The 72089-nt window shown below is 35.8% G+C and overlaps 2 non-coding genes across 2 annotated transcripts; one reads left to right on the top strand and one right to left on the bottom strand.

Moving 5' to 3' along the window:
- Positions 1-33592: 33592 nt before the first annotated feature.
- LOC121228328 (small nucleolar RNA R71) lies at positions 33593-33700 on the top strand. Its single transcript, XR_005925904.1, has one exon. It is a non-coding gene; the product is annotated as a small nucleolar RNA R71 (small nucleolar RNA).
- Positions 33701-37026: 3326 nt separating this feature from the next.
- LOC121228503 (small nucleolar RNA R71) lies at positions 37027-37133 on the bottom strand. The gene has a single exon (XR_005926079.1). It is a non-coding gene; the product is annotated as a small nucleolar RNA R71 (small nucleolar RNA).
- Positions 37134-72089: the final 34956 nt, after the last annotated feature.

The following is a 72089-nucleotide window of genomic DNA, read 5'->3' as shown; positions in this document are numbered from 1 at the left end:
AAAGGCTTTATGCGAGAATATTATCACTGATTAATGTCCGTAAGCTTCGTGCTCGTACTATATCCGAGCTCTAAAGACCCGATGACTACGTGTGGAGATTATGTCCGGGTAAGACCCGATGACTACGTGTGGAGATTTTGTCCGGGTAAGACCCGATAACTTCGTGTGGAGATTTCGTCTGAGCTAAAGGTCTCACCGATAATCCGAGTAGAGGTTAAAGCTATAAGACTTCGTAATAAGAATTGCTTATAAATATATTCAATGCGAAAGGTTAAACAGGTATGTACTCCAAGTTTATATGTGAGCTTGATTTGAACTAAATCATAAGATAGTTATGTGATGCATACGAAAGCAATCTATGAGACTATTCCTATGATTATGTGACATCGGATCAGTGTGAGAGGTTATGTGAAATCATACAATAGATCTATGTCACATGAGCTCACTTTTATGTGAAGGTTTATCTGCCTATTGTATATGATGAGATGTGCGTATTCGGTAAAGGGATGGTATGCCTGAAGGAAGAGGGAAATAAAAAAATACGAACAACTATGTTATGATTTGATTGTTATCTGTTGACACTGCTTAAAACTTACTAAGCATTATAATGCTTACTCCGTTTATTTTGTTTTCTCTGTTTTATAGATCTCATTGCGAAGCTACAGGCTCGGGGATCGTCAGCAACTAGTCACACTATCACTATCCACTGTTTGGTACTGCTATGTTTTGGATTATCTTATGGCATGTATAAAATAGACTAGTGGCGGAAGAATATTTTGGTTAATGTATATAAGCCATGCGAAAATGGCATCTTTTGAATGTTTACTTAGAGAAGTTTAAATTTTATCCCTGGCTGTGCTTAGTACTTATCTAAATGAATGACCTTTATTTCAAGAAAAAGTTCAAAATTTTACGGTTCTGACATGAGTTACAAGCCCGGTAATGCCCCTTACCTATTCCGGCGACGGTCACGGGATAGGGGTGTTACATGTCATAGCTCTTTAGTCATTTTGTATGATGCCATGGACGGTGGCTAATATTGGTTACCGATAAATGCAAATGATGATGATTTCATAGACGAGTAAATCATAGGACTAATCAAGTTCTTGTTAGATTGTTAAATGTAATATGGTTGTATTAGATATCTTGTTGGGGTTGAATTGGCTTTGTGTTGCCATTTGAATGGATGATATGTATTGTTTTGTAGGTTGGTGTAAGTAAGGGTGGCCAAAAGGCTTGGTAGATAGCCTATTTTTGTCCATACGGCTAGACACACAGGCGTGTGCCTAGGCTGTGTGTGACTCATGGTGAGCCCAATGGGCGTGTTGTTCGGCCGTGTGTCCCTTACACCTCGAATTTGCAAGTCAGTGTGCATGGTAGTAAACACACGGGCAGAGACACGACCGTGTGTCTCAGCTGTGTGGAGAACATGGCCCCTGGCCACGGGCGTGTGCCTTGGCCGTGTGTCCCTAATTGGTTGATAAAGTCAGAAACAAAATGTCAAGGTTTTTACACACGGGCTGCGACACAAGCGTGTCATGGCTGTGTGAGGGACACATGCTATAGACACAGGCGTGTGCTCGGCCGTGTGAAAACCCCTAGAGGTTCAAGTTTGGAATTTAATTCACACGGGTTTGGGGCACGGGCGTGTGCCCCTGTTTCAAGTGATTTTTTTTCAAAGTTTTCAGTGGAGTTCGAATTAACCCTAAATCATTTCCAAAGTGTGTTTTGGGCCTCTTAGGCCCATATTAAGAATTTCTATACTAAGATTGAAAAGTTTTAAATTCGATCGAGTTTGTATGACCCAAAATGATTGTATGCATATGTTTAAGTTAGGCAATGCATCGTGCCCAGTCCCAGCCTCAGACGTAGGTAAGGGGTGTTACAATTAATATGAGTTTTAATTATGTCATAATCTAAACATCATTAATATGGGTCTTTGATTATGTCATAGTTTGAACATCATTAATACTTGTTTTCAAGCATGTCTTAATTCAGACATCATAATTGCATGATTAAGATTCATACAGATTAAAGTGTGTTTAAAACTTGGCTTAATGTGCATTAAACATTGTCTTAATGTTGTCCAGGTTGTTCACATTGGCTGCTTCTAGGAAACTTCTTCTCAAGCTAAATACATGCACTTGGAGTTGTTGAATTTAATGCACCATTTCATGTGCATAGACACTAGGAGCAAAAGGAGGTTAATATGACCATTTGGTTCATGTTCATGTATGAGCTATATGCATGAATGTCCAAGGGGAAAGAATTCAGCAATTAATGCGGCACAATGAATGGTAAGATGCATGCACATCATGGAGGATGAATCTGCAAGATGCATGTAACTAGTTCATGAACCTACATGACATCAAATCACCTATTTATGAGAATGCATGTTCCATGCAAGTGCATGAATGATCTAATGAGATGAATGAGACATTTGGTGATCATACAAGGCACTTGAGGCTTTCTTCTATGCTAAGAATTCATGCATAACAAAGGGAGGAAGAATGTGACTCTTCAAGTTAAAGTTCATGCATGAATATCATTCAATAAGGTGCATAACGTCCAAATACATGCCAATACAAGGGATGAACATCCATGAACCATCAAAGGGGAGAGAACAACCATTTATATGCATTTAAGGGAGTTTATGAATCATTTGGTTCATTGTATGATTTGTGTACATGAACTACATTAATGTACACTAACATTTGAAATATTTTCCTAAAAATAGTTGTTTTGTAAACTTTTGAAAAAGACTTTTTGCACTTTTGATGAATTATAAGATATTTGTGAGTTGTTCATGTAACACCCCTTACCCATGTCCGATGCTGGAACAGGGTACGAGACATTACCGGACTTAAACATACACATTAATGCAAAAACTGGGCCATAAAATCTCTTTTAATTCAAAACTTTTCCAACACATAAGAAGACCAAAACATACATCAAGACTGATTCGGGACTAAACTGAGAACTAGAGAAGTTTCAGAAAAACTTAGAAAATTTTCCCCTGAACTAGGGTCACACGGCCGTGTGGACATAGGGACATGCCCGTGCGCCTTTGGCACCCACTTTCCTCAAGCCGTGTAACTCTCTGTTTATGACATCAGCATGCAAGTTGAACCACACGGTCGTGCAACACGCCCATGTCTCCAGGCCGTGTCTGTAACACCCCAAACCATCCCAGACGTTATGGCTAGATCCGACGTGTCACATTGAAGTTTTTAAGAAAACCCATGCGTCCTTCTTAGTGTTTTAAAAGATAGTCTTTGTTAAGTTAATAAAGTGAATGGAAGCTGTGCACCAGGTAGGTACCCGAAACAGAGGAGGTGAGCCATGAAGGCTGCTTAAGTACCAAGCTCTTGATTGGATCCAATCCTAGACATGCCTACAACCATTGCCACACTTTGGTGCGAGGTTAGGTTTTGGAAAGAAAAAAAATCGAGTTGGAATTCATTTAAGTAGATATTTTTGATAAACCGATTAATTGTATCGTTGCATTATTTTGAAAACAAGTATCATTTTGAAAATGCGCCCTAAGTCTAACCCATTTTGGACTGTTATCAGTAAAATATAGAGTATAAAATAAAATAATCCCAGAAAAATAATTAAAATGGCTTTATTACAACCCAAAACCAAATAATAATAATAATTAAGATAAAACTTATAAAAAAACCGGTTACTTATTGCAAAGTTCGAAAGCGATCACCACGGCCACTCTGAATCCTCTCCGGCTCCAAGTCTCCACATCAAGGCTCACCTACAAGGTTAAGGAAAGGGGTGAGTTTAGAAACTCAGTGTGCAACAAGCCCCTTTCAGAGCCCAAACTAATATCAGCATACTGGGCCTAAGCCCTAATTCAGTCTCGATATATACTGGGCCAAAACCTTTCATTTAACGGTTACTAGGCTGAAGCCTTTTCATAAATCATATGACTAGGCCGAAGCCTTTACTGTAAATGGTATGGCTCATAGGCCCATTTCAATATCACATGAAATACCAATTAATGTATACGAGCCGATTTGGGGAGACTACTCAACCCACCATCCGCTACTCTCCACCCGTACCAACCTAGCTCTCCATGTGGGGAATAACTCAACCCACCCAACCAAACTCTCCACTGGCAGCATAGCTGCTTTATCATATAACTGGAGGCCTAGCCTCTTTTAATACCTGAGGCAAAGCCCTTTTTGGTAAACTGGGGCAAAGCCCTTTTCGCACTTCCTCCATTTATATAAAACCCAACCCATGCATATAATGAGTATATCATAGCATATCATGTGCATCTCATAACATATCATATGCATATTATGTCATATCATGTATAACAATATCTCATGCATCATATTCATAATTAAACCTTAGGGGGTATAATGGTCATTTTTAGCTAGGGGCAAAATAGTCATTTTTCATATTATAAGGGTAATTTCATAATTTTACCAAATATCAGGGTTTTCCATGTTCATTAACAATTACCAATATTTCCGAGTGTTTAAACAATGATCTTTAACCCACTTTATCAACTTTAGGATTTTGGGCCCACACCCCTAATGGGCCCTACGAATGCCGATTTAGCCCACTAAGCCCACTTAACCCAAATTTTACAACAGTACTAACCGTGTTAACATGCAACTTTTCCAAAATCCATTTTCTATCAATTTTACCCAAATGGGCCCAGAAGCCCATTGGGCCCGATTTCAGCCCATTGAGGCCCAACTTACCATCGTGCACAAAATTGCGCTCTTACCTGTTCCCTCGATCCAAACACCGATCTTATCATATTTATTGCATCTTTAACCAAACGCAAAATCACAAGTTCCCGAAATACCGGAATTTTAGCATTTCGGCTTTTCAGCGAATATTAATCTAAGCTACTACGAGGGTTATTATACACCTGTTTTGTGACTTTTGCTAACAAAGTCTCCCACGACAACCTATAATTAATCACCTCCATTCTTAGTTTACAATTCATGCTTATCAAACCCAAAATCAACCTTACCATAGTCGGCCAAAGAACCCCTAATAGCCATAGATCACTTACCTTCACAGGGTCCGATGATTCGATCCAAGTTTATCCAAACCGATACTCCAAGCCTTGCTGCTCCTCCAAAGTTGTCTATTTCTCAACACAAACCATAAAAGTTGAATGAAAAGGCCCAATGAGGCCTATACCTCAAATCGATAACCTCCCTAAACTATAGGGGGTTTTGACTTTTCTTAACATTTACACTACTGAATCGATTTGAAAAACGAGTACTTACCACAGTCTTCCCTTCTGCACTGTTTAGACCCAAAGTAGACTTAGCCCTCAACCATCTAGCAGCCTTCGAATCCTAGAGGTCTACAGGTTCGGCTATGCCCCTAGAACTAACGTATTTCGGCTTTTAGGACCAAGAAAAAGAAATGGTGTGGTGGCTTTGTATTGTTGTTGCCGTCGGGGACTTTTAGAGTTTAGCGGATGAAGGGATTGATCACAACAAATGAAGAGAAAAGAAGGATGCTGGTCTAAATGAAATTGGCACAACCAACTTCAAAAGTTTTTGCTCTTGGGGCTATTCGGCGAGGGTGACGAAATGAAAGGGAGTAGTAATTTGGTTTTGGCAAAAGAAGAGAAAGAAAGAAAAAAAATGGATGAAAGGAGTGGTGATTTCGGCTAGAGAGGAAAAGAAAGAAAAGAAATAACCCTATGATGTTTAAACAAAAGAAAACGACACAACTAAAGCCCCTAATGCCGAAATACTAACCTAAAACCCCTAAGCTGATTTCTCCTCCCTAAATTCCCACTATTCAGCCAACACTAAGCCTCTATTAAAATCCCAAAAATCTCTCCCCTTATCACTCTTAAATTCATGCATTTGACTGATTCAAACTCTCTCCAACAGAGTTCCATTCGACTTCAAACTTCTGCATGCTCAAGACATAAAAATAACAACACAATTTCCAGCTTAGTGAATCGAACCTTAGCCTTCCCCCAACCACTTACACGTCACTTTTTTTTTAGCTCCTTAGTGGCGTCACTTAACCACTTTGCCAGGGGCTCTCTTGTGTTACATTTTACCCACATCTTTTAATAAGGCCACCCATCCAATGCCCCTAACTCCTTAAGTCCAAAATTCAAAAATTCTACCGAGTTTTGGCCAACACATGGGCCTTCTATAGGCCCATTTACACACTCCAATTATGAATTACACAACCAAATACCAAATTTTAAAAAAAGTTTACCAAAGTCTCTAAAATTACAAAAATCTCGAAAATCAGGGTGTTACAACTCTACCCTCCTTAAAGAAATTTCAGCCTCAAAATTTTACCTGATCCAAACAGTTGAGGGTATTGTTGACGCATCGCCTCCTCTGACTCCCAAGTAGCTTCTTTTCCATGGTTTCACCAAAGTACCTTCACCAATGGGACTGGCTCATCCACTATTTTCAACATATGCAGATTAGTGATGTTTGGTGTGGGCGGTTGATTGGCTGTTAACATTACAGCAATAATGTGCAAGCTTACACTATCGATGTAAGTATAGTAGACAAATATGAGTCTATCGGATATTGATCCCATAAGGATGGTTGTCTTTTGTTTATAAATGTTAGTACAGTAATTAGATAGGAATGAGCTAAATTGTGAATGTACTTTTCGAAGCAATAACTTGAAAATAATAAGATAAAATATGATACTGATAAACTGGGATCCCCAACGTGAATATTCAACATAATGTTAAGTGCTCACAAGGTATAAAAGGATAGGTGATCGTCGATGCATTAAATTGCAATGAATATCTTACCAAGCTTAACTTCTATATTTAATGAAAGGCTTAAACATGCATATTAGCCACACCTTCCGATGATGGCAATGGAACACTATTAAGAACAAGTGGATTAAATTCCTCTAATCCTCAAGCAACTTCCGTTGTCATGCTTGTTAGCTTGAACTGTCACTGTACCTTCCAGTGTCCGCAATAACACTTCCATGCTAAAAACATTCAAACCCAAGGATTAAACCGTAGAAGAAGATTGAATAAAATAATAATTAACCCAGAAATCATGTGTACTTCCATACTAACATGAGATAGAACGTAATCACCAGCGTTTAGAAAAGAAAAATAAAAGAAACAAGTAGAGAATACTATTCCTAGACAACTCGAATTGAATCTATCTATTCCTTCTTATGTCGTACTCAGGGCTCCTCATCAAAAGCTAAGTTGCATCCTTTTCTTGTTGGTTCACCCGTCAGAGCTTAAGCCGCCATAGCTAAAAGCTTCAAGGGGTAAGTTGAAGAAGATGATCCAAAAAGCTCTCTCCCCTCTTTTTTTCTTTTTATATGAATATTTATTTATTTCTCCCCAAATAGCCCAGGTTTCCTTTCATCAGAATCATGCTGTCTCTGTATGTACTAGTTAGTTGTACCAGACTGGACAGCTCACACATTTCTGTTCCTATCCAGATAGCTGTCAGGTGCAGCGACAATTCTGGGCTCATTCTAAAATTACTCATGCAGTGACATTAGTACCAAAATATGAAAAAATTAAGGGTAAATAAGCTAAGATCCATTAAGTTATAAAATGTAAATTACTGAACTAAAAATACTAAAATATGTGCTAAATATAACTAAAAGGGAACAAATTAACCAATAAGTAAGGAGAGAACATATATTCTTTCTAGTACTATCACACCCCCAAACTTGAGTTTTTACTTGTCCTCAAGTAAAATAGAAACTGGCAAGGCTACACAAGAATTCACTAAGGTAAATAATCATTCTAGCAAATTGAATCACCTAAAATTCTAATGAATGATTCACATTCAGATGATAGAATATTGTATCGATAATACATAAGTACGAATGAATAAGATTGCATCTTCATCAATGCCAGCATCATGCTTCAAACCTAAATTTTATCTCCCAATACAATATTTATTGTCCAATATATGCTTTTTTTTGTGAATAAGGGATATCGTTGAATTACTGTACCCTTGTTCCTAAGAAGTAATGATGGAGTGCAACAAACCCCCAGGGAGTACGTAATTGTGCCGACACACACTCATGCAACAACAGCCTTTAGCCAGATTCATTTTCTAACGCTTGCATTGGAGTGTTCCCTTTTTAACATTTCACAATACACCCACTTTGGAGTGTCTCTTATTCATAACTATGTATACATATGAGTAGTTATAAAGGATAGATTCATTCAAGATTAAAGTAATGGTACTAGTCATCCATTACTAATGCAGCCTAAATCATTCATCAAAGAATTGAAGATACAATATTTAGTCAAATTTATCCAACTCATTCATTGATAGTTCACATGATTCAAGGATTAAGCATCGAATGTAACAAAAATTTTCTACACATTTACATTAACCACAAATAAACCTTGCATGTTTCATTAATATTAATTCTTTTTTTGAAATGTGGGTGTATTTTCAATCCCCAAATGTATTCTCCCAAACTTAAAGTTTGTTAAAATAAACTAACTTAGTTTTCCTCGGCCATCAATGTGGTTGCACGATGTTTCTTCTTCCTCCTCTTTTTATCCTTCTTGTTGTGCTTTTTATCTTTGGAGAGCTTTCTCTTCTTTTTTTTAGGCTTCGCATGGTCCTCGGATCACTCTTCAGTTTCTGGCGCGCCCCAACATCAACAGCTACTTCTTGTGTAGGAGGGGTCACCTTGAGTGGTCTGGTATAGACCATTATAGCCAACGAATTTTGGTGCTCCTCACTTGTTACCTTTGCAGCTTCTGCCAATCTAACTCCATCTTGCTTTAGATTATCATTAGTTGCATCCACAAACCTAGATGCATTGACAATGTCCTCGACAGATTTTTTCTCAACAGCTTCTATCTCAGTATTTTCTTCCTCGGCCTTCTCGTTCACAACTTTAACACGAATGTCCTCCTCTTCCACAGTAACTTCCTCCTCAATAATAGGTGCCTCTTGACCAACAATGACGTCACCCTTGACCAGGCTATCAATCATTCGCATGCACTCTTCAACATCCCTTGAGTCCTCTTCTTTCTCAACATTAGAGATGTGCACAATGAAAGGGGATTCCATCGATCTGTCTCGGTTCTCTAGGTCATTTTCCTCGGAGGAGGGTTCATACTCTCAGATAATCGGTGGGAACACTGGAAATTTGGGAGTGGGGTTGGGCTTAACTAACGTAATGTGGTTATAATAGAGTTGTTATATGCTCTGGTATAAGCGTAGTACAAATTTTATGATTTGTCCATGTCTTCTATTGTAGTAACAAGCCTGATCTACTTATTGCTGATGGAATTGGCCAACATCTCAATATCCTTCATTTTGCGCAGCAATGATGTCTCTGCAGTCAAGTTTGTTCCCTTACTTTCTGCTTTTGTTTTGCCCTTCCTTGTCTTGCTAGTCTCTACCTCCTTCATTGTCAATGTATCTTTGCCACGAGTCATTCTTTCAATAGACGCTTTATTGATCGAGCCCTTTATTTTCGATGACCTATTCATCATCATGGGGCACGATCCCTTTCTGCTAGCATAGTAGCATCACCAATGATGGGAAAACCAAAATTCCAATTTACCTTACGGTACTGTCAGTAATTTCCTAATGGAGTATTACACCGACATCAATCTTTCTGCCCTTAACAATTGAATGTATCAGGCACATTCTATCAAGGTTGACTGTAGTACTGTGAGTAGAGGGCAATAACCTACAGTTGACAAAATGAAACCAAAATTTACTTTTTAGTGTCATGAAGCGACGGTGCATCGTATAATTCTTTTGATGTGAACATGTCCACAATGCTCCTTTGACACATAAATCTTTCACCAGAGTTGGAGATCGTCGGAGGCAGCATCACACTATCAAGTCACTACCATTGGAATAATAAAGCATATATTAGAAATTTCAAAAGTGAGTGGCATGTATAGGGATCTAGTTTATTGACATGTATTATTATGCTTTGGCCAAATGTATTGGCTTATATTGAGTTATATGTATATGGCCATGAAATGTGGCTCATATTGATTATGGCTTGTAAACCTAGCTATTTGTGTCATGTCTAATGTTTATGATATGATTATGTTTGTTTGTCATGCATGGTTGGTAATCATATATAATGGTAGAAGTGATCATCAAAATGGGCATATGGAAGGCCCATGTGTTGGCCAAAACCCGGTGGAATTTTTGACTTTTGGACTTAAGGAGTTAAGGGCATTGGATGGGTGGCCTTATTAAAAGATGCGGGTAAATTGTAACACAAGGGAGCCCCTGGAAAAGTGGTTAAGGGACGCCATTAAGGAGGGAAAAAAAAGTGGCGTGTAAGTGGTTGGGGGAAGGCCAAGGTTCGATTCACTAAGCTGGCAATTGTGTTGTTATTTTTATGTCTTGAGCATGCAGGAGTTTGAAGTCGAATGGAACTCTGTTGGAGAGAGTTTGAATCAGTCAAATGCATGAATTTAGGAGTGATAAGGGAGAGATTTTTGGGATTTTAATGGAGGCTTAGTGTTGGCCGAATAGTGGGAATTTAGGGAGGAGAAATCGGCTTAGGGGTTTTAGGTTAGTATTTCGGCATTAGGGCCTTTAGTTGTGCCGTTTTCTTTTGTTTAAACATCATAGGGTTATTTCTTTTCTTCCTTTTCTTCTCTAGCTGAAATCACCACTCTTTTCATCCATTTTTTTTCTTTCTTTCTCTTCTTTTGCCAAAACCAAACTACTACTCCCTTTCGTTTCATCACCCTTGCCGAATAGCCACAAGAGCCAAAACTTTTGAAGTTGGTTGTGCTGATTTCATTTAGACCAGCATCCTTCTTTTCTCTTCATTTGTTGTGACCGATCCCTTCATCTACTAAACTCTAAAAGTCCCCGACGGCAACACCAATACAAAGCCACCACACCATTTCTTTTTCTTGGTCCTAAAGCCAAAATACCTTAGTTCTAGGGGCATAGCCGAACCTGTAGACCTCTAGGATTCGAAGGCTGCTAGGTGGTTGAGGGCTAAGTCTACTTTGGGTCTAAACAGTGCATAAGGGAAAACTGTGGTAAGTACTCATTTTCCAAATCGATTCAGTAGTGTAAATGTTAAGAAAAGCCGAAACCCCCTATAGTTTAGGGTGGTTATCGATTTGAGGTATAGGCCTCACTGGGCCTTTTCATTCAACTTTTATGGTTTGTATAGAGAAATAGACAACTTTGGAGGAGCAGCAAGGCTTGGAGTATCGGTTTGGATAAACATAGATCGAATCATCGACCCTGTGAAGGTAAGTGATCTATGGCTATTAGGGGTTCTTTGGCCGACTATGGTAAGGTGGATTTTAGGTTTGATAAGCATGAATTGTAAACTAAAAATTGTGGTGATTAATTGTAGGTTGTCGTGGGAGACTTTGCTAGCAAACATCACAAAAAAGGTGTGTAATAACCCTCGTAGTAGCTTAGATTAATATTCGCTGAAAAGCCGAAATGCTAAAATTTTGGCATGTTAGGAACTTGTGATTTTGGGTTTGGTTATAGATGTGATAAATACGATAAGATCGGTGTTTGGATAGAGGGAACAGGTAAGAGCGCAATTTTTTGCACGATGGTAAGTTGGGCCTCAATAGGCTAGAATCGAGCCCAATGGGCTTTCGGGCCCATTGGGTAAAATTGATAAAAAATGGAATTTGGAAAAGTTGCATGTTAACACGGTTAGTACTGTTGTAAAATTTGGGTTAAGTGGGCTTAGTGGGCTAAAGATATGTAACACCCCGAACCCGAGACCGTCGCCGGAGTCGAACACGAGGTGTTAACAGACTTCAAACCACTTATTAAAAATTTCCCAGACAAGCTGCCAATCTGCGTACTAGTCACTTTAAAAATCATATCTTGAGTTATGAAACTCAAAATCCAGTTCCGTAAATTTTCCCTGGAACTAGACTCATATATCTATATGGTAGAATTTTTGTAGAATTTTTGGTTGGGTCAATTTGTACAGTTTATTAGTTAAAGTCATCCCTGTTACTGGGTTTGACTACTCTGACCTTTGTGCATTACAACTTAGATATCTCCCTTTACAGAGCTTCAATACTTATGTCGTTTGTTTCTAATGAGACTAGACTCAAAAGGGAATCTATACATATAAGTCATGACTTCTAATTGTCTCTGATTAATTTATGGTGAATTTCTAAAGTCGGAACAGGGGATCCAGAAATTGCTCCGGCCCTGTTTCACAAGAGTTTAATTATCTCCTAACATACAGCTCATATGGTCGTTTCGTTTCTTCCATATGAAAATAGACTCATCGAGCTTCGATTACATAATTTATTCATTATTTAATTCCATTCCAACTATTTTTAGTGATTTTTCAATCTCACATCACTGCTGCTGCCAGCATCTGTTACTAAAGCAACTATGCCTATTTCGTGATTTCTCCTTGATCTAACTAATAATTCATCATACATATCACAAATTATGATCATGACTAGCCATGCCAAAGGCTAATCATTGTCAAACATCTCCCTACTACACTATTGCCATATCATGAATTTTAACACCAAAAATAATGAACCATGACATATGGCTTAAAAATCGAATAGGCCTCAACTATTATTCAACCAAAACCGAATTGGCCCAATATCAGTCATAACCACATTATAAAACCCATTTACTAAGATTTATAACTAAATATCATAGGACCCAAAGTCCAAATTAACATTTATGCCATTTTCGCATGGTTGAAAGTTTACATACCAAAGTTCAAACACAACATAATAGCCTATACATGACGAAATGTTCTCCTAGACCGACTAAGAAGAAAGTACCAAAACTTGCTAGCTGGTGTGATGACTTCGATGACGGTCCCAAGCACGCAAAAAGACGAGTCCAAGAAACCTAAAGTAGGTGACAAGCAAACACCGAGTGAGTATATAACTCAGTAAGTCATAAGCATTACATAATCATCCATTAATAAATTATCACATGAGAAAACAAGTGAAAAGGGGTTAATTCTCTCCACCCATACCAACTATGCCATGGTTCCTTAGACCTTTCGGCTCAATATCATACAAAGTACTACATCAATTTTTCATATGCTACTCAACATGGTATTTGAGGCATTTCCATGGATGCTTTCGTTCTCGTTACATTCATGCAACTAAATAACATTCCCTCTATTCCACGATGAATCTCATGTACGCCACTTCAAGTATAATTATCACATAGGTTCAAAACTTATCAAGCAAGAATTCCAAATATAAACATAACGTCTATTAGCCATGAACTCAAGACACTTACTCGTCCGCTGTCCGTGACCAACTCAATAAGGTCGCACACTTAGTGTCAATAGTGCGTCAAAAACATATAGTAAGTCCGCACACTTAGTGTTATATAATCAAACTCGCACACTTAGTGCTTACATAATCAAACCCGCACACTTAGTGCTATATAATCAAACTTGCACACTCAGTGCTATGCAATTTAAACCCGCACACTTAGTGCCAATCTCATGATCATAATTGTTTATACCCGCACACTTAGTGCCGAAATCAACATCTCAATACACCTCACCTCTTTTCTTTTTCATTCAATACTTTCATCACCCCATGCATACGTGTATATATATATTTATCATTTCATTCGACATAATTACATAGACATTATGACTATTTAAATCAATACCAAATATATGCTTAATGACTTACCTTGTGTTGGGTAAAATAACTCCAAGTCGACTACTCGATGATCTTCGATTTCCCCTTGTTGGACGCCTCTCCTTTAGGATCTTGAGCTTAAACAAATAAATTAACTCATTCAACCGCTTTGCTACATATATTGGTATTCACATTTTAATGATTTTATGACATACGGAATGACATGGTAAAATTTTTATCTTGCTACCTTGTGTTCTTAGCTATTCGGCTAATAACCTTATGCAATTACCATACTTTCAATAATCTAATCACACTTGCATATGCATACTTGGACATTCGGCAATCACCTTGCTAATTTTATACTCAACATCACATAAGCTCCCAAGTGATGGCCGAATATGTATATCTATACTATCACCTATAATTCCTCAATCACAACATTTCATCTCATGAACACTTGACCCATTTCTCACAAAAAATGAAACAACAACTAAAATGAACATCCCATTTTTATCCCATATAGCCGATTGCTTCATTTGTTACCCAACTAACAATTCAACAATTTCAACCTCATTACAACCTCTACCTATTCAATATAACATGAACACAATCCTCCACCCCTAAAGTAGATTCGGCAATCACTTAACCCATTTTAACCTCAACTTTCAAGTTAAAAGAAATTAACCACTCACCATCTCCTACATTACTATCCATTTTAATGACATTAACACATATACTAAGAGTTTCAAACTTCTTGGCCGAATTTCAACCCCAAAATCCTAAGTCTAATCTATAGGATGAGTAGAATTGGAACTAACCATCTCAAACATGCATAGATTTTCAAGAATCATTCAATACATACCTCATTCTAGCCATCTTCCAAGCCAAAATCAAATAACCAAGTCTCCCTTCCTTCTCCTCACTCACGGCAATTGCCAAGAAAAAAAAAGATGAACACTCCCTCTTCCCTCCTTATTTTATTCACCTTTTTCCTTTTTTAATTCCTTTTTATTTTAATTGTTAACTAAACAAAACATATTAAATCAGAATAAGTGGAGCTCTATCACCCCTTGGCCGGCCACTCTACTTTTTTTGGGTAAATTGACATGCAAAACCACCCTTTTTGGTACATGCACTAATAGACCATTTTAAATTAGCCTATCATATTTCACCATGTCTCATATTGATCCCTATTCAATAATTTCTCATGCAATTGGAAAAATTAGGGAATGAAACCTCCACATATGCATGTACACATATAATAAGCATAGAATATAGCAATTAATTATTTTTTTTATGACTCGGTTTTGTGGTCCCGAAACCACTTTCTGACTGGGGTCACACTAGGGCTGTCACAAGATCATTGTTTAAACACTCGAAAATATTGATAATTGTTAATGAACATGGAAAACCCTGATATTTGGTAAAATTACAAAATTACCCTTATAATATGAAAAATGACTATTTTGCCCTAGGTAAAAATAACCATTATACCCCCTAGGGTTTAATTATGAATATGATGCATGAGATATTGTTATACATGATATGACATAATATGCACATGATATGCTATGAGATACACATGATATGCTAAGATATACTTATTATATGCATAGGTTGGGTTTTATATAAATGGAAGAAGTGCGAAAAGGGCTTTGCCCCAGTTTACCAAAAAGGGCTTTGCCCCAGTTATTAAAAGAGGCTAGTCCTCCAGTTATATGATAAAGCAGCTATGCTGCCAGTGGAGAGTTTGGTTGGGTGGGTTGAGTTATTCCCCACATGGAGAGCTTGGTTGGTACGGGTGAAGAGTAGCGGATGGTGGGTTGAGTAGTCTCCCCAAATGGGCTTGCATACGTTCATTGGTATTTCATGTGATATTGAAATGGGCCTATGGGCTATACCGTTTACAGTAAAGGCTTCGGCCCAGTGATATGATTTATGAAAAGGCTTCGGCCGAGTAACCGTTAAATGAAAGGCTTCAGCCCAGTATATGTCGAGACTGAGTTAGGGCTTAGGCCCAGTATGCTGATATTAGTATGGGCTCTGAAAGGGGCTTGTTGCACACTGAGTTTCCAAACTCACCCCTTTCCTTAACCTTGCAGGTGAGCCTTGATGTAGAGACTTGGAGCAGGAGGGGATTCAGAGTTGCCGTGATGATTGCTTTCGAACTTTGCAATAAGTAACTGGTTTTTTTTATAAGTTTTATCTTAATTATTATTATTTGGTTTTGGGTTATAATAAGGCCATTTTAATTATTTTTCTAGGATTATTTTATTTTATACTCTATATTTTACTGATAACAATCCAAAATGGGTTAGACTTAGGGCGCGTTTTCAAAATGATACTTGTTTTCAAAATAACGCAACGATACAATTAATCAGTTTATCAAAAATATCTACTTAAATGAATTCCAGCTCGATTTTTTTTCTTTCCAAAACCTAACCTCGCACCAAAGTGTGGCAATAGTTATGGGCATGTCTAGGATTGGATCCAATCAAGAGCTTGGTACTTAAGCAGCCTTCATGGCTCACCTCCTCTATTCTGGATACCTACCTGGTGCACAGCTTCCATTCACTTTATTAACTTAACAAAGACTATCTTTTAAAATACTAAGAAGGACACATGGGTTTTCTTAAAAACTTCAATGTGACATGTTGGATCCGACCATAACGTTTGGGTCGGGTTTGGGGTGTTACATTTAGTGGTATCAGAGCCAGGTTGCAACAACTCGGCTGTGGGTTTTAAACGGGTTTAAAATAAAGAATTTCAAAACAAAGGTATTTTAAATCAATTTTTAAGAATTTCTAAAAAGAAATCCTTTTTTTTACTTATTTTCTGTGACCAAATACATGTTTTTAAGTTTTAATTGGTTTAAGAAGTGGCACACTAAATCCCGGTCACCAAGCCTGTAAGTGTACTTTCTTTTACGCCGTGTAATATTGATATGATGCTATAGATAGAACTGAGACCGTACTATGATACTTTAGATAGGGTAGAGCTGTAAAACAGTAGGATTGAGACTGTAGCTAGGCTACGACGTTAAGAAAACAATCCTTGAACTACCATATTTCCATAAGACATCTCGTAATAAACAACTGAAATATTAAACTAATGCCATAAAATTTGTAATTAGATAATTCAATATGAGTACAAGAGGAACTCGTGGACGAGGCCGCAGACATGGTCGCAGAAGGGTGCAAGCTAAATCTTCATCCTCAGGGCATAGGCCAGCTAAGGAGGCATCTATGCCACAGGCAACTAAGACTGGGTCACATGATCGGGCTGCGGGGGACGATGCTTTGTCCCAAGCGATGTTAAGGGTTTTGGAAAGGGTTGCTGGAGCTAGCACTGGGACAGTGAATAGGGGATCCATCTCTGAGCGACTCTGGGCTAACGGAGTAGAGGTTTTTAGGGGCGTATCTGGAGTAGCCCTGGCCATGGGCTAATAAAGCCCCAACTTCTTGTTGGACAGCTTTGACGTGGTTGATTATTGGCTAGAGGTAATAGAGCGGATTATGGACAACCTAGATTGCTCTGTGGAGCAAAAGCTGAAGGGGGCCGTGTCGTTGCTACGAGATGAGGCATACCAGTGGTGGATCACTGTAAGGGAGAGTACCCCGATCAAGCGAGTAACCTGGGAACTGTTCAAGACTGCTTTTAAGGGGAGGTATGTTGGAGCTAGTTATGTGGATGCCCGTCGAAAGGAATTTTTGAATCTGGCTCAGGGTAATAAGACTATTGTAGAGTATGAGATGGAATTCTTGAGGCTGAGTTGATATGCTAGCGAGATAGTTGCGACCGAATATGAGCGCAGTGTTCGATTCAAGGATGGCCTCCACGATGAGCTTAGGGTGCTGATAGCTCCACAGAGGGAGCGTGATTTCACTGCGTTGGTAGAGAAGGTTAAGATAGCCGAGGAAGTAAAACGAACTGAACGGCAGAATCGTGAGAGAGATCGACCCAGATTCAGGAGGGATTCTGGACCCTCATGTGCTGCATATAGAAATGTTAAAATAGCTAGAATGGAAGAACCGGTTCAAGCAGTTCCAGTGAATATCTTTAGACCGCAGGCTTGTAGGGACTGTGGCAGAGTGCATATAGGGGAATGCTGGAAACGAACTGGAGCATGTTTTCGATGTGGGTCAAAGGAACATAAGTTCAAAGAGTGTCCTCGGAGAGTAGCTCAGGATCAAGTTGCAGAGCAAAGAGGTGTCCAACCGCTGTGAGGAGGACCACCACCACAGAGAGGCCGTGGGCAAGGTAGAGGTGGTAATGGTAATGGACGAGGACGTGGGGCACTTGGTAGGGGTGCTGGACATGCTGAAGCTCGACAGCCGGCATCGGTTTATGCTACACGACGTCGTAGGGAGGGTGATGCTCCTGATGTTATAACCGGTATGTTCTTCATTCATAGCACGCCTTACACTACTTTGATTGATGTTGGTTCTACTCATTCATATGTTGCCTGTAATGTATCTGGGGCATTGGTTGTGCTTCCTGAGGAGACTGTGAGTAGGGTATCAGTGATAAGTCCTTTGGGACACTCGGTTAAGGTAGATAAACTCTTTAGGGAGGTGCCTTTAGAGACACAAGATAGGATATTTTTAGGAGATTTGATGGAGCTGCCATTTGGGGAATTTGATCTTATTTTGGGAATGGACTGGATGGCTAAGCATAGGGCGATGTTGGATTGTGCTGTTAAGAGAATGGTGCTAAAAACTGCTGAGGATGAGGAGATAATGGTCATAGGGGAGCGAAGGAACTATTTGTCCAATGTTGTCTCGGCTTTAAGGGTTGAAAAGTTGATTCGGAAAGGTTGTGAGGCGTTTTTAGCATTTGTGAGTCAAGCTGAACCTGAGGGGATGACTGTGGAGTCAGTCAAGACCATCAAAGAATTTCAAGATATTTTTCCTGAGGAGCTTCCTGGACTACCTCCGAATAGAGAAGTCGAGTTCGGAAACGTCTTGTTACCTAGAACAGCTCTAGTGTCCATTGCACCTTACCGGATGGCACCAAAGGAGTTGGTGGAATTGAAAGCTCAGATTCAAGAACTATTGGATAGAGGGTTTATAAGACCAAGTGTTTCTCCGTGGGGCGCACCAGTGTTGTTCGTAAAGAAGAAAGATGGGACCATGCGGATGTGTATTGATTATCGGCAGTTGAACAAACTGACGATCAAGAACAAGTATCCTTTGCCAAGAATCGACAATTTATTTGACCAACTGAGAGGAGCTTCAGTATTTTCTAAGATCGACCTTCGGTCAGGATATCATCAATTGAGAGTCAAAGAAGAGGATATTCATAAGACGGCATTCAGAACTCGATATGGTTATTACGAGTTTCTGGTTATGCCCTTTGGTTTGACTAATGCACCGACAACATTCATGGATTTGATGAATCAGGTATTTCAGCCGTACTTGGATCAGTTCGTAGTTGTTTTTATCGATGATATCTTGGTGTACTCAGAAACGGAAGAGACGCATGATGAGCATCTTCGTATTGCGCTGCAAGTGCTAAGGGAAAAGCAACTCTATGCAAAGTTCAGTAAGTGCGAGTTTTGGTTGAGTGAAATAACTTTCTTGGGCCATGTTGTGTCTGCTAAGGGGATTAAGGTAGACCCTCGGAAGATTGAGGCGATTCTGGAGTGGAAGCCATCGAGGTCAGTAACAGAAATCTGAAGTTTTCTGGGGTTGGCAGGTTATTATCGAAGATTTGTGGAAGGATTTTCTATGTTGGCAGCTCCATTAAAGAAACTTATAAGGAAGGGAGCACCATTTGTTTGGACAAATAAGCAGCAAGAGGCTTTTGAGAAATTAAAAAAGGTTCTGACTGAGGCACCAGTGTTGATTCAGCCAGAGTCTGGTAAGGATTTCACTGTGTTCAGTGACGCGTCACATGTAGGTTTGGGCTGTGTGTTGATGAAAGAGGGTAAAGTGGTCGCTTATGCTTCACGATAGCTTAAGCCTCATGAGGTAAACTATCCTACTCATGACTTGGAGTTGGCAGCGGTGATCTTTGCACTTAAGTTATGGAGGCACTACTTGTACGGGGAGAGATGCATTATCTATACGGATCATAAGAGTCTTAAGTACTTGCTGAATCAAAAGGAGCTGAATCTTAGATAGCGAAGGTGGATAGAGTTGTTAAATGACTATGACTATTCGATTGAGTACCATCCAGGTAAGGCAAATGTCGTCGTTGATGCGTTGAGTCGAAGGACTGTGGTAGAATTGAAGGCAATGTTTGCTCGTTTAAGCTTGTATGACAATGGAAGCTTATTGGCAAAGTTACAAGTGAGACCGACTTGGGTGGAGCACATTAAGAAGCAGCAATTGGTGGATGAGTCGTTGGTTTCTCGGTTTCAGCAAGCTGAGAAGGGGGAGAATTTAGACTTTGGATTAAATGGTAATGGGGTTCTTTATTTTCGAGGAAGAATTTGTATGCCGAAGGACTCTGATTTGAGATTGATGATTTTGAGATAGGCTCATGGTGGACCTTGTGCTATGCATCCAGGAGGGAGTAAGTTGTATCGAGACTTGCGAGAGCTATATTGGTGGCCTGGGCTTAAGCAAGAAGTGACCGAATTTGTGGGAAAGTGTTTGACATGTCAACAAGTAAAGGCCGAGCATCAACTGCCTTTAGGATTGTTACAGCCAGTGAAGATACCACTTTGGAAATGGGAAAGGGTAACCATGGATTTTGTGAGTGGTCTGCTATTGACACCTTCCAAGAAGGACTCAGTTTGGGTGATTGTGGATAGGCTGACGAAATCTGCCCATTTCATACCTGTCCGAACCAATTACTCACTTCAGAGGTTGGCGACGTTGTATGTGGCAGAGATAGTGCGGTTGCATGGGGTGCCAGTATCGATAATTTCTAACCGAGACCCAAGGTTTACATCTTGGTTTTGGCAGAAGTTGCATGAGGCGCTGGGAACGCGATTGGATTTTAGTACAGCTTTTCACCCTCAGTCGGATGAGCAGTCAGAGAAGGTCATTCATATTCTATAAGATATGTTGAGGGGTTGTGTTATCGACTTTAGGGGCAGTTGGGAGGATTACTTTCCGTTGGCAGAGTTCGCGTATAACAATAGTTACCAAGCAAGTATTCTGATGGCTCATTACGAGGCACTGTATGGGCTAACATGTCGTTCACCTACTTGTTGGGCAGAGTTGGGGGAAAGGCAAGTACTTGGACCAGAGTTAGTAGCGGATATTGAAGACAAAGTTAAGGTGATCAGGAGTTGGTTAAAGGAGGCAGCAGATCGACAAAAGTCTTATGCTGATCTAAAGCGTAAGGATATTGAGTATGCTGTAGGGGACATGGTCTTTTTGAAGGTTTTGCCTTGGAAGAAGATATTGAGGTTTCGTAAGAAGGGCAAGTTGAGTCCACGGTTCATTGGGCCTTATTGGATCCTTAAGCGAATAGGGCCGGTGGCTTATCAGCTAAAGTTACCTCTAGAGCTATATCGTAATCACGAAGTCTTTCAGGTGTCCATGCTAAGGCGATATCATTCTGACCCTACTCATATCGTTGTTTATTCATGATAAATTATTGTTAAATGAATTATATATAAGCTAGTTGAGGGTAATTGCATGTAAGAGTATATGCTAGTTTTATGATTTAATGAAACGTGAATATGTTATTTTGACTTTGTTAGAATATGGTTATGAATGTGTTATAGTATGCTCTTGATTAACCTTTGATATTGTGTATACTTTGTTGTTCCTCTGACATTCACTAAGCTTGTTTAAGCCTACCCACTCTTTCTAACCATTACAGATATTTAGCGTTTATAGTGTGAGCGGAGCGGGGATACCAAGGAAGTGATCCAAGTTAGGCTTTAGTTTTTATGTAGGTGATAATATTATTATTCATTGAACTATAGGAATAAAGCAATGTGATAGAAATGTTGCACAAATATTGTTGTGATGTTTTGGGTGTTTACATGTCTTCATTGCTCTTAGGATTTATGGATTTTGAATTTAATTTGTTGTTTGTCTGCTTAGACATATTTATGATGTTTTGAACTGTTGTTATAATTGTTTTGATGATGGATTGATAAGGTAATAGATGCATGTTGGATAATTATTTGTTAGAATGGATTAAATGCCTTATAATGTTGTATTTTTGCTGTCTGGAGCAGAGGTACCGATATTCGGGTTTTAAAGTCGATACCACCATGATTTTTTGAATGTGCAGGAAGTTAGTAATAAAATTTGGTATCAATATTCAAGTTAATAAAATTGATACTTTTTTGAAATATACCAATTTTTCTGGGCTTCTAATTTTAAGCGAGAAACAAAATGTTGTTTTGGTATTGATTTTCATAGCGTTATTGATACCATCGAATGAGTATCAATACTTACGTGATTTATTCTAAATTTCTTCTTAGTGGTTTAAAAGCATGTTTAATTTTTCTTATAAGTTCGTTGCATATATTTTTAGTATGCTTATATGATGATTAGGATATATTTGACTTAAAATTTTAATAAATGCTTGAATAAATGTTGTTCGCTTGCTAATGGAACGATTTATAATGTGTATGATATGTTACGGTGGTGTAGTGTCCTGTTACTCGGGCTCAGCAACTGGGCCGGGTATAGGGTGTTACACATAACAATCCACATATTCCTTTATTACGCCAATTCCCTATCTTTATCTACCTCGTCAAAGTACCTCTCTCCGAACATCGCATTTTATAAACACACATTTCATGCAAGGTATTGTACTTATTACTTTACCATACAATATGCCATTTTTCATTACGTCAATATACAACCACAATTAGCATCTAGAAAATATGATTGCAAATATACAGATAATTTCACAACTTTATGAATTCATGGCATACTTTTTCACCCTATTCATACAAAATCCATGGATTAAAACAAACTTAGAGCAAACAAAGACGTAGATCATATAAGTATCACAACATCATCCATCACCTAAAAGTAGAGTACAAAAACTCACCTTACATCATTCATCCTTGTCAACTTAGCTTCTCCAAACCCTAGAGCCTCCTTTGTCCTGGAAGCTAAGCATAACAACCATATATATATTGGTTAAACCAAAAGTGTTCAAACAAAAAAAGCATGAATACATTATTATACAAAACCTTTTCAAGTATCCTTACTTCTCTTTTCCTCTAATTCACAAGTACAGAGAGACTTAGGAGCTTACTAGCTTATCGAATTCTTTACTTTCAAGATGCAAGTCTCACAATTACCACCCCATGCAAAGCTTTCTTTCACTTTCTGTTTTTCAAAGCAATCGAAGAAGATGATGCAGTTGAGAAAATATATAAACAAAACTGGGAAGAATTCTCCTATGCTAAATAAGGGAAATATATAAACAGAACTGGGAAAAATTTTCCTATACTAAATAAGGCTTCTTACCCATATATATAACTCTTCTTGCACGGCCACCAAGCCTCAATTAAGCCATCCATCGACAATCATTTTGTCTCCCACTATGGAACTAGTTGATTCCAACTTAACCGAAGTAGAATTGGATCTCAACTAATTACCAACAGGCCACAAAATTTTCTAAGTTTTCCAATAGAGCCCGCTAGCTTATTATTTTTTTCAATTATCTCCCAACATTTCCTAAAGTTTGGGACTTAAACAAAAACCATGTGTGACAACTCCCCCACCCTTAAAGAAAATTTTGTCTTCGAAATTTCCTCTCGTGACTAATCCTATAAGTGGACTCTGGGTAATTACTCTTTCCTTTGATGACTCCCTTCTTAACTTAGAGGTAGACACTTTTACTTTTCCTTAATGCTTTAACATTGATCACTTATATATAGATTCACTTTAAACCCATCCTTCTTGACTGGAAGACCCTCTATACACCATATGTAACAGATAGTTGTATAAGGATAACCTTACTATTATCCTGGCGGAGTCTCTGGCTTACACCTTGTGCCAGATCGTTGCCCAATATAATGCTACATGGCGGATTCTTATTGCCAAATATAGATTGGTAGGAACTCGCTGGACATCTGGCTTTGGTGAATACTCCCACTTCAACATACCAAGGGGTTAATGAAAAACCCTTCCTACAATAGAAAGGTGTTAGTTTTGGGTTTAAGGACTCAAATAGTCTGTTTCAATTTTGAACTCAAGCTTCTCTTGGACGGTTGGCTATTTAAATCGAGGTGCAGAGAAATGAAACCTTTTTATCTAAAATCATCTTCCAAAATTTCTTACTGATTAAGTTTCCTTTTGAATCCTTAAATTTATTTTTTTACCTTTTTCAATTTTGTTGCCTAAGCTTGTTTCCATTCCTTTCTCGGATAACTTCTTAATTTTTACTTTCCAAGTAATCTTTTAATCTTCTCTCTTTCTTTCATCTCACCATAATGGTTAGAATTAAAAATAGTCACCATAAGGATAGAAGTAATTGCAATATTCAAAATTAAAAGGGTCGTGGAGGTGGTGCTATAGAGGTGATGAGGCTAGACCCAGTAATTGGAAACATGAAAATATACACACTTTTTCATGCCCTTTTAACTCAAATTCATGTAGTTTTGGTAAAATTCTTGTCAAAAAATATTTAACTATTATGAAATAATTAAATTGTACTTAAATTATTAACATGTTGAATTTTACTTAATTTTATAATAAATTTTGATTAATTTTGATCATTTTCGACAGATTCGCATAAAGGGCAAAAAAAGGCTCGGTAGACACTGCTAGAAGCACAAAACCGAAAAGCAATTTTGAAGCATCAAGGCAAATTAATTTTTCAGCCTAAGACGGTCCAAATTATGTGTATTAATTAATAATATAATTATTTCTAATTTCAATCCAATTTAATTTTTGTTAAATAAATTATTATTAATTAATTATGAAAAGTGGCCCAGTTGAGCTAAACCGAGAAAACTGATCCAACTGAGCATTGGGCAGCTCAAAACCCTCCCACATGTTGACCCAATAAGCTTGCTTGGCTTATTATTTAACTTTGAAAATGGCCCTTGAAGAATCCTTCAAATTGCATTCAAAACCCTCCACTATTTGTGCCATTCTAGATTTGCCCCTACCTTAAAATAGCAAGTTTGAATTCTTCAAACTTGCCACATGTGTGGCTGGCCATGGGGGGAATCTATGAGTGCTTATTTTTGATAATTTAGCATCCATATCAACCTATAAATACCCCCATTTGCTGCTCACTTCAAACACATCTCAAACCCATTCATTTCTTCAATTCTCTCTCACTTTTATCTCTTCATTCCCTTCCATTGTTCTTCATTTTCTTCCCCTAATCATTTGCTAATTTCACCTCTTGAAAAAGAGTCCTTCAACCACCATTTTTAGTAGAATTTAAGTGTTCGTAGAAGCCTCGGTTCAACAAGAACAAGCAGAGAATGAGGAGCGGACCATACTAGTCAAGCCTCGGAGAAACACCAAATTTGATTCTTGTTCCTTATCCTTTTAATTTTATTGTTCTTGTTATGAACATGTTTACGAATATTTGTGATGTTGATTTGTTTAATTTAATTAATATGGCTTAAATTTAATTCGTGTTAGGTTGATTGCATTTCGTCTACTTAATTTATTAAAATTGTGTTTGTGTTGTTATAGGCCTTAGTAAGATGTTTGATTAAGTAAAACCATGAATAAGTTATTCTTGTATTACAATTGTAAGGTAACTAATGAATTAATTATTTAAACGAATTGAAATTTTAACTAATTAACACAATACTTAATTAGTGCATGTTTGATCTTCTAAGGCAGCTGAGGGTTAAATTAGCAACGGTATCTAACAATACATTAGCCTTGCATAACTTGCAAGATTGATGTGATGTGAATCATGATAAGTTTTATAATTTAAGAATGTTCGTTCTTGAAAACTAACTATTATCACAACAAAGGCAAGCGCATCTTATCGAAAAGTAGTATAGCTTATGGCAAGGCCAGGATGTCGAACCCAAAGGAACTAAAAGTACTAGTATTAACTTTCTTTTTATTATCTAGCCTAAAAATAAAGGGGTTTGTTTTATCTAAACTATTACTAAACTAAGAATGCATAAAAAGTAAATTGGGGAAATAAATTTTGGGAAAACTGGATGATTTGGACAATACCTAAGGGAAAAATCCACCTAGACTTCACTTGTTATTGACTCTGAATCAGACGATTTATTCACTTGACTTGATCCATATAAATCCCTAAGTTATATTATTATCTCTCTCGAGACTAACAACATTTAACCCTAGATTGATTAATTGAAATCTCTTTCTAATTAAAACCCCTAGAGTTGCATTAACTCGATCTATGGATTCCCTTATTAGGTTTCACCCTAATCCGGCAAAATTATGTCACCCTATCTGTCGGCGTGCAATCAACTCTGCTTAATTATGTTAGATCTACTCTTAGATAGGGACTTTTGCTCCTCTAAATGAGGACATCAATACTTGAATCAATATCCTAGAATATTAAAGCAAGAATTAAGAACTCATAATGAAGAACAAGTCAAATATTTACCATATAATTCAGATAATAATAACAAGATCCGTCTTAGGTTTCATTCCCCTTAGGTATTTATGAGGTTTAGTTCATATTTTTGAAAGAAAACATCTCAAAAGAATAATGATAACAAAACATAAAGAAAACCCAAGAACTCTTGAAGGGAATTGAAGGGAGATCTTCAGTCTTAAAGGTGAATCCGACTTCTAAGATGGATCAATCGAATTTCTTCGAGTAATTTCTTGCCTCCTACTCTGTGTGTCTTTTAGGTACCTCCTAGGGTGTTTATATAGGCTCTAGAATGCTTCAAAACCCTCAAGAGTGGCCTTTTCTATATAGGACTAGATTTGGGCTCGACAGGGACATACCCGTGTGACATGCCCGTGTACGATTGCTTCAAACCATGTTCGAGTCTGTTGGATGGACACGGGCATGTGAACTACCCATGTGAGGAAGCCCAGGCCGTGTTGATTTCCCATGTTGACACATTTTCTCCGTTTTTGGCTCGTTTCTCGCTCTTTTTACTCTCTTATGCTCTCCTAAGTATAAAAAATGAAATTAAAGGATTAAGAGCATCAAATTCACCAATTCTAAGGATAATTCATCCAAACTTATGCTAAGCATGGGATAAATATATGTATAAATTATGGTTTATCAAATACCCCCACACTTAAGCATTTGCTTGTCCTCAAGCAAAATCCTCAACTCACAATTAAGAATTCATTTTTCTCAACTTACAATTCCTGTTAATAATATCTCAGAATAAACCATAAGTAATCATACATTAAGAATTCGACTAAAAGAACATCAAAGTTTCAAACATTCCAAGTTGAGCATTTTATCACGAAAACATTAGGTGTCTCCCCTCATCAAAGTAATCACCTTTGATTCAAAATATCACATAATTCAACATCCTCACTAACAATTCACTCAAATCACTCGAAGTGTTTAAGGACAACAAATGATACACTCATTAGTCAATATGAAAAGTTATTACCATAGGCTTGCGTGAAAATCAACTCTCCACCATTATATATTGAGATGATTCATCAATCAAAAGGTCTTTAGAGGGTTGTAACGCGGCTTTGGTTAGGGGGTGTGGTCACAAGCTTGAAAGAAAAGGTTAGAATCGTGATTGAATTGAAAAATTAACTAATTAGAAAAATACTAAAATTTGATAAATTACATTCCTAATTAGACGATCCTAGAATTGAGCTTTTCTTCATGGGGTATGGAATTAAATACTTAAGCTCAAAAACAAAAAGTTACTACTAATATGTATGTATGTTTTTTTTATTTAGAACAAGTCAAATATTATCGAACTTTGCTAAAAATAAAACATAGCTAAGAAATTTATTCAAATTAAATCTCGACAAAAAATAGGGATCAAATTAATTGAGGGGATTTCAACAATAATGGGTTATGGGTTAATATTGAGGGTAAATTAATGAATGGCTTGTTAGGCTCAAGGGGGTTCACTAAGGGTTAATTATGGATGTAGGCTTTTATGGAGTGAGTGGGTTAAACCTAGGTGCCGCTATCATCTCAACATATCAAATCAATGGTGTGGTCTTGACATGCATAATCAAGCAAGTTCTAGAATAACAAATCAATATTGACGCACTCATAGCAATAATAAAAGTGAACATGAAAGAAATAATAGATGCTCTAAAGGCTCAAGATCTCACAAAAATTATGGCTTTTTGATGTTAAACCTATGAATTTCAACTCAAGATAATACCTAAACTTGGGGAAACCACCTAAAAAAATTTTAATTCTCAAAAAAGAAAAATCAACTTATCATGCTTGATTCTCTAATTTCTTAAAGTTTAAACAATCGATGCATGAATGGCTATGTTTTAATCCAAGACATATCAATAAAAATCATAAGTTAATCAAAATTCATTCTAATAGTGATATGACTGAGTTACGTGAGAATAAGACAAAATTTAGGGATTTTTTCTGATAAAGATATACGTAACCCCCCACACTTATGATGTACACTGTCCTCACTGTACAAAGATATATAATAGCGACATAAATATGATATCGAAAGAGAGGAAGAGAAGTGAAACTGCCCCGAGAGTGGATGAAATCCTTGGATTTGCTAGAGCGGGAATTGAAGATAAAGCTGAAGGAAAGGCATGGTTCTTAGGGATAAATGAGAAGACACTATTGTGGAGGAGAGTTAAGGGAATAATTCGATGATTACCATAAAGATAGGTAGAGTTTAAAAATATAAAATATGAGTCTTCAAAAATAAATAGAAATAAAAGTAAAAAAATAAAAATAAAACAAGTTTGAAAAGAGGCACGGCCGTGTCGCCCAACACTGGTCTCACACTACCGTGTCACACGCCCGTGTGGCTGGTGTCCAGCACGTGTTTATCGCGAAATGAGAAATTGCCACACAGCCTGAGGACACGCCCGTGTGTTTAGGCCGTGTGGTCACATGGTCATATCGTACAACCGTGCGCAATGTGGCTCGCTTCTCTAATGCCCGTGTATATATGCGCACGGCCGTGTTAATTTCTTAGTTTCTTCCATGGGTGTGGCACATGCCCGTGTTATTTTGACAGAACTGCCCACGGCCATGTCACACGGTCGTGGCAATGTATCGAATCCTGTGTTTTGGGAAAATTTTTGCTCTGGTTTCACAGAGTCGTGTCTCCGCCCGTGGTATGAGCATGGCCTAAAGCACGCCCACGGACTAGGCTGTGTTTGTTCCTATCAAATGTCAAAATTTCCTACAGTTGAACTAAGAACAGTTAAAGAAAAATTAAACCCTATTTAGTGAGGTTAGTGCTTGGGTTGCCTCCCAAGAAGTGCTTATTTAGAGTCTAAGCTCGACTCTACCTTGTAAGTATACTTAGGGAAGTTCGTGGAGTCGTAGCTCCTCTCTATCGTCTTTGAAATTCTTACCATTGTAGAGTTTGAGGCGATGTCCATTTATCTTGAAAGTGTCTTGTGATGGGTGACTTACCTCTACTGTGCCATATGGAAAGATAGTTTGAACTACGAAAGGACTTGACCATCGTGATTTAAGCTTCCTAGGGAACAATTTGAGCCATGAGTTATACAACAAGACAAGATCTCCAACTTTAAATTGATTGCGTTGTCTTAAACAAGCGTCGTGGCAGTGCTTCGTTGCTTCCTTGTATAGGCGTGAATTTTCATATGCATTGGTTCGCCACTCATCTAACTCGTTCAACTACATCAACCTATTTTCACCTATAAGTTTGGGGTCAAGGTTTAGAAATTTTATAACCCAGAATGCCTTGTGTTCTAACTAAAATGGTAGATGACAACTTTTTCCATAAACAAGTCTCTAAGGTGATGTTCCTACGGGGTCTTAAAAGTAGTTCTATAAGCCTATAAAGCATCATCTACTTTCATCGCCTAATCCTTCCTATTTGATTCTACTGTCTTTTCTAGGATACGTTTAAGCTCTCCGTTTTCCACTTCGACTTGGCCACTAGTTTGAGGGTGGTAAGGGGTAGCTGTTTTGTGGTGAATTCTGTATTTCTTAAGGATCTTGTCAAATTGGGCATTACAAAAATGAGTACCCCTATCACTGATGATTGCTCTAGGTGTTCCAAATTGAGAGAAAAGTTTCTTAAGGAAACGTACTACTTCTCTAGCATCATTAGTAGGTAAATCTTGGGCTTTAACCTATTTGGACATATAATCGACAGCTACTAAGATGTATTTAATCTCAAATGAACTAGGGAATGGTCCCATGAAGTCGATACCCCAAATGTCAGATATTTCACATGAAAGCATATATGTCTGAGGCATTTCATCATGTTTGGAGATATTACCTGTCCTTTGGCATTTGTCACAAGAAGTAACATACCTATTGGCATCTTTGAATAGAGTGGGCCAATAAAAACCTGATTCAAGTATTTTATGTGCGGTCTTATTCCCACTGTAATGTCCTCCAGTCAGTCCTGAGTGGCAATGTTCCAAGATTTTCAATGCTTCTATCCTTGTAATGCAACTTCTAATGACTTGGTCTACAAATATACGGAAAAGGAAAGGGTATTCTCAATAGTAGTTTTTCACATCAAAAAAGAATCGCTTCTTTTGCTGGTGTGTTAACCATTTTGGAATAATGTTAGGGGCTAAAAAATTTGCAATGTTTGCAAACCAAGGTACCTCAGAGTCAGATATAGCAAAAAATTGTTCTTCAGGGAATGAATCATTTATTTCAACTTCATTTAGCTCTTTGGTACTTGAATTTTCATGCCTGGAAAGATGATCAGCTGCGAGATTTTCAGTTCTTTTCTTATCCTTAATCTGCAAGTCAAATTCCTGCAATAACAAAATCCATCAAATAAGTCGAGGTTTTGCATCAGTCTTAGTTAAAAGATAGCGAAGAGCAGAATGGTCAGTATAAACGACAAATCTAGACAATATTAGATATGACCTAAATTTATCGAATTCAAAAACCACAACCAGCAGCTTTTTCTCCGTGGTGGTGTAGTTTTCTTGTGCGGCTGTCGACGTTTTACTAGCATAATAGATTGGTTGAGAATGCTTATCTCTTTGCTGTCCCAAAACTGCACCTACTGCAAAATCACTCGCATCGCACATTAGTTCGAAAAGTGAATTCCAATAAGGTGCAATTATAATTGGAGCTTTAGTCAATTTATCCTTTAAAGTATTAAATGCTTCTAAACATTCCTGATCGAAATTAAAAGGGACATCTTTTTCTAGTAATTTAGTCAAAGGCTTAGCTATTTTAAAAATATCTTTAATAAATCTTCTACAAAACCCAGCATGTCCTAAAAAGCTTCTAATAGCCTTAACCAATTTAGCTGGAGGTAGTTTCTCAATGGCTTCAATTTTAGATTTATCAACCTCAATCCCTTTACTAGAAATTTTATGTCCTAACACAGTACCTTCTTGAACCATAAAGTGGCATTTTTCCCAGTTGAGCACAAGATTTGTTTCCTCGCATCTTATTAAGACTCGTTTTAATTTTTTAAGGCAAAGATGGAAAGAGTTACCCAAAATCGAGAAATCATCCATAAAGACCTCCATGATGTCTTCTACGAGTTCGTCAAAAATGGCCATCATGTAATGCTGAAATGTAGCAGGAGCATTACATAATCCAAAAGGCATTCTACGATAATCAAACGTAGCATATGGACATGTAAATGTCATCTTTTCTTGATCTTCAAGAGCTATTGGGATTTGAAAATAGCCAGAGAGTCCGTCTAGGAAGCAGTAGTACATGTGCCCTGATAATCTTTCCAACATTTGGTCAATGAATAGAAGGGGGAAGTGATCTTTTCTCGTGGCATCATTCAGCTTCCTATAGTCAATGCAAACTCTCCAACCTGTGGCTGTCCTTGTTGGGATTAATTCATTCTTCTGATTGGCTACAACAATCATGCCTTCTTTCTTAGGAACAACCTGCATTGGACTTACCCAAGAACTGTCAGAAATAGGATAAATAATTCCAGCATCTAGGAGTTTAATTACCTTAGCTTTAAAAACTTCCTTCATGTTGGGGTTCAGTCATCTTTGGGTTTTCACACATGGCTTATATTCATCTTTCATTAAAATTTTGTGGGTGCAAAAAGAAGGGTTGATCCCTTTAATGTCAAAAATTTTCCAAGCTATGTCCCTTTTATGCTCTCTTAATACTTGGAGTAATTCCTCTTTCTCCTTGGGTTGCAAGTTAGATGCAATAATTACCAGAAATGTAGAATTATTTCTAAGGAATGCATATTCCAAGTGATTCGGCAATTGTTTAAGTTCTAGTTTGGGAGGTTCTTCAATAGAGGGTTTTTGCTTAAGTTCACCGTTTACCTTAATACCTTCATATTCTGCTGGTCTTGGGGAGGGTTGATTAGAATTTAGTTCAGTTCCTATCTCAGAATCATCATCCACCCCCTCTCCTTGGGCAAGACACAGTTCCATCATGTCCTTATGCACGATTTCTTGAAAAGAATCTTAAGTAGCATGATCAATAGAGTCAATAAAATAACATGAGTCATCCTGTTCCCTAGAAAATCTCATAGCATCATAAATTTTAAAAATAATCTCTTCGTCACCTAATCTAAGTACCAATTCACCATCTCCCACATCAATAACAACCCTAGCAGTGGCTAAAAATGGACGACCTAAGATTAAAGACACTTCAACATTCTCATCCATGTCAAGCACGACGAAATCAATAGGAAATATAAATTTATCTACTTTTACAAGTACGTCCTCTATAATTCCCCTAGGATATTTAACAGATCTATCAGCTAATTGAATACTCATCCTAGTGGGTTTAGGTTCCCCAAGACCAAGTTGTTTAAACATTTTATATGGCATCAAATTAATGCTAGCGCCTAAATCAGCTAGTGCTTTATCAACATTCAAACTACCAATTAAGCAGGGAATAGTAAAACTTCCTGGATCTTTCAGTTTGGTTGACAATTTATTTTCGAGTATGGTTGAGCACTCCTTATTAAGTTCCACAGTAGATAAGTCTTTAAACTTCCTTTTGTTTGTTAGAAGCTCCTTTAAAAATTTTGCATATGTAGGCATTTGTGATATAGCTTCAACAAAAGGTAAGTTAATATACAGTTGTTTAAAAAGTTCAAGAAATTTACCGAATTGTGCATCCATGCAGCCTTTTTTCAACTTTGCTAGATATGGAATTGGTGGTTTATTCCTTTAGTATTGGATTGTCATTATTTTTGAATTTTACCTCCTCTCCTTTGTTTCTGTCAACTTCTTGTGGTGGCTCCTTTTCGGATTTAGCTAACACTTTCCCACTCCTTAGTGTAACTGCTTTTACATGCTCTTTTGGATTGGTTTCGGTGTTACTAGGTAGATTTCCTGGTGGTCTTTCTGAAATCATCTTAGCTAGCTGCCCAATTTGATTCTGGAGTTATTGGATCGATGCTTGCTTATTTTTAAGTGCAGTTTCAGTGTTCTGAAAATGGGTTTCCACTACTGAAATAAATTTTGACATCATTTCCTCAAGGTTCAGCTTTTTCTCTTACTGGTAAGGTTGTTGTTGGAAGCCTGGAGGTGGTTGTGGTCTCTGATTCCCTTGGCCTCCCCATGAGAAATTTGGGTGGCTCCTCCATCCTGCATTGTAAGTGTTACTATAAGAATTATTTTGAGGTCAAGGATTATTACCCATATAATTTAATTGCTCGTTTTCCATGTTGTGGCCATAAGGTGGGTATTCTGAATTGCTCGTCCTCCTCCACTTGCATTGCATTGCATTACTGGGTGAACCTGTGAAGAACCAAGTAAACCATCAATTTTTCTACTCAAAATTTCTACCTGATTAGAGAGCGTGGTGACCGAATCGATGTTAAAAATGCTGGCTACTTTTTTTGGCTTTGTCCTCATGACTTGCCACTGATAATTATTTATTGACATCTCTTTTATAAATTCATAAGCTTCCTCAGGGGTCTTATTATTGATAGTTCCACCAGCAGCTGCATCAATCATCTGTCTAGTCGAAGGATTCAGGCCATTGTAAAAAGTTTAAACCTGTAGCCAGACTGGTAACCTATGCTGAGGGCACCTTCTCAAAAGATCCTTGTATCTCTCCCATGCATCATAGAGTGTTTCTAAATTCATCTGTAAAAAAAGAAGAGATATCATTCCTCAACTTAGCAGTTTTAGCCGGTGGAAAATATTTAAGTAAGAATTTTTCGGTCATTTGTTCCCAAGTAGTGATTGACCCTCGTGGTAACGAGTTCAACCACTGTTTAGCTTTGTTCCTCAACAAAAAGGGAAATAACCGAAGGTGAATGGCATCATCAGAAATGCCATTGATTTTAAAAGTGTCGCAGAATTCCAAAAAATTTGCCAAATGAGTGTTTGGGTCCTCGTCCTACAAACCATCAAACTGAACAAACTGTTGTATCATTTGAATTATGTTAGGTTTCAGTTCAAAATTATTTGCAGCAACAACCGGCCTAACTATACTTGACTCAGTTCCTATTAAAGTAAGTTTAGCATAATCATACATAGTGTGTGGAGCAGGATTCTGATTTACTAGATCAAGAACAATCGCAGGAGGTAACAAATTTTCTTGATTTTCAGCCATCTCCTCGGTTCTGGTGGAAATATCGTCCTCTTGCTCTTTCTCTGTGTACCTTAGGCTTCGCCTTATTTCTCTTCAGCTTTTGCGAGCTGTGCGATCAATCTCACTGTCAAAAAGTAATGGTCCTGACAGGTTTCTTCTAGTCATAAACAATAAAAACTTGCCAGAAGGAAAAAGAAAATTTAGTAAAAAAAATCAAAATCAAATTTAAATTTAAATTCCAATAAAATAAATGGGTAAAGTAATAAAAATTAAGTGTTCCTAATATCTTAGTTCCCTGCCAACAGCGCCAAAAATCTTGATGTGATGTGAATTGTGATAGGTTTTATAATTTATGAATGTCTGTTCTGAAAACTAACTATTATCATGACAAAGGCAAGCACACTTTATCGAATAGTAGTATAGCTTATGGCAAGACCGAGATGTCAAACCCAAAGGAACTAAAACTACTAGTATTAACTTTCTTTTTATTATCTAGCCTAAAAATAAAAGGGGTTTGTTTTATCTAAACTAATTACTAAACTAAGAATGCACAGAAAGTAAATTGGGGAAATAACTTTTGGGAAAACTGAATGATTTGGACAATACCTAAGGGAAAAATCCACCTAGACTTCACTTGTTATTGACTTTGAATCAGACGATTTATTCACTTAACTTGATCCGTAAAAATCCCTAAGTTATATTATTATCTCTCTCGAGACTAACAACATCTAACCCTAGGTTGATTAATTGAAATATCTTTCTAATTAAAACCCCTAGTGTTCCATTAACTCGATCTATGGATTCCCTTATTAGGTTTCACCTTAATCCGGCAAAATTAAGTCACCCTATCTCTAGACGTGCAACCAACTCCGCTTAATTATGTTAGATATACTCTTAGATAGGGACTTTTTCTCCTCTGAATAAGCACATCAATAATTGAATCAATATCCTGAAATATTAAAGCAAGAATTAAGAACTCATAATTAAGAACAAGTCATATAATTTAGATAATAATAACAAGATCCGTCTTAGGTTTCATTCCCCTTAGGTATTTAGGGGGTTTAATTCATATTTATGAAAGAAAACATATCAAAAGAATAATGATAACAAAACATAAAGAAAACCCAAGAACTCTTAAAGGGAATTGAAGGGAGATCTTCAGTCTTGAAGGTGAATCTAGCTTCTGAGATGAATCAATCGGCTTTCTTCGAGTAATTCCTTGCCTCCTACTCCGTGTGTCTTTTAGGTACCTCTTGGGGTCTTTATATAGGCTTTAGAATGCTTCAAAACCCTCAAGAATGGCCTTTTCTGAATAGGACTAGATTTGGGCTCGACAAGGACACGCCAGTGTGACACGCCCATGTGCGATTGCTTCAAATTGTGTTCGAGTCTGTTGAAGGGTCATGGGCATGTGAACTACCAATGTGAGGAAGTCCAGGCCGTGTTGATTTCCCATGTTGACTCATTTTCTCCATTTTTGGCCTGTTTCCCACTCTTTTTACTCTCCTATGCTCTCCTAAGTATAAAACATGAAATTAAAGGATTAGGAGCATCGAATTCACCAATTCTAAGGATAATTCATCAAAAATTATGCTAAGCATGGGATAAAAATATGTATAAATTATGGTTTATCAAAGATTATTGTGATTAAATTTTTTTAAGGTAGAAATACATTGTTACCTCACGTAATCTTTTATGTGCTTATGAGATTGAACTAATTGTTTAAATTGGCAAAGAGATATGTACGAGAGATTATTTTAATTTCATAAGTATGTATGTGCATTAACACAATTTCTTATTAAATTTTTTTTAATTGGTTGAATTGACATAGAGATATAGTTAAGAGATAAATGAATTTTTGGTAAGTAAGTATGTTCATAAGTTAGCAAATTATCGAGTTGCCGTGAATTTATTCGTAACAACTTAAACATGATTTTAATAATTCTAAGTTAAGAAATGTAATTAATCTAACACAATTATGTCATCATAATTAAAATCATCTTTTGAAATCATGCATTGGAACTTTTGTTTTATTTTTATTTATTGTACTTAGTTAAAATACTAGTTTTTAGTCACCTCCTCAAATCAAAATATTTTTCTTCACCAAAGTGTTTTTAAAATTGCATTCATAAATAATTCTTTTCACAGTCCTTGTGGGTACGATAACTTGACATTTACTTGTCACTTTATACCTTGTTGCGATTGTGTACACTTGTACATTTCCGTCATTCCAAGTTTTTGGCGCCGTTGTCGGGGACTGTTTTAAAAAGTCATTATTTTTGTATTTGTTAGTTTTGCATTTTGGTTTATTTTTCTGTTCAATTTTAACTTAATGAATTTTTCTGTGATTGTTTCAGGTGTTTATGAGCATTGACCGAATTATCGATTTACTCCCTATAAGCCCTAAAATTGAACGAATTTTTTGACAGTGAAGAAGATAAGCAACCCAGAGAAGGACCAAAGAGATGAACCTTGAAAATTTGAATCAAGGAAACAGAGCAAACCTTGCTCAAAATCCTATCCTTGTTGCTGATGATAGGGATATAGCTCTAAGATAGTATGTCATGCCAGTGTTTCATGATCTTAATGCGGGTATTAGGAGACCCTAAATCGAGGCACAACAATTTGAGCTAAAGCCATTCATGTTCTAGATGCTTCAGACGGTGGGCCAATTCAGTGGAATGCCTACTGAAGATCCTTATCTTCACTTAAGACTGTTTATGGAGGTGAGCAATTCTTTCAAGTTAGTCGAAGCACCCGAATATGCATTACGATTGAAGCTATTCCCATATTTCCTAAGGGACAGAGCTCAAGCTTGGTTGAACTCATTGCCACCAAATTCAATTTCCACATGGCAAGAGTTAGCAGAAAGATTCCTCATGAAGTATTTCCCGCCTAGCAAGAATGCTAAGTTGAGGAACGAGATCACTGCTTTCCAACAAATGGATGATGAGTCCTTATATGAGGCATGGGAAAGGTACAAGGAATTATTACGGAAGTACCCTCATCACGAAATCCCACATTGCATCCAACTTGAGCCATTTTATAATGGTCTCAATGCCCACACAAGGATGGTAGTGGACGGTTCTACTAGTGGTGCTCTCCTTTCGAAGTCTTATAATGAGTCCTATGAAATCATTAAGAGGATTGCCAGCAATAATTATCAATGGCCAACCAATCAAGCAGTGTTAGGAAGATGAGTCACTAGAATATATGAAGTACGCTTTTACTTCACTCGCATCTCAGGTATCCTCAATATCCTCAATGCTTAAAAATTTTACCACTAATGGGTTCAATAGTTTTGCAGCACAGCCACCGAATCAATTTGAAAATGCAGCCTGTATCTATTGTGGGGAAGGACATTTGTTTGAAGAATGTCCATCGAACCCAGAATCTATGTATTACATTGGTAACTAGAACCAAAATCGAGGAAGGCAAGGACTGCAATCCAATTCTATAGCCCATCATGGCGAAACCACCCGAATTTTTCCTAGAGTAACCAAGGGGCTGGAACTAGTAACACTTACGCCCAACCTAAACTGACCCAGCCACCTGGTTTGCTTTAACAAGTTTAGAAACCAACCCAAGCTAAACTGTCCAATAGCTTAGAGAACCTATTGAAGGCATACATGGAAAAAAATGAGCCATTCTAAGGAATTTGGAGAATTAAATTGGCCAGCTTGCAACTAAACTCAGAAACTGACCACAATATGGTTTACCTAGTGATATGGAAAATTCGAGAAATCCAAGGAATGATCATTGTAAAGCGTTGACATTAAGGAGCAAAAAGATATTAGAGCCCAACATCGTCGAAGTTGAAAAGGAGCTAGCTAATGCTTAAGGCTCAGAGGAAGTTCAACCGAGTGTTGAAATTCCAGAGTCACCATAACCTCAATTTGCAAAATCTGATAAGGTAACTTCTAAACTAGCTAATTCTAATAAACTAACAACTTCGTTAGATGTAAAATTGCCACAGAAGACGAATCAACAAGTTCTAGTAAAGAAGCCTCCACCATCCTACCCTCAAAGACTTTAGAAGCAGAAGCAAGAAATTCAATTCAAGAAGTTCCTAGACGTACTCAAGCAACTTCATATCAACATCTCATTAGTTGAAGCACTTGAACAAATGGCCAACTACATCAAATTCATGAAGGATATACTGTCTAAAAAATGAAGACTTGGAGAATTTGAGACGTTGGCCCTGACAAAGGTGTAACAGCCCATTTTTTTTAGTTAACCAAAATAGTGGTTTCAAGACCAAAAATTTGAGGTCAAAATAATTATTTTATTATTATTTAAATGTCTACAAAATGATAATATGTTTGAGCAAAAATTTCGTCAAGGAATTTTATCGTTTGATTGGTCGATTTAATAAAAAGAACTAAATCGCATAAAGCGTAAAACTTGAGTTCTATTAGCTAAAAGTATCTAATAGCTATATGACCTTAAAGTTAAGGTCCTTATGTTGTAATTACACCATTATTAGTAAGTGGAAAATTATGGACTAGTAATAAGTGATATTCGTGAACATTAATAAAGGTTAATTTAGTAGTTAAACAGTTTAAATGATAATTCATAAAACAAAAAGGCCATTTAATTTATTACTCATCTTCTTAACCGAATATTAAAGAGGAAAATCCAAGAAATTAGCTTCAAATTTTGGCTAGATATCATCCATTCTTGTAAGTGATTTTGATCCTGGTTTTTAATGACTTCTATGTTTTTGTGATCGTTGCATCTAGTACTAGTTAGCCCAGGGACTATTTTGCAAAACTGTTAAAGATTTTGAATGATGCCATTGATGAATACATGTGTATTTTGAAGTTTCTTGATAGATTATGAATGCTTGTTGATAGATATACAAGTTTTGTCAAGTGATTTTTAGTGAAAATGCAAAATAGGGATTAAATTGAGAAATGTTGAAACTTTGTGGTTAAAATGTGAAATAAATGGAAAATATGGGTTGATAGGGATATAATGGTAATTCAGCTAGCATGGGTTAGTCTTGAATTTCATGGATTTGTGATTTTGTGTAATAAGGACTAAATTGTAAAAATATGAAAGTTTAGGGGCTAATGGTAAAATAGCTCAAATGCATATTTTGGATTGAATTAAATAATTAGAAGAATAAATAAGTTGATTTTGGTTACTTATAGATCAAGAAAAGAGGAATTCGGACTTGGATTGGGGAAAAAAACAAAGTAATTGAATAGTCAGTCAAATTTTGTCATTTTCGTACATGAGGTAAGTTCGTATAATTTAGCTTAACTGTGTATTTATTTAATTGATGGATGGTATTTTGATTGTATTTATCTTATTGGTTAAATTTGGAAGATTTTAATTAAATGTACAATTTAAGTAAGAAGAATTACTAAATAAGACCATAGCTGGGCTATGGCAAATTGGATAATAAAACCATAACCTGGTTATGGCATGTGAATGTAAGACCACGGCAGGGCCATGGCAATGTATGTGTAAGATCATAGTTGGACTATGGCATCGAAAAATCGATGTACTCGTACCGTAAGTATTTATAAACTTGGAGTGATTTGATAAGTGAATTGGTGAGAAATAGATAAGTATTGGTATAGGTATGTACGAAAAACTATTCGTATAATGAACTAATGGAAGTTGAGAAATTTATGTTATCTATTTAGAAATTTTAATGAATGATGAGATTATTTCATATTTACAGATGAATTTACTAAGCTTTATAGCTTACTTTGTTTATCTTTCTATGTTTTATAGGATTTTGAAGCTAGCTCAAATTAGGGGATCGTCAGGAACTTCATTGCACTATCAGACATTTATTTTGGTATTTTTAAAGTTGTGTAAATATGGTATATGGCATGTATAGGCTTGATTCATTTTGGTATGTTTGATGAACATGTATTTTGGCCATTTGAGTTGGCTTACGATGATGAATTTGATGACGTTTATAAATGTGTAAATGGTTCTGTTTTGAGTTTGGTAATTGACCTATATCATGTGACTGAGGTTGAATTTATAATGCTTAATGATATTATGTAATTTGATTGCTAAAAAAGCTGATAATTTTGGAAGTTATGTGCTTGTGAATTGGTGAATGATAATACATGTTTGGAATGATTTAGTAAATTGAATTGTATATATGAATTCGGCATGTAAATAGATGGAAAATGGTGGCTTATTTGTGATTTGTATCGATGATAATGAAATGGTATGAATTGAATATTGGTTGATTATATTTGGTTGCTATTTGTGTCTTGAAATGGAACTATTTAAGCTTGTATAGGTATGTGCAAAATGGGTGGCAAAATGGCTTGGTAAATAGCCTATTTTTGTCCATACGGGCGTGTGTCTCAACTGTGTGTGTCACACAGTCATGTTACACGGCTGTGTGTCCCTTGGTGTTGAATTTGAAACCAAGTCAGTATGCTCCACACGGCCTTACACACGGGCGTGTGACTTGGCCATGTGACATAAGTCAGTATACCCTAAAGGATTGGCATAGCCTAGCACATAGCCTGGTACACGGGCATGTATGGCCATTTTTAGGTCACACGGGCTAGCCACATGGGCGTGTGTGTTGGTCGTGTGACCCAAGTCAGCGAGTTACACAGGGTAGGGCACATGCTGGGACACTGTCATGTGCTCTCATTTCGAATGTCCACACGGCCTGTGACACGGGCATGTCTATTGGCCATGTGAGACACACGGCTTAGTCATACGAGCGTATGTCCCCTGTTTTGGAGAAAAATTTTCAAAGTTTCATGAAAGTTTCTTGAGTTTTTGGTTTAGTTGTGAACCACTCCCAAAGCATGTTTAGGGCTTCATAGGCTCGTATAAGAGACAAATTGATTGAGATTGAATGATGAATGCTTGAATTGAGAAAATGTATGCTAAATGGATGTTTAATTGTTTTGTAAGTCCGGTAATGCTTGTAACCCTATTCTGACGTTGAATACGAGTGAGGGTGTTACATTTATTGGTATCAGGGCTATATTTAGTCGATTCTATGACTAATGTAGCCTGTGTGAGAGTCTAGCTATACATGCCATATATAACCTGTGATAGTGTGATGATTACTGACGTTATAATCTATGTTTTCATATAGTAATGGATCCCGAATGAGCTGCAGTAGATGATGTTGAGAGTAATACGCCAGCGTCCCCCAAGAGACAACGCCTTTTGAATCTAGACCCGTGTCGAGTAGTCACGGAGGTGAGCTAAAGAAGCCTTTTTCAAAATGATGAACGAGTGGTTCACTCAATATGTCCAGACAAATCTGGCTACTCAACAACCTCCACCACTGCCAATTCCTCAACCAATCCCCGTAGTTCCTCAAGTTATTGATTTTACACGATTGAACAAGTAGCCAGTTAATAAAATTCGTAAGCATGGGGCTAAAGAGTTTAAAGCTACCGTTAACGATGATCTTGAGAGAGCTGAATTCTGGCTTGAAAATAAAATCAGAGTATTTAATGAGTTGTCGTGTACACCCAAAGAGTGCATTAAATTTCTCTATCTTTGTTGAGAGACACTACGTATCAATGGTGGAATACTTTGACATCAGTGGTACTAAAAGAATGTGTTACATGGTATTTCTTTCAATCTGAGTTCAGAAAGAAATATATCAGCCAGAGGTTCATTGATCAGAAGTGCAAAGAGTTCCTAGAATTAAAACAAGGCCGTTGGTCTATGACAAATATGAACAAGAATTCATGAGGCTCAGTAAATATGCCCGAGAATGTGTTTCAACGAAAGTTAAGTGCAAAAGATTTGAAGATGGATTCAAAAAAGATATCAGATTGCTAGTGTAACACCCCAAACCCGGCCTGGAAGTTTGGCTCGAATCTGGCGTGTCACATTGAAGTGTTTTTCAAAAACCATGGTTCCATTAAAAACCCTTCTTAATAATTAAAAACTTATACCCTTTTTAAACCTTGTTAGAAAACCTCAGCTGAATAACATTCTTAACAATTTTCTAAAAACCTTGGCAATTGCGGAAGCTTAATTTAAAAATGATTGCGGATACGTGATGTTTTGAACAATAGTAGTTGCTTTGGAAAATCGTGTTCTAATACAATCAATTATAACAATAATAAATAAAATTCCAAATTTGAAATCCAGAAAATTCCAACGGATTTACTACAGCCCACATAAAAACATTTAAAAGTAATAATCAAAACTGTAGCATAAACAGTGTGTGTGGCTTCCTCCGAGCCCCTCGTAGCTCCGATCGGTCTAAGGCTGGAAATTACCTAAAAGGTTAATAAACGGGGTGAGTTTACGAAAACTCAGTGTGAGATCCCCTACTGTATAAAAGGAACAGTCAGTCATATAAAAGAATTAAAAGTCTGGCCTCAGCCCTACTTATAGTTTCAGTATCAATTGGGCCTTGCCCATTTTAACAGACAGTACCAGATGGGTTTTAGCCCATTACAAAATAAGAAACATTATCAGAACTAGAATCAAAATGAGAATCAGAATCAGAATCAGAATCAGGTGACAGAATCATAATCAGAATCAGAATTATGTGACAGAATCAGAATCAGTATCAAGTAACAGAATCAGAATTAGAATGTGAATGCAATCCCAATCCAATCCAGCCGTATACACCCCCGTACCAACCTTACACCATGTAGGGAAACAACTCGACCAACCCATCCGCTACACACCATAGAATTTGCAGCATGGCTGCCAGAACAGATATTGTGACAGAGTCACCAGATACAGATATTGTGGTAGAGCCACCAGAATAGATATTTGTGGCATAGCCACCAGAAATAGAATATTGTGACAGAGCCATCAGAATCAGATAATGTGGCAAAGCCACTTAACAGAATACGTGGCACAAAGCCATCTATAACTGTATTAACTTCGGCACATAGCCATCAGTGAGGTAATATAACTGACACACAGCCTTCAGTAAATATGATCGATACAGAGTCGTCAACAAATATGTTAGGCACATAGCCACAGGTAAATACGCTTGGCACGAAGCCGTAGTCATGATGGCACAAAGCCATATTTAGGATGGCACAGAGCAATCGATAACGGGTCTATAATCGGCACGAAGCCCACAATAACGGCACACAGCCTTCGGTAACATGATCGACACACAGCCATCGATCAGTCCACAGTCGTCTCGGGCGACCCGTGCGACCTTAACAGATCAAATCTTCCTCCGTACAAAATCCCAACCCATGCAACATGTCATGTATGCAGAATGTCATGCCCATATTTGAATCAAACAATCACAGTCAAGTTATTCATGTCACCAACATATATTCACAATCAAATCCGTCAACCACACAATCCAAGTCAGTCACTTGCCCACAAGGGCAAAACAGTCATTTAACACCCTAGGGGCAAAATGGTAATTTTACCCCACGAGGGTATCTCGGTAATTCTACCCTACAGGGGTATTTCAGTATTTCTACCATATAAGGGTATTTCGGTAATTCTATCCAACAGGGTTATTTCAATAATTCTACCCTACAGGTTCTCATATTTTCCATCCGACCACCTTGAAAACTTATAAACATTTGGGTCAATATTTTCTAATATTGGTTCGTGTTTGTTTTTGAGATCATTTTCATTCCATTCCGTTCCATCGTTTCGTTTCATCATAATCGAATCATCAATTCACTTCACATTCATTTTTTACTATATTTATCTCCATCTTTTATTTTTTTTTCTATAACCGAACCTACAAAAACTTCATATCCATAAACCCATCTTTGAACCTTTTTTTTACATAACTTTCGCAATTATTTAATTAAAACATCCTTTGAACAAACCGAACGATACTTCTTCGTAGACAATCGGGCAAACTTACATACGACTCGACTCACCCCGAGGCGGATCGTATCATAAAACCTCTTTGTGATCTTAACAAAAATTTAGGACATCTTGTTCATTGTTAAGACTCAAGTCGTTTTAGCAAAATGTCAATCATATTAGATTGTTATTACACTTTAAAACAATGTTTGTTGTAGAAGCTCTCAAAAATATGTTGTGTAAACGTGGTGTTTTGGAAAAACGTTTATTTTCTTGAAAACCAGCGACCTACTACTAACAGATATAAATCAAAGTAATAGATCCCAAATTAAAATAAAAACTTAAAAAGGCATTATTACAAACAAATATTGAAATGAAATTACTTAAAAAAGAAAAGTTAAAAATGGAAGCTAATGCGGTTGTGTGGCCACCTTTGAGTCCCTTGCAACATCGATCCGCCTAAGGATTACCTACACAGAAAACAAAAGGGTGAGTTTACGAAAACTTAGTGTGTAATCCCTTAACAACAGTCAGTCATACTGTAGCCATTTACAATCTGGGCCTAAGCCCACTTCCGTAACAGATTAATTTCAGTTAGGGCCTTAGCCTATTACAGTATCAGAATCAGTGTGGCCTTAGCCCAATTCAGTAGCAGTCATAGTACAGATATGCAATCAGAAATCCTACCCAACCGGCCTCTACACACCACTCCGTCCAACCCTACACACCATGTGGGGATAAAATTAACCCACCCATTCTTATACACCAAAAAAAGCACCGGTTGCGGCACTAAACAGAAATTGCAGCAGAGCTGCCAGTACAATACACTTCTTCCAATCATAATAACCCATTCCCATGCAACATATCATAATATCATGCATGTATGCAGCATAAATAAAATGGCATGCTCAATACAGTCATACATCCCATAAGAGCATACTAGTCTTTTTACCTCATAGGGGCATATCAGTCATTTATCAATTTTGGGGTCTAAGTATGCTTACTGACCCAAAAGTAGGTCTACAGTCGTCTCGGGCGACCCATGCAACCTTAACAGTCAAACAGTGAAAATGGGCCCAAGGCTCATAATGTAGGACCGTGTGGCCCACAAAGCCCAAAAATGGCCTAGGTAGTGTGAACTACACAGCCTGGCCCATTAACCTCCACACGTCCGTGTGGTCTACCCGTGTTGGGCCCACGAGCCTGTGGGGCCCACACGATCCATTTCTGCCCAACATGGCCCAAAACGGCCTAAGCCCATGAAATCGCTCATGGTGGCCTCTATGATCAAACGCCCACGTTTATGCGTTCGATTTACCACACAAGCGAGCGTACACCCGTGTAGCGATAATAGTCACATTTGCTAGCTTTTTCCGACTTGCAATTAGGCTGTGTTTACACACCTGATTACGAATGTAACACCCCGTACCCGAGACCGTTGCCAGAGTCGAACACGAGGTGCAAACAGACTTAATACATTTATTTGCACAGTCCATTTTAAAATTTCCAGGCAAGCTGGCTAACTGCATCACTGTCACCTTAAAAATCATATCTCGAGTTCCAAAACTCGAAAACCAGTTCCGTAAACTTTTCCTGAAACTAGACTCATATGTTCATCTAAAAATTTTTTTCTAGAATTTTTGGTCAAGCAAATTAGTACAGTTTATTAGTTAAAGTCTCCCCTGTTTCAGGGTTCGACTACTCTGACCTTCATGCATTACGACTTAGATATCTCCCTGTACAGGGTTCAATACTTATGCCGTTTGTTTCTAAAGAAACTAGACTCGAAAAGGAATCTATAAATATATGGTATGACTTCTAATTATCTCTGGTTAATTTATAATGAATTTCCAAATTCAGAATAGGGGATCCAGAAATCGCTCTGGCCCTGTTTCACAAAAACTTAAACATCTCATAAAATACTGATCATATGATCGTTTCATTACTTTCATATGAAAATAGATTCATCAAGGTTTGATTACATAATTTATTCACTATTTAATTATATTCCTACTATTTTTAGTGATTTTTCAAATCAACATCACTGCGGCTGTTAGCATCATTTTTTAAGGTAAACTTTACCTATTTCATGGTTTTCCATGAATCCACTAGAATTTGTCATACATAGCACCAAAATGATCATGATTAACCATTCCAATGGCTAATCGTTACCAAACATTTCCATACCTCTCAATGAACAACATACAAAACGATTATAATGCTATGCTCAAAGTATATATAAGCCATTTTCGCATGGCTATCCAAATTTATACAATACCAAAAGGTACATGACCAACAACAAAAGGGCAGTCCTATACATGCCATTTTCAGTGTTCAACTAAAAGAGTACCAAAAGGGCTTTGATAGTGTGGATGACTTCGACTTTGACACTCCGAGTCCGATAGCTGACGAACCAAAATCTATAAAACAGAGAATCAAAGAAACGGAATAAGCATTTAATGCTTAGTAAGTTTTGAGTAATGAAATCATGCACATTTGAAGTACAACATTTATATGACTAAACGAATAATTTCATATACACATATTCTCACAACCATACCTACTTCACATTTCCAACCCTTATATTCATACATAAGAAATCAACTTGACTAAAGGCCGGAAGCTTGTTAATCGATTGAGCGAATACTATTTAAAAGGAATCAATTATTCCAATGCATATACAAAACATACCTCATCGTTGGGGTTTTACGAGCGTATTAATTGAAATTATTACAGCAAGATCGCTCATCCCCAAACCAAGTACCTTCGGGATTTAGCCGGATATAGCTACTCGCTCAAATGCCTTCGGGACTTAGCCCGATTATAGTAACTCGCACAAATGCCTTCGGGACTTAGCCCGGATATAGTAACTCGCACAAATGCCTTCGGGACTTAGCCCGGATATAATCGCTAGCATAAATGCCTTCGGGACATAGCCCGGATATAGCAACTCGCACAAATGCCTTCGGATCTTAGTCCGGTTATAATCCGACTAATCATGCACATATGTCCACAAATCATAACACATTTTTATTTCGTTTTCATTACTAGAACTCAGACACAAGGCACTTATCTACCATTTACCATTTTCGGCTCAATAGCCACATACAAAGAGCATGGTTTTGATTCACTATATAACACGATCTACTCGAATCATAATCTAAGTTCCATTACTCAAAAACTTACCTCGGATGTTGTCGAACGATTTCAACGGCTATTCGATCACCTTTTCCTTTCCTTTATCGGATTTAGTTCCCCTTTGTTCTTGAGCTTAATTTAACAAATAAATTGATTTAATCATTTTGAACATCAAAGAGAAACTCAAGGTACTTAGCCCATGTATATTAGGCATTAGAGTCATATATGTATGAAATCATGAATCAAATTCAACATATTAGCCAATATTCCCCTTTAGCCGATTTTCTAAGTCAAGATAAAGCCATCAATATGCTTACCTATAGCCGAACGCACACATCAACCTATGTATTCATTCATGTGGCCGAATATGCATGTCTATGTTGAGGCCGATTGTATACTTAATACATTCTACAAATATGGTCACTTGTATTGACTAAATACCATTTTGTTTCAAGTTCAAAACTCGGCTAATACACATATATACACTAGTAATCAAATACTAACATTTGCACTTCACCTTAATAGCTAGCTTAGCAAACCTTAATTTAACATATAATTGTTCATAACACAATTAAAGCATCCTCTCCATTCCATCAATTGAAAACACATACATTACTCAATAATGTTCAAAATCATATTCGGCCTTAGTACATAACTTGCTAGCCGATTTTTCTCCATCTAGCAACTAATGCACATATGTGCTCATTTGTTAGACTCTACTTCATCTAACTACTAACCCCTTTTTTTTCATCCAAATAACATGAACAACAACCATATTTCTCTTTTACTTCCTACCATGGTCGAATGCTCAAGACACCATACCATGATTTTCATAATTTGGACATGGGTTACTAAAATAACTTGATACCTCATCAACACAACATTAACACCAGGCAAGAATGACAACATCCATGGCCGAGTATCATCTCCATCAAATAGCAAAAAGAATTTAAACCATGGGCTAGGTAGAATTCAAACTAACATCTAAAAATATGCATGAATTTCATGGAATAACATCAAACATACCTTAACCTAGTTACAAGCATGGCCGAACCTCTTCAACCTTTCTTCCTTTCTTTTCTTAGATTTTTCGTCAAGAAGAACAAAATGAGAACCTTTTCTCTTTTTTTTTTTCTTCACCCCCACCCAATTTCCATTATTTTATTACTAACCCTTTTTATTTTATTACCCATGCTCCTTATTTTATTATTCCTAACATAAAACACTAACATAAAATGTTTATAATACCTTTTAACCCATAGCATGGTCGGCCACCATCCTAAGTTTTGGGTAATTTGACATGCAAGGACAAGCATTTTCTAGCATGCATCAATAGGCCACTTTAACATTTGCCTAGCACATTTCTAAAATTTCTCACACAAGTCCTATTTAGCAAAAATTCACTTACAATTAACAAAATTCAAACATGAAATTTTTACACATGCCTATCTACTTATAATAAGCATCAAATATAACGGTTAATTATTTTTATGACTCGGTTTTGTGGTCCCGAAACCACTTTCCGACTAGGGTCAATTTAGGGCTGTCACAGCGAAGATACGCTACTGGCCCACGGGAATTCCAAACCTATCACAATCAAAACTTCGGTTAAACACTAATTAAACGAATTGAAAAGAACCTTAGCCAACACTTGCTCAAGAAATTACCTATCACTTGCTTTGATCGATCACCCTAGAACCGTTACAAGAGATCTAATAACAAGGCCTTAGAGATTTCCTGCACTCTAATAAACCTTATCAACCATCAAACAATAGAAAAGTTTGAACTAGTTGAACCATCACTTACCGAAAATGTATTGTCTAGACTAGAAGGGAAGAATATTCGGCCTACACCCACAAGAGCCGGAAGTACACAAATGTTAGAGGCAAAATGGAACCCTTGTACCTTTCAAACAACAGCAGCATAGATAGGTGTTAGATGAAACTATTAGCGCGATAGAAGAGAGAAGGAGAGAGATAAGGAATAACAACATACCCTCACACCTGATTGGTGGAATACCAATAGTCCAGAACCAGAAGTACAGAAGGAGAGAATAGGGTATTCGACTTAAGTTGAGAAAGAGAAGCCTGCCAAAAATTGACAAAATAATGAGGGAGAAGGAGAGAGGAACAAATCAGCAATAGTACCAAGGTGCAACCGTTAAAACCCAAAAGAATCGATAAAGCGGAAGGAGAAGGGTATTCGGCCAAAGATAAAAGGAGAAATGTCTATGACCGATAGGGAGAGGGGGAGAAAGAAGGTTGGGTAAGGCAAAGAAAATTAAGAAAAGAAGAGTGATGACGAGAGGAAAGTTGATCAACCCAAAGCACGATATTGGAGAACAAAACCAAAGTAGGCCAACCCCAAAAATACCCAAATGGTCACAAGTAATATTCGGCTACCACACAAACAACACTCAAAAGAATGAAACAGAAACAATGGAAAGTGAAACTAAAACACAATTTTGGCATTAAGGGTAAAAGATCCTATGACCGAATTAATACAATGAAGTTTCCACATTCGGTGCACTACTCACTCACCCCTCAACTTCCCTAAATTCTCTCCAAAAATATCTCCACAATCTCCTCTTATAATTCGACTACACACTCCCTACTCCCTCAAACACTCCAACCGCCCATTAGCAACAAAATCTCACTGATGTACAACCTCCTACACGGCATAGTAGCAAAATAATCACTCATTTTTCATTGCCAAGCCTCAAACCTCAGACCCCAAGGTAGACTCCACACACTATTTACCCTTAGACTAGTAGGCTTTTTATGACATGTTTTAACTACATTTATTTAAGAATTCTATAGAACAGAGACAAGGTTTATTCAAGAAGAAAAATTTTGTATAAGCCAAGGCTTGAACCTAAGACTTCTCAGACACTTTCAAGAACACTTAACCACTGAAACAGATACACAGTTATGTAACACAACATGCAAAAATAAATACTTAGATTTTGGGGCGTTACAAACCAGCCAATCCTGAAAGGGAAATCAATCAGCCATCCTTGCCTTTTCATTTCAAGATCAGGTAGAGTCCACCACTCTGGTGGACTTAACTCCCCTTGCCTAATGTCCGCTTGAAGAACCCGCTTTTAGCATTACCTATTTGTTCCGTTGTCCACCCCTACTGGCTCAATGGAAACTCTCTTTTCTTCTAGAGGAGCATCAAGTTTGTTCCCATGGAGAGACCTCTTCAACACTACTTAGTCTCCTTTTTCTCCACTTAAGGTCAACCAATGATGGGAGATGATTCTGCTTCAATAGCTAAAGGATTGCGCCTTCCCTTCTTCTTTTGGAGTTTGCCAACCAACTTTACCAAAAATTGTTAGATACCTACCAAATTATGGTGGAAGAATGCAAACTCTTGGCTGGGCCCTCCACTAGCACTTTAGTGGAAGTGAAGCTAGATGGGCTAAACTATAAAAGACCTTGGCTTCTAAAATTCATGAGCTAGCCCAGCTTTGCCAAACTCATAAGACCACAACCCACCAAAACAATGAGCTTGTCGAATCAGTACTGTTACGTCCCATATTTTTATTAATATATGCGCAAGATTGAAAACAAGGAAATGTGTAGTCTAGTGGTTTAAAGATTTCTTAGCTAAACTAAAGGTCCAAGGTTCAAGTCCTAATGTTCACACTTTCCTAATATTTTTTTTTCTACAATTTTCCTATGTGCACTAATGCTTGCCGTCAACCCCCTTGTTGCCTTATATAAGTTGACTCCTTTCCTCCATTAAGAGTCAAACTTACTTTAAGTTGGGGGTACGTGATCCCCTTTTCACTCCATGTCTCATTCTTTTACCAAAACCTCCCATCTTGCCTATTTGATGTGATTCATTGAACCTGGTTACAGTTGACCAAGATACACACACCCATTGTTGTCCTTACCTCTCTCTTTTTTTTTTCATTTTCTTTCATCTCCATTTTCTCTCCATTTGATAAATCACCACTTGAACTTCCTCCACTGCGGGCTATAGTTTCACCACATCGACACCACCTCCCAATATTATCTTCTTCTTCTCATTTCTTATGATCGCCGCCCCTCACCACCACTATCGCCATTGTGAACTGCTGTGAACCACCACAAGAAACTCTTCCTCCTTCACTCATTTTCTTTTCTCTTTTCTCTTAACTTTGTGACTGAACCCTCTTCCCCCTTTTTTTATATATTTTTCTAACCTCATCAAGACCACTACTAGACCATCGCCAGACTGTCGCCACTGCCGTATTCTACTGGGATTAAATGTTTCTTTCTTTCTCCTTTTGATCTCTCCCATCTTCTCTAAGGATTTAATTATCCTATTTTGATTATTTTGGGTTCAAGAATTTTCGATCATATATTTTTGTAAATTGTTAAACCTCTTCACTCTTTCGTTAAGACTAATTATCGATCTCATTGTATCGTTGAATAGTGTAAGTGTTTGAGGGGTCTTGGGAACATTCCTTTCTCTTTATTATTTTTTCCCTATAGCCAAATGGTGTTAAGACACATTCATTTTTCATGTGTTAGTAAGACACATTCATTTTTCATGTGTTAACACTTCGTTCATATATTCTTTGAATGACCAAACAACGTCAATCCAAGAAATCTTTAGCAAGTTAACATGTGTATCAAATCCAAGTGTTGATTTAAGGGTAAGTGATTGGTGAGAATTATTTCAATGATTAAACTTTAAGTATTAAGACACATCCAATAGATATAAAACAAAAATATGTGTTTGATGCGCTAGATTCATCTACTGGGTTTAGATCCAAACGAAACCTCTTCTAATAGGATTGCGAGAATCGAATTTACGGTTTAAGGTGTGGAATCTAAATATTTGATTTGAGTATTATTTTATTATTAAATAAAAAGCTATTAAATAATTATTTGATAGTACACTAAGTACTCAAATGGGAGTTGAAAAACTCATCAATAGGGAAATTCCAAGTAAGTATTCCTAAAATTATTAGTTCATAAAATCTATGATTCGTGATGTGTTGATGTATGTGATGATGACATGTGTGCAAAGCACATCTCTATGTTATGTGATACATGACTTAATTGATATGTGATGATTTAAATATGTGTTACATATACATGTGTGTGAAGAGATCCATAATTTAATATAAAAATATATTAAAGCATGCTAAAGTGAATAATAAGTGAATAATATGTGATATGTAAGCATGTTTACATGCAAATGTGTGAAATTCAGAAATATGCATTAAGTGAGACTATGAGCATGACTACATGCGAAAAGTGATTAAATGTGTTAAATTTGAAAATAGCCATATCACATGCATTGGGTGGATCTTGTGAAAAGTGGAAGTTATGTGGTAGTTTATCTCTGATTATGTGATCATTATCGGCAGTTATGTGGTGTCTTGTCTACAAATGGTGTGTTATTAGATGAACAAGTTCTGGGGAACTCAATATTGGTGTGTAGCGGCGATGGGTAGGAAATTCTTCAAAATGTACATTGTTACATAAGCATGTCTCAATATTTATGTAAATGTGTAATATTGATAATATGATATTTCTATAAAAACTGTATATATTTTGATTTGGATGTGTTTATTTGATATATTGAAAAGCAGTTATATTATATATATACTTTATGTTTTTGATCTCACATTGAGCCTTTTAAAGCTCACCCATATTACTGTTGTGTCTCAGGTAATCCTCGTAATTAGGACACTGATGCAGATTCTCAGTGATGCTCTCGAAAATAAATTTTTAATAAAATATTGGACTTAATACCTTTTTTCATGGATTTATATGGACTTTGATTTGGGTTTGTTTTTATAACTTTTCAAGACTTTATTTTAATTGTGGATTGTGGCATGGAGATTTCTTTTTTAACATTTTAGAACTATTGCATGGATTATTTATGTTGGAATTACCACTTCAAATGATTATTAAACAATTTTAAGAAATATTATCCGTTGCAAATATGTTTTCAAAACTAAGTTATAATACAAGTATTTTTTTATAAAAAAGGATTAAATAGTTTAATTTGGAAAGAACATAATATTTTCTAAATGACATATTTTTTAGAACAAATGGATTTTCTTATGAAAGACATTTTAGCCATTCTTCATGGTTCATGTAATCACTCAGATTGGGTCATAATGTCTAGGATCGGTTTGAGGGGTTACAAGTCCTTTTTTTTTTAATTCTTGATGTACCTATTAAGTCTTCACCGGCTTAACGCGTTTATTTTTAACGTGTAGGTTGAAGATAGATTTGGAAAGCTAGAACTGGGGTCATGGTCAACTCATCTTATCACATCACCAAGCTTGGAGAAGAATATTTTAACACCCCTAACCCGTATCCGTCGCCGGACTAGGGTTGCCAAACATATCAGAACAGTTCACAATCATTTCACAATCAAAAGTTATACATCGTCATATCATAGTCAAATAACAACATAAAGTCCCTTTCTTAGGTCAACAAGGCCTTAAACATGCATTAGGAAGAGGCCAAAACTAAACTGAACACATACAAATTTTTTCCAAAACATAACTTTTTTTTTCTGAAATAAAGTAATAACCAACTTCTTTTTCATACAAGTCAAATTCGTATACTTGAATCACATAGCCAACCACAATCATGCTTTATCGAACATTCTCTTATACTAACTATGTTTCAATATTTAACCATTTCAATTTCGTTTGTCTATTCAAAAATTTCGAACCAAGCTATCAAATATCAAAACCAAATTGTACATGTTTTATAATTACAAAATTCGAACCATATGGCCACCATTTCCATAACATTCAAATACTCAAGTCATAATCAACCATAATTCATTACATATACTGAGTATATAACAAGACATCCATCAATATACATCTATTTCATAACAAATTACTGATCATACCATTTTATAAAGCTATATACAACGCATACTAAACTATTTCAACCCATATCCTTAGCTAAATAATAACCATAACATTTTATAATCTTTATACATGCGCATGTTAAACCAATTTGGCCATATCTCACAGCTTAATATTTATTTGCACATAAAACATTAGGTAACTATATAACATAACCAATTATACTTTTAACATTATCAAACCATTTCTAAATACAATTACCAAATCATAGCATTTTAAACATTATAACGTTATGCGCATTTTATCAAATCAAATTGAACCATTTTTAAACACAATGTCAAGTCATACCATACCTAATTTGCAAGCTAAATAATATAATCAACCACATACATGAACCACATACCGAAGCTAAATTTACTACTATATATATACAACACATTTTATGATCACTCATTGAACTAGCAATTTGACTTTTTAAAACCGAACCACAAGAAAACATGTCATAGGCATATGTATTTATAACTCATATGTCCAACAATTCAAATAGACAACCATTCAGTTATCAAATTTAGCCTCGATAGGTTCTAACATTTTCATCATTCAAATTTTAAGCTAAACATGCTATTTCATAACTTAACATCTAAACAAATAGGTCATTTATAGTTATTCAAATGACCATCAAACATACCCATAATATAATCATCTTATTACCTTATTACTAAGCCAAATTATACCATTTCTCATGCTTCCAAAATGAGCTAACTAATAAGCCGAAAAAATATCCAACTTACCATTCCTCATTGCCGAATCTTATAACCAACATCACAACATATTTACCATGAAACATACCTCCCAATTTAAGCTTATAACATGACCGAATATATATATCAACATTAGCATCATAATCAAGCCATTTCTGCATGGCTATATATATATACAAATTTCAAACCAAATATATCACAACTAGCCTATACATGCCAACCGAAATCTCAAAGCACTTATTTCCCAAAGCGAAAACTAGATAGTATGATAAGGTCTCCTACGACTTCCAACCCGAGCAAGTCTCTGAAACTCTATAAACATAGGAAAAACACACACAGTAAGCTTTATAAGCTTAGTAAGCCATAAGCAAATAAATCAACTCGAATATATATATAATTCAATTTAACTAGTCTGAATTTAACAAATCTTAACCACATATACCTTCATCATACTCATAAATTCATATGATTACATTAAGTAACCTCACTTACCTCATTTCTCAATGAACATATAAATCTCATACATGATTCATCTAGCTCATTTGCTCATACTCACTTGCACAAAAGCACATCCCAATCTCATAAATTACATCTATTTTACTTACTCATAATTCATTTGCATACAATCATCATTCGTTGTCATGTATTTCACATATAGTCAATTAAAACATACTCACTTTTCAATTCTGAATTACATAAACAAATCACACGTACCTGAATCAGATACATTTTTACATAATCATTCGTTTCTCGATATTGCCCATCGAGCCGTTCAGAATCAATAAGGATACTCGAATAACTCAGAAAGCTCGTACCATAGCAATGTCCCAAACGTGGTCTTACATGTAATCAATCGATGCCACTGTCCCAAATAGGGTCTTACATGAAATCATATACGATGTCGATGTCCCAGACATGGTCTTACACGTATCTTAAATCGATGCCAACGTCCCAAACGTGGTATTACACGTAAATCTCAAATCGATGCCAACGTCCCAGACGTGGTCTTACACGAAATCACATATTGGAATCCTATGTCATGACATATGTATCCTATACTATTCTTATGGTTCGTACGGGGCTTTCGAACATCGTAATTCGATCAATTCAAGCTTGTATCTAGTTCTCCAATGCTTAATTCATTTCAGCATATACACTTATTTTTATTATAATTCAATTCGGCACATATAATACATATACAATCAAATTTAACAACATTTATTTACTTATGAACTTACCTCGTAAGGACACAAACGAACCGGAATGACTATTCGACTTTCCCCGATCCAAATTCGGTTTCCTCTTTCTTGATCTAATTCAATACAAATTTGGCTTGTTTAATAGCATATTCATTCAATTACATTCAAAAATACATAATTTGGGCATTTTGCATTTCAGCCTCTGACATTTCACATTTTTTCAATTTAGTCCCTAATTTAAAACAACACAAAATACCCAAAATTTCAATAAGCCCATATTAGGCAAAATGCTCCCTAGGTCCTTAGCAGCCCATTTATTCAATTTATTTTACATTTAAGACCCTAAATTTTCAAATTTCACAAATAAATTCCTAATTTGGATTTTTATAAAAAAATCACTTAATTAAACATGATAATAAAACATAAGAGATTTATTTTTCATCATCAAATAACAAATTCATCACATTATCAACAATGGCAAGTCTCAAATTCAACATAAATTCTGAAAATTAAAGTATGGGCTAGGTAATATATGAAGCAACAATCTCAAAAACGTAAAAATTATCGAAAACTGAGCTCAAAATATACCTCAATCTAGCTTGGAGATTGTCAAACCTTTAAACATGAAAAAGGGCTTCTTTTCATCCTTACATTCGGCCAACAAGAAAGATGAACATGCATATTTACTTTGTGTTTTATTTAATTACATAATAATACATCATTTACTTTTTTAACCTTTATAAATTAATATGAAAACTTTATAATGGTTGTCCATTACCGTCCATGCCATTATTCAATGGCCAAATTTTACTTTAAGTACTTCGAAATTAAGAAATCATAGAAAATAAGCACTTTAACTTATAGCATGCTAATTTTGCATTTTACTCGATTAAGTCTTTCTTATCAAATTAGACAACCAATCGGTAAAATTAAATCACGAAATTTTCACACATATCAAATAAAATGATGTAATTACCAAAAATAATATTAAAATAATTTTATGACCTTAGATTTGTGGTTCTGAAACCACTATTCTGACTAGGGTCTAAACCTGGTTGTTACAAATATGATACTAAATTTTGGTTTAGTTTGGCAGGTACATAGGCTAAATAGTGTGAAACTGGATATGAAGGACTAAAATGCAAACTTTGCAAACTTTTTAAATTTTGAGAACTTAAATAGAAACTCAGTATGCTTATGGTTTATAATAATATGCAAGTGATATGAATGATTTATATGCTTAAACTGTAAATTGGTTTGGTTGCATTTGAAAGTGGTATGCAAGGACTTAGACGTTAAAGTTATAAAATTGACAAAGAAAACTTAAATTTTGAAACAGGGATATGGTTCTTAAAAGTTACATGAGCCAACCACACAACCGTGTGACAGACACGAGCTGTGACACGACCATGTGAATATTGAAAGCAAATGTTTCTGGAATCACACGGTTTTTGACATCCACACGGCCCGGAGAGATGACCATGTGTCGTGTTTTTCACATTAAGCCTTATTTCATCTTAGTATACTGTTTTAAATGCAAGAATATTTGAAAATTTTTGTTCTGGCTTATCCCGAACACCAATAATTAAAATACTAGAATAAAAAATCAATATGTGTAAAATATAATGCTATAATTATTTGGATATTACTGTTAAAGTTTATGACAATCAATGTAGCATTTCTAGACTTGATCCAATAGTCGGATCAGGTTTTGGGGTGTTACAGTCTAGCCGAAAACACAGATGTGATTTCAGAAAAGTTTATTGCAATAAATATCACAAACTGGCTCAATTTTTTAAAGTTTATTTTTCTTTTGTGTAAGAAAATTGTTTTTGAACCGAATTTTTTTCCAACATTAACATCATCTTGCACGTGACTTTCGCCTATAAATAACTCGAAGAACGATGAAGAAAAGAAGAGACTTTTGAAGAAGACCAAGCCTATATTTTGTCTGCATGCCTTCAACTCTCAACTTTAGTACTCTCTTCACCTTTATTCTCCATAACCTTTAACTCTTTGTCCCAACTAGATGAATCAGCTTCTGTAACAACCACTACTACTTCCTCCTTACTGTATATTGGATCAACAAGGTGCTATCCAATTCCCATTTTTATACAAGAGTTAATTAAATTGGAGCTGCTATAGGATGTCACTGCTTAATAAATGTGAACAGGAAAATCCAAAAAAAAAAAAGGTGGAAACAGTGGCAGTAGAGAAAGTTGAAAATGATGAATTAGAAGGAACTTTATGTGGTTGTGACAATGGACTCTTAAGGAATAAATTAAAGCAGAGATGATGTGTTCCAATCTCCCAATCTCATTAACTTCATATATCTTTGGTCAACTCAAACTGATTGAAGTTGTCCCTTTGGAGTTTTTCTCCCCTGTTTCCAACCCCCCATTGCTTTGCTGCTTTTTGTTTCATTGTGTTTCATAGGTTCTTTTAATTAAAGCACCTTCTAATGTCAGGAGAAAAAAAAAATTACTCCATTTTATCCTTACTTGTTTTTGTTTTGTTAGGAAACATTTTATCTGGAAATCTTTGTTGTTTTTGAGATCCAAATAGCTGATTTTATGTTCAACTTGAACATGTGCATATCTCATATATATATATGTTTTAACGTGACAGCTAGCTACAAATGTTTCACAGGATGCCTTTCACATCGCATCTCACTTAATTGTTTATCAACTAGATTAAAACAAATGATTGAACTCCAAATTATTAATAAGGAAGGTTCTTTTTTAATCTTCTTTTATTACCTAATTTTAATGATGGTTTTAGGGTTTAGTAGCTTCCTTTGTAAACCCTCAAATAGTTTTGAACACATTGGATCTTGGATTTTACTCCTATATAAAAATGCTGATGAATTTCTTAAATATGTGAGGTGATAGTTTTTCTTAAGTGGTAAGAGATTAAAAATATATGGTTAATGTCTCTTTCATCGAAAAGGGTATTATAGAAATTCATATATTAAGAACTAGATTACATTTTGTTCTCTTTACTTAAAAATTGATAAATTAATCATTGCCTGTTAGATTAAAGAAAAAATTAATCATTTCTATTAAAAATTTGATTTATTTTTAATGTTAAAAACTAGTGTAGCTGACAAAAAAAATTAAACAGTTACACATGATGTGTCACTTGTACCTCCTTTTCACGTACGTGAATCAATTTTTAATAATAGAAATAAATAATGTTTTTAACAAAAGGATAATTTTACTCTTTAATTTAACCTATAAAAACTAATTTACCTATCTTTAATAGATGAAACAAAATGTAACATGATTTTTAATATAAGAGTCTTCATAATACTTTTACTCTCCTCCTTTTGTAGCAAACAAACTTTCCAAGTTTCATCCAATAACAAATTATTGTCTTTGCCTTTAGGTTTTTTTTAAAGAAAATGACCTTTTAATTAGCATCAAATTGAATTGATAATTATGGTTTACCTTCAGTTTTTATAAATAATTATTGGTCAATCAGCTGCTTTTTTCCACAATATATCTATATTAAAAGAAAACAACTCTCTCATAGGTTTTAATATCCCTTTTCAAAATTTTGGTGGATAGAGATGAGCTTTGATTTTTTTTTTTCCTTCTCAAAAGCCCTATCATTTTCATGCATAGTCAAATCCATTTTTCCCCAAAGTCTACAACAACTCCCCTTATTATGCATATATTATATGTATAATATTGGTTTCAAATATCTACACATCCGTAGATTTTTCCAAGTTTAATTGAAGTGAAAAAAAGTCTAAAAGGCAAAGTTGCCTGGAAATTATGCATATTCTTGTAGAAATTTCACTGCGTTTTATTTATTTATTTATTTTTTCAGTATGGCCAAAGAAATGGTTCCAAGATTTCTTAAAGAAACGACATGTACATGACAACAAAAAACCTGATAAAAAAATGTAGAAAGAGATCAGTATGTAGACTTAATTCTTATAGATGTGATCAAATAACTGAAAACAGGCAGATTATATTATTGCTTAGAGTGGTTTGTTTATGGCGGATATTAAGCCTTAATAATCGTTTCTCGAGTTGCTTGTACAGTTTTATTTTATAGGTTTACAAGTGTTAAACCTACCATAGACCCCATCCCCAAGTTAATTTATAACACCGTGGTTATTGCCTAAATGACCCCATTAACACATTTAATATGCCAAGTTTTCAAAAAATGCAAGCGGGTCTTGTGGGAGAAATAGCCTTGAGATTTGGTTGCTACCCCAAAATCCAAAATATTCTCTGTATTTTTAGTTACGAAGCAAATGAAACAAAACTCATCCTGTCTTTGATTAAATTACGCTGCTGAAAAACACAGTTGGAGGCTTAAATCTGCTGTTAAATTTATATAGTTGACTGTAGTTATGATATATATTTAATATACGTTTAAATGATTATTATTTAATCGCAGATCAATTGGTAAAAATCAATCTCTCTTAGAAATCATCTTTCTAGCTTTTTGAAGTGCCCCTAATTTGATAGTTAAGACTATTATGCAAGACAAAGCTTTTAAAATCTCTTAGGAGGTTTTTAGTTATATTTCTATTTATTTTTTAAAAAAAAATTATTATTAATATTATTATTAAGGGATTGTTTTCTCTGGTTTTAAGCATAGTTTTGAACAGAGTGAACTTCTGCAAGTTCTGCTATTTTTTATATTTAGAAAGAGTGATTCATCAGTTGATATAGATATATATTTATGTTAATGCCCTTATCAAAAGTGATGTATAACTGATGGTACTGAGGGCACTGCTTTAAATAACTCAAAAGTCAAGTGGCAAATCGGTAATGAAGACCCTTTATAACTCCATTCCAACATGGTTCAACTTACAAGATTCTTCCAAAAAAAAAAAGAAAAAAGGGGTTAAAAATGGTTGGTCCCTCCTACGTTAAAACATTGCTCCCCTTTCAAGCCTTCTCAATGAAATCACCATCTTCTTCTGCCTTAAGCTCAATGAAGATTAAAACCCTAACTCAAACCCTCATCTATGCTCAAGTTAGTCGTCTCATTCGGGCATTCTCTAACGCCAAATCCCTTGTCATTCATATCTATAAAGAAAACAATCCTATAAAGTATCTCATTTCCAATTCAAAGACCACAAAAAAGAAGCACAAGCACAAGAAACTATTCTTCGGTTCATTTAGGCTACACTATAATTGGTGCTCTTCTCAAAGACCACAAAAAAGAAGCACAAGCACAAGAAACTATTCTTCGGTTCATTTAGGCTACACTATAATTGGTGCTCTTCTCATGTTGCACCAGTTCCAGCTCCAGTTCTACAAACACATTTGTACTATGATTCCACGTGGAATTCTGTTATTTCAACGGAGCAATGTGATGATGATAGGGTGGAAGCTCAGCTTTCGGGTTATCTTCAATGGCTAGAAGAAAAGAAGGTTAATGGGGCTGAGACTGATATAAATGAGATTAATGAGATTGATAAACTAGCAGAGATATTCATTGCCGATTGTTATGAAAAGTTTAGGTTGGAGAAGCAGGAGTCTTACAGGAGATTCCAGGAAATGATGGCTAGAAGCATGTGATATGTAGCACTGTTGCGGTAAGGAACATGTACTCTTTCAACTTTGTGTTTGGAGGGATTGTACATTATACAATGTAGGGGAAATTTCTGCAATTCTTCTCTTATATTTCTGATGGTTTTGTTTCCCCTTGCAAGGTTATATAACTTAATCTGCCTCTCATTGGGAATTCCTCATTTTTTAGTCTCTTTTCAACTCTCATTTTTCTTTGTACAATTTATACCAACACACCAACGCACTTATTTGATGCGTATCAATAAGGGATATAACTCTCGATAAAAGTACTATGAAAATTATTGTGCTAAAATCATATTGCATTTTGCTCTCTTTTCTTAAAAAATTGATAAATTAATCTATGTACATTAAATTAAAGGACACTAGTCCTTTTGATTAAAAATTTCGTTCATTTCTACTATTAAAAACTAGTGTTGCTCATAGAATAACCAAACAATTACACATAGTGATCATGTGTGCTTCATTTTAACATACGATTAATTTTTAACAGTAAAAATAGATAAAATTTAGAGAAAAAAAACTAGTTTGCTTTTAATCAAATATATAAAGATTAATTTACTTATTTTTTAAATAAAAAATAAAATATAATCTAACTCTTAATATAATAACCTATATAATACTTTTACCTATAATCCTCCAGAAAACTTTCAAATATATAAACATAAAAACTGAACATATCTACTCAAAATCTGAATTCAAGAAATAAAACTGGTGAAGATAACCATTTCAGTTATCCCAGAATTGTATGCTGTCCTTTTTCTTTAGAAACAACTGGTAGGTGAATGATCTATTTGTATAGCTAGTAACTAATAGATATTTTATTATATATTTATGTGATGGAAAGTTCTGTGCAGATGCAAAGGCAGCTTCATTAATATATTAATGGTAATTTGGGATCAGTACCTTAATTATTTGTCAACCTTATCAAGTTGTTACACTTTTACCAATGTAATTAAGCCAAGTTTTATATGTACATATATTGGCAAATTGTGGAGATAACTTGGAACACTTTAAAAGCAATTATTTAAACAGATTCCAGTCAGGTCATCCAATCCACCAATTATTAAATATATCATTTTTGTCCTGGAAAGTGCAGTAGCTTCATGGGGTTTTTATCCTACTCATGAAAACTATGTTTTCCACCTACTCTCTCTCAAGCTGATTGCATAAATATTTTTATTACATTTGCAGAAGTATTAAGTGTAGGATAAGCCTATATATCTCACACGAATTTATAATTTTTTTTCATACATTCAATAAATTTAATTTGAAAGTTCATAGACATGAAAAGGCTTGAAAAGGAATTGAGATATTTGATGAATCTGACATGATCAAAGGCACATGGACATGGCCATCGCGTGATGCTTGTAACATATGATAACAACTGACATAATCCCTCTCTATATCATACTTAATAGACAAAGTCATGAGATATTCTTAGTACACTTTCTCTATGTCTCTAGGAATTTAATCAAATGGCAGCCAACAAAATCTAAATGAGTGAAAACCTAAATGAAAATTGAATGATTAATCTTAGAACGAGGCTATGAGAACTTCTTATTTGAAAATTCGGATTCATTGGAGACTGAGCCCAATAAGAAGTAACTATGAATGTATGTCGGACTTCTAATAGCAGCAGATAAAGCAAAGATAAGAGGCAAGCATGCTTTTTGTACACATTTGTTTTTAGAACTGTAAAAAAGACAAAAAGGCAAAGTATCAATGGTGGCTTCTGTGAAAAAATAAAATAAAAAACACAAATTTTTACGTGAAAATCCTTTTGAGAAAAAATCACGGGTAGAGGAGAAGAAAATTCACTATGTCGAATTCGAATTATTACAAGAAGAATAGACTATGTCTATTATAGGCTTGTAAAGTCATATTTTAGTAAGACTGAAACACCTTATTCTAATCAATATCAAATAGATATAATTTAATAAGGTTTAAAAAACCTTATTCTAAAATAAAATAAAAGAAGTGTAATTCTATACGGATTCTTCTTTTATTTTATTTTACCACTGTATTTTATTTAAATAAGGATTCGGGTCACTTAATTCTAACAATCTCCACCTTAACACAAATTCTCAATGAACAAGTTCTTCGTCGCGAACTCTCAACGAACAAGTTCTCCACCTCTTCCATAAAACCCCTTATGGGTTTAACTTCAACAATGAACACCAACCAAGTCTAAGCAATGCTCAAACTTGGTTATAGGAAGTGACTTAGTCATCATATCTGCAGGATTTTCATGAGTACTAATTTTGCTCACAACAATATCACCACGAGCAATAATATCACGAAAAAAATGATACTGAACATCAATGTGTTTTGTTCTCTCATGAAACATTTGATCTTTTGTAAGAAAGATGACACTCTGACTGTCACAAAATACTGTGCTGATTTGAAGGTTTTCATTGAGTTCACTAAAGAGCCCATTCAACCAAATAGCTTCTTTACAAGCTTCAGTAATCGTCATGTACTCAGCTTCAGTGGTAGACAAAGAGACTGTAGTTTGCAAAGTGGCTTTCCAACTGATTGCACAACCTCCGATTGTAAAGACATAACTAGTGAGAGATCTTCTTCTATCAAGGTCTCTAGCAAAATTAGCATCAACATACCAAATGACTCCATCTCTAGTTCTTCGAAACTTTAAGCAAACATCAGTAGCACCTCGTAAGTATCTTAAAATCCACTGAACTGCTATCCAATGTTCTTTACCGAGATTCACCATATATCTGCTAACTGCACTAACTGCATATGATAAATCTAGATGTGAACAAACCATAGCATACATGAGAGATCTCACTGCACTAGAGTATGGAACATGTGACATGTACTCAATTTCATCATCTGATTGTGGAGACAAAGCCGATGAAAGTCTAAAATGGGCTGCTAAACGAGTACTAACAGGCTTAGCACTCTGCATATTGAACCTGCAAGGAATTTTCTCAATGTACCCCTTCTGGCTTCAGTACAATTGACTTGCTTTTCTATCTCTGAGAATCTCCATACCAAGTATCTTCTTTGCTGGTCCCAAATCTTTCATCTCAAATTCTTCACTTAGTTGGACTTTGACCTTTCTTATCTCTCCTTTATCTTTTGCTGCTATCAACATGTCATCGACATAAAGAAGTAGATACACAAAAGAACCATCACTGTTTTTCTTAAAGTAAACACAACTGTCAAAACTACTTCTTTTGAAATCATGAGAAGTCATAAAGGAATCAAATCTCTTGTACCACTGCCTTGGTGATTGTTTCAAACCGTAAAGGGACTATTTTAGCAAGCAAACATAGTCCTCTTTTTCTGAGACTGTAAAACCCTCTGGTTGTTGCATGTAAATAACCTCTTCAAGTTCTCCATGCAAAAATACAGTTTTTACATCTAACTGCTCAAGCTCCAAATCATGCATGGCCACAATACCAAGCAAAGCTCGAATCGAACTATGCTTCATAACTGGGGAGAACACATCTGTGAAGTCCACTCCTGGAATTTGACTGTAACCCTTTGCAACAAGCCTTGCTTTATATCTAGGTTCTTCAACTCCTGGAGTCCCTTCTTTTTTTTAAACACCCATTTACAATGAACAACCTTTTTATCTTTAGGAAGTTTTACAAGATCCCATGTTCTGTTTTTGTGGAGTGGTTTCATCTCCTTTTGCTAGTAAACATCCACTTTTTTTAGTCTTCACAACTAATCGCCTTAGAATAATTAGATGGTTCTTGATTCGCATCTATATCTTCAGCCATATTTAAAGCATAAGCAACTAGATCAACCTCGACATACTTCTTTGGAGGTTTAATTTCTCTTCTAGTTCTGTTTTTGGCGATAGAGTATTGCGGTGAAGAAGCAACTCTATTCTTAATTTTTGTACTGGCTTGAGGAGTCGACTCTGTATTAATCCGATGCTTCACTTGCTTTTGATTTTCTTTATTGGAAGAGTCTTTAAGAGATAAGTTAGGTAGCATTGCAGTTTCATCAAAAATAACATCTCTGCTAATCACAACTTTTCTATTTTCAAGAGACCATAACTTATACCTTTTACACTAGCTTTATAACCAAGAAAAACGCATTTAATGGATCTCGGTTCCAATTTTCCATTATCAACATGAGCATACGTAGGACACCCAAAAATCTTTAAATTAGAATAATTAGCAAGATTACCAGACCATACCTCTTGTGAAGTCTTTTTCTCAATGGCAACGGATGGAGATCGATTGATAAAAAAACATGCAGTAGAGGCTACTTCGTCCCAAAACGACTTTGATAATTTGGCATTTGACAACATACATCGAACCTTCTCCATGATCGTTCTGTTCATTCGTTCTGCAATGCCATTTTGCTATGGAGTATGGTGAACTGTCAAGTGTCTCACGATCCCTTCTGACTTGCACAATCTGTTAAACTCATCAGAACAGAACTCTAAGCCATTGTCTGTACGGAGGTATTTTATTTATTTTCCAGTCTATTTTTCAATCATAATTTTTCAAGACTTAAATTCGAAAAACACATCACTTTTCTTCTTCAAGATGAACGCCTAAACTTTTCTGGAAAAATCATCAATAAAGGTTAGCATATAATTAGCTCTACCTTTTGAAGACACTCTGGATGGCCCCCATAGATCAGAATGAATATACTCCAACGTTCTCTTCGTGTTATGTATTCCTCTGGTGAATCAAACTCTTTTTTGCTTTCCAAAAACACAATGCTCACAGAAATTCAGTTTGCAAATTCCTTGCCCATCAAGAAGTCCTCTTTTGCTCAATTCTGCCATGCCATTCTCACTCATATGCCCTAGGCGCATATGCCAAAGTTTAGTAATACCATCATCTGACAAGGAAGAAGAAGCGAGAACTGCATCACCAGTAATAGTAGAACCCTACAAAACATATAACTTGGTAGTCTTTCTCTGCCCTTTCATCACAACAAGGGAACCTTTGGAAATCTTTAAAACTCACTTTCTGCTGTGTATCTGTACCCTTTTGAATCAATAGTACTCAAAGAAATTAAATTTCTTTTCAATTTTGGAACATGTCGTACATCACTAAGTGTTCTGACAACTCCATCAAACATCTTAACTTTAATTGCTCCAACACTTGCGATTTTACATGAAGCATTATTTCCCATAAAAAACAACACCTTCAGGCACTGTTTCGTAAGTTGTAAACCAATCCCGATTGGGACTCATGTGGAAGGTGCAGCCTGAATCAAGTATCCATTCCTCACTTACTTTAGAATCATTGACAGAAGCGACTAGAAGTTCACCATCGCTGTAATCTTCTACAACATCAGCTTCACCAGAATTTTCTGGTTGTTTTCCCTTTTGATTCGCAGCCTCCTTTTTAATCTTGTTTTGTAGCTTATAGCACTCAGATTTAATGTGCCCTTTCTTCTTACAGAAGTTACAAGTTTTACCTCTGTTTGAAGACTTCGATCTACCCTTAGATTTACCACGAGGATTCCGTTCCTGTGTCCTACCATGATCATCATTAGCATTCCGATATTGTCTCCCACGAACAATGAGACCCTCTCATTGAGAGTTGGGTTTAACCACAAGATGCTTCATCTTATCATACGAGGTTAAAGAATCATAAACCTCATCAACTGTGAGAGACTCACGCCTATATAAAATCGTGTCTCTAAAGGTTGAATAAGACGAGGGCAACGAACAAAGTAGAATCAATCCTAGATCTTTCTTATCATATTGAACCTCCATGGCCTCTAAGTTTGAGAAAATTTCTTAAAACACTGTTAAGTGTTCGTGTACAGACACACTTTCCTCCAAACGATGAGCATAAAGACGCTACTTCATATGCAACTTGCTTGTTAGAGTTTTCAACATACATATTTGTTCTAGCCTCTTCCATAATGTAGCGGCAGTCTTCTCTTTCATCACATCCTGCAGAATTTTGTTGGAAAAATGCAGATGTAATTATGTTAACGCCTTTTGATCCTTACGTTTCTTCTCTTCATCTGTTAATGTCGAAAGCATCTTATCTATCCCTAGCAGGGCATCCTCTAGATCCATCTGCGCAAGAACTGCTTGCATCTTAATCTGCCACAACGCAAATATGGTGTTGCGATCCAACAGCAAAATTTCATACTTCAAAGACGTCATTACCGTGATCGAGATGAATAACCCGGAAGCTCTGATACCAATTTGTGAAAAAATAAAATAAAATAAAAAACACACAGATTTTTACGTGGAAACCCTTTCGAGGAAAAACCACGGGCAGAGGAGAAGAAAATTCACTATGTCGAATTCGAATTATTACAAGAAGAATAGACTATGTCTATTTATAGACTTATAAAGCCATATTCTAGTAAGACTGAAACACCTTTTTCTAATCAATATCAAATGGATAGAATTTAATAAGGTTTAAAAAACCTTATTCTAAAATAAAATAAAAGAAGTGTAATTCTATATGGATTCTTCTTTTATTTTATTTTACCACTGTATTTTATTTAAATAAGGATTCGAGTCACTTAATTCTAACAGCTTCTTTTTTATCTATTGGTGTGTGTTTCCTTATTCCCATAACTTTGTTTATTTTATGCTTTTACACGGTAAAATACAAGGGAAGGAAAAGGGGTTTAGTTATAGTTTTAAATTATGGTTGAGGATTTTCATACAACTACGGATTTAATAGTATAAAAGGAATAAAATGTCCATGTAAAGTTATAATTTCATTTGGCTTTATTCATTATTTTTGTGTAAATTATTATCCAATACACTTTAATTACAATTTATAAATATATTAGTGACGATTTATTAATTGATTATACATATTTGAATGATGATTATTAATGCATTAAAAAGAATCCCAATCCAACTTAATCCAATTTTTTTGGTCTCTTAATTCCTATAACATAGAAAAGTAAAAGCTCAGTACATGTTGAGATTTTATTCTTTGTTAGGATTAAGTTACCACTACAAGTCATTAATTCATAAAGTCGTGTCCTTGGATTTTGCTGCTTCAATTTTTCAAAAGACAAATATTCCTCCACTCTCTCATCGGTCGGTTAAGAACTGGATTTAGTCCAATCGTCAATTTTAAAAAAGAAAGAAAAGGAAATATAAATTCAACACTTCTTTTAAAAAAAATACATAAATGTTAGTATGATGCGAATAGTAGACCGAACCTATAAGATTAATTTTATGAAAAATGAGCAAATTGATATGCAGTCAAAACAGAAGCAATCATGGTACTAACAAGTAAGTGGTTATTTAGATGATGGGATTCTAAATAAGCTGGAAAAGAAAGTTGGGTTGGCATTACGAGGGATAACTATGATTCTTTCACGTGGGGCTGTGGGAATTGGAGGTGAATGATGGATTGAGGGAGAAAATTAGAGCAGCTAGTGGGGTCATGCTTTGGTGAATGGTTTGTAGATATGATGTCATGGGCCAAAATTAACTTGTGCCTATACACACCTTGGTTTGGTGTGAAGGCTCAAGTGAGAGGGTGGCAGAGACTACGGGGAGAAACTGAGATAATATAAGGTGACTGAGATAATATAAGGTGGGCTTGTCTTTTCGAGAGCCTTAGGGTAAGAGTGGTATGTTAAATGGACAAATAGGGTTTAAAAGGGACCAGATGAATAATCGTTCCAAGTAGCTCTAGTGGAGAGTCTTGTGGAATAGTATGTAAGCCACAATACAATTAATTATAAGGAGAATTTGGAGGCTTTTAATGTGTAAGCCCAAATTTCAAATAAGTTTGGGGCATCTAGGGAAAACGATGAAGAAAGTAACCAGCGAAACAGTGAATCATATTGATGGTTTGGACATTTGAACGGAGAAAAAGGTGCATTCTGTAATTGATATAGATGTCAGTATTTGGCAACATTGCCCAAGAAACAAGTGGCAAAAGTAAGATGAAGCAATGAAGGATTGAATCCAAATTGAAAGTTATTTATTACAAGATTGCAAATGAGTACGTATTAAAGAGTATAAATATGGTTCAATTGTAACGATTTAATTTTTAGTGGTGTTGGAAAATACAATTTTGGAACCATGTTTCCGTAAAACGAGCTCATGAATGTTAAATAGGGATATTTACGAAATTAGTGTATAGATGAATTGAAATTTAGATAAGTAATTTAGTCAAAATTATAGTTAATTAAGATCTAGGTGCTAAACTGTAAAAGTTTACTTGTTAGAGATTTTTTAATTACTTAAAAATTTGAGGACCTAAATAGCAACTCCTCAAAGGGCCTAAATGGTTATAAAACCATTGGTTTTCATCTTATAAATGGATGATGATGACATATCCACTAAGTTAATAATAGGCTGATTAACATTATTAAACTAGATTAATTTAAGTTAAGTTAAATTAATTAAGTTCAATTAAACTATAAATAATAAAGAAAGTGGGAAAAAGATGATAATCATCATCCTCTTCACCAATTCACCGTGGAAAGAAAGAAAGAAAAAACCATTTTAAATCTTTCACATTCGGCCACTAAATTGATAAGAAATTCAAGTTATTTTATTGTAATTTATATAGATTTGAGTTCATGATAGCTTGATTTAGCTAGCTTATGTACCAAGTTGTGAAACTGTTAAAGTTTTTTAAAGTTGTCATTATTGAGAATTGAATGAATTAGGTGTGAATTTGTTAGAAATTAAACTTAGTTTATGAAAAGAACTAAATTATAAAGCTTAATTGTTAGTTTCATCCATTAGGGACCAAATTGAATAAAATGAAAATTTATTGTGAAATGTTGATAGGAGCAAAAAATAGAAGGTCTCTAATAAATTTTGATGTTGGATTTTAATCTGAAGCCTTAAATTGAAAGTTATGCTTCCTCGATTTTAGGAACTCAATTGAATAAATTACAAAATATGTGTAAATTAATAATTGGTTATGAATTGGTTGGTAATTGATTGTATGATATGTTTTGTGACTATTCGACTAATGTTGACGTAAAACCTTTAAGAGGGAAAGAAAAAGTTAGAGGTCTTGATGAGTGACGTGAGTTGACGAGTGGCGCGAGACCATGATTTGTACATTTACGATTTAGGTTCGTTGCATTTTCATGTTAATTGCATTTAGAAATATCAAGGACTATACATAGTGATAATATGAGTTATTGAATTGAGCTTGATTGTGAATTGCCAAAATAAAAGACTAAAATGAATAAAATGTAAATAGCATGAAATGTTCGAAATATGATGTGTTATGAGATTCGGTGAAAATGTATTGAATGACATGAAGTATATGTGATATGTTAATATATTGGATTGTGATTACGAATATGCTTGATAAATGGTAATTGTACTAAATTGTAAATGATGTTAAATATTGGTACCTTATTAGTTGTTTGGGTTGTGTCAGATATAGTTGGCATATCATAGGATTGGTTTGTGTACGGGATTATATGTTGATGCACCAGGATGCACTTCGTGTGCCAGTATGCACTTTGTACTCCAGGATGCATTTTTGTACACTAGGATGCACGTTACATGCCAGCTACCCTACTTTGATTTATTCGATAATACACTTCGATGCCAGTTTGGTGTGTTAGTTGGATTATCTGAGTATCCATCCGAGTCTGAGTCAGGTTAAGTGGGGTGTTTAAATGTAAACTTGGAAATCAATATGAATATGACATTATTTAATGCTCTTGGATTAATCATGTATCAACATGGGAAGAATATTGGAAATATACAGTTGTGTATGCAAATCAAATGAAACTGAGCCCCGGGGGCCAAAACAAACGCAAATGAGTCGATAAACTCCAAAAATGAGTTGAATAAGATGATAGCAAAGTAAATGAACTATGTGTTAAAGTACAAGATCAGTATAATATTAATGATATGTTGTAAGAATCATGAATGAATATTTTATTCAAGACTAATATTGTATTGGTATGTAGTGAATAGTTAGCTATTGATTTGTAATTGGAATTAGACATATATGTGGTAAAACTTGATTATGTTGTTTTGGTATTTGATATAAGCTTGCTTGTTTGTTTGTTTTGATTAATGATAGAAAGTTTGATAACTAGCATATATATTGGCTAGATGTTAAGTGTAAATTTGCATGTTTTCGCTTGAAGCATAATGTAACAGCCCGATTTTGGGTCTAGTTGGAACAATAGTTTTGTAACATCTTGAATTAGGGTCTAGTCAGAACAGTGGTTTCAAGACCACAAATCTGAATAGAAATAATTATTTTATGATTTTTATGAGGTCTATAATATGAATGCATGCTTATGTGAAAGTTTCATGAAGAAATTCTATGCATAAAATGTCTAATTGAACGTTAGGGACCAAATTTAATACGATGCAAAACTTGCATTCTAGAAGCTTTAAGCATGAATTGCTTTAGATTATGAATTAGAGGGTCCTAATTAGCAATTTGACCAATTTCTATAATTTTGGACAAAAATAGACATGCATAGGAAAATTTTGAAAGAAAAACCCTAAGGGCATTTTGGTCATTTGGTAATTAAAAGAATAAAAAGGGAAAATCAAAGCAAAAATGCGTCCATCTTCTCCAAGTGCTAGCCGAATTTCTCAATAGCCATAGCTAGGGTTTTGTTCAACATTTCCAAGCTTGATTGTAAGTGCTCCCTAGCCCCGTTTTTAATGTTCTTTGTATTTTTGAAGTCTTTGAAGCATAATCTGCCCAATTCTAGCTATATTTTGAGCTAAGGTTCATGTATGAAATTTGACCCATGTGTAACATGCATGTATTTTGATAA

This window comes from Gossypium hirsutum, chromosome A04 (genome assembly GCF_007990345.1).
Source record: "Gossypium hirsutum isolate 1008001.06 chromosome A04, Gossypium_hirsutum_v2.1, whole genome shotgun sequence".
Taxonomy (NCBI): domain Eukaryota; kingdom Viridiplantae; phylum Streptophyta; class Magnoliopsida; order Malvales; family Malvaceae; genus Gossypium; species Gossypium hirsutum.
This window is presented reverse-complemented; position numbering and strand designations above follow the sequence as displayed.